The 72,089-nt window shown below is 38.9% G+C and overlaps 1 protein-coding gene across 1 annotated transcript; it reads left to right on the top strand.

The window, feature by feature from the left end:
* The first annotated feature begins 25,991 nt into the window (after window positions 1–25,991).
* Window positions 25,992–52,622, top strand: LOC137028354 (uncharacterized). Its single transcript, XM_067397114.1, has 12 exons — window positions 25,992–26,111; window positions 26,448–26,552; window positions 27,066–27,170; window positions 27,684–27,788; window positions 28,302–28,406; window positions 28,920–29,024; window positions 29,538–29,642; window positions 32,807–32,869; window positions 33,570–35,553; window positions 35,664–35,732; window positions 36,358–36,486; window positions 52,402–52,622. Exons 1-12 carry the CDS (start codon window positions 25,992–25,994, stop codon window positions 52,620–52,622), a joined length of 3,216 nt encoding a protein of 1,071 aa, XP_067253215.1.
* The last annotated feature ends 19,467 nt before the right edge of the window (window positions 52,623–72,089 follow it).

Genomic DNA, 72,089 nt, shown 5'->3' with positions numbered 1-72,089 from the left:
CCAATTCCTAAAAATAAAATAAATAAAATAATAATAATGTGTGGCACATGCAATTGAATTACAACTTATGAACTGAAAAAAAAATAAAATAAAAATATATATATATAATAAAATAATAATAATGTGTGACACATTCAATTAAATTACAACTTATGAACTGAAATAAATAAATAAATAAATAAATTAAAATATAAATAATGGGTGGCACATTCAATTAAATTACAACTAATGAACTTAAAAGGAACCAATTCCTAAACAAAAAATGTGTTCCCATTCCTGGTGTATGTGCACACATGTTAGCAGTTAAGACATCTCTGCTGCAAGAGTAGGATTTATTAAACCCATAGAGTTCAAAACAAAAACTACAAACCACAATTGTTGAGGTCGCAGATGCACACTGCCCTTACACAACCACAAACCACCAGAAAAAAAGTTACTTTCTTAAGCAGTTCATTAAACGACTTAAACGGTGTGTGAGAAGCCTCTCAAACGACTTCCTCTTTCTCATGCGCTGTCAGGAAGTGACAGGGTGTTTCAGCGATGACCTCGTCTCGCCGTTACACCAGCGCAGCGCATTAGTATTCCAGTAAGCCCGGGGAAGAAATACAACCTCAGCCGCTGTTATCGAAGCTCGATGATTAAAAGTGCTCCCATCAGCAAGATGCACACGAGGGATCTTAAAGTCATTAAAATAAGCAATAGTGTATTATTTCCTTCAGGTAATCAAAGCGAATTATTGAGTGTGTCTGAACGCTGTAGGCGACAAGTCTTTTTATTAAAATGGAGACAGAGGACTTCACAATGACGCCAGATGAGGCTCTTACCCTTCCATTAAAGGAGCACTGCAATGACATTGAGTGCACTGACACATCTTAAAGTGATTAAACATGACAAATGAAAGAAGAGTGTCATTTACACAGCCGACGGATGTCTTCATGACAGAAAACTGTGATCCCCGAAGAATTCCAGAGGGCGTCTCTGTGCGTTGATTCTATAGAATTACACAACAAAGCTCTTTTTAGTTCTAAAAAGCTATTTTCATTATCACATCTTGTTCAGATTAATGTCACATGTCAGCTGGAAATTATCTTGCCCTCAGTCAAAAAATGTCTTATTCGTGGTGTCTGTCAGGATTCAGTTAACACTCTAGCTGGTGAAACTCACACGACCCACCAACCTTCTCCTCCAAAATACAAAAAGAAGTAAAGCTTGTCTTCTTGCCGTGAGTGAGTGGGAGTGAGTGAAGTGCCTGATGGCCCGCGGCACCGCTATCTGCCACTCACGCTGATTTGGCATGTCATGTTGGATCTAACAAGGCCACGCTCTAAGGAGATTTGACCACACAGAGAAGTGATACTGCAGAAAAACGGCTGTTCCACTGATCCTCCGAAAAAAGACAGAGTGGAGGGTGAAGGCAAGGAGATGATAAGTGCAAATTGATCTTCTAATGTAAAAAATGTGTTCTTTTCTAAAGAATAAGATGAAATATATTTGAAAATATCTAGTAAATAGACTCAATCTGAATGTGCGCGCAACCAAAATGATGTATTTTTAAATATGGGCTGTTTATTTACATGCCTTTATGTGTTGATGCAATTATGCACAGAATAGCAGAGGAACTCTTGTTTGCTTTCCATGCACTGTTGAACATGTCTTCCAGGCTTTTTATATTATTTTCTTTTATATATATATATTATTTGACAGCGCAATTACACATCTTTTGTATATTTGAAGTGTCTACAGTGTAGAGTGCTTTGTGAAATGCCAGCTCTCCTCTGGAAAACTAGAGTTGGTCTGGTGAATAAACTGTCAATCTGTGCTTGTTCTTGGGCCCTAGGCACTCATAAAAAATATGACATTTTTAAGATGTACAGACATGTATAGACATACACACAGCCCGAAAACAAAAGACGGGCTTGTGAGTCCATACCACCCTAAGTGACATCTTTCTTCAAGAAACAGTCAAAGGGGTTTGAACACTTCATTTCTAAAGGGGCCTCAAGATGACAAAGTATTTCTAATAATAATTTAACTTTAATCAAAATTAAAATGCTGTCCACCTTATTCCTACGCCCCATGATGCTGTTTATGGGTCTAACTTCTGTTAAAGGTGCTCTAAGCAATGTCACGCATTTTTAGGCCAAAACATTTTTTGTCACATACAGCAAACATCTCCTCACTATCCACTTGCTGCCTGTCCCCTGAACACACTGTAAAAAAACGCGGTCTCTGTAGTCGCCACTAGCTCTGAAAACAGCAATAAAAACAAACTGGTGCAGCCTGGACCACGAAACATAATAAACATGCTCCAGCCAATAACCGACAAGAATGATTTTAAATGCACGTTCATGACTGTTTCAGGAAGCACGGAGGGGAGGGGGAGGAGGAGGAGGAGGGAGGGTCTAGTATAGCCTCTGTTTTGTTTGACAACACTTCGAACGTCAACAGGAAGTTACTCCACCCAGAATCGCTTAGAGACCCTTTGAACTGTAAAAGGCTCACTCTATGAACGCAATAATACATAAAAAAAAAAAAAAAAAAACTGGTTACAATGAGATTACATTATTTTACTAACCCTTCAACCATTGGACATTAAAAGTGTTAAAGCATTAACAAGGTACTTTCAACAGATCATGAATAACCCCAAAAGTGCGATTCTTTCCACAGCAATAATGGACGGGTTAAATATCACGCTAGAAATATATATCTGTATTATACATTGCCTTAATCAAAAATGTTCATTAACTTCAGCATTGCGTGATACTATTTCAAAATGATTTCCCTCATTTTGACAGATAATAAATTGTATTTACCTGTGAAAACAAACCTGGAAAGAGGCGTGAGGCTTTGAGGAGAAAAACAAGAGATTCTTTGTGCATTCCAGTGAATTATTAATGGGATATATATCGTAAATTAAGTCAGGAGAACAGAACACAAATGTGCAGAATATGTTGTCCTTTATCATACTATTACAGCGGAATGCAAAGGGGAAAAGAAAATAATCACGAGGAAAAGAAATGAAAAGAGCTCTTGCTGTAGATATTCTTGTTATCACATCACGTTAAAATACCAAGCGTTACGTTATTCTCATGATGTCTGAAAATAAAATATGAAGGAAACTTGACAGATAAGCTTTATTTGTAGTGCAACGATATGATTTGAAATGATTTGTTTCAGTGTTTTTGAATGGAAGTTCCCCAAACCGGAAGTGCCACCCATAATTCAAGGATCGTCAGGAATAAGGTGAATATATTGCTGAAAAAATGCTGCTGTCACTTTAAGACCGAATGCGCAGATCCAAAATACTGTTACACATACGCTTTTCTTTTTCAATTGTTTAGTTCACCTAAGCCATTAGCAACTGGGTTTATAAGGATACTCAATGTTTCCCCCCTGACTAAGCCTGGTTTCTTCCAAAGGTTTTTTTTCTCCTTCTTAACACCTATTTGCCACCAGTTTGCTATCTGATGTCACCTGTTGGAGCTTGGGTTCCTTGCCGCTGTCGCCTTTGGCTTGCTTGGTCAGGGACACTTGACATTTGACTTGAATTTTGATATTCAACAGTGCTTTGATCTGCCTGCATTGACACCATTTTCTTTAAGAGCTGCTGTGCAGCCAAAATTATGTACCAGTTATCACTGTAAAGCTGCTTTGACACAATATGCATTGTAAAAAGCGCTATATAAATAAAGGTGACTTGACTTGACTTGAATTTTTCGTGCATTTTGACAATTGACCTTTTGCCGGCCCCTCCCCCAAAACGGCCATTGTCCAATCACACATCATAGCAACCGTTACTATGTGAGCAGGTACGTCAAACATTGACTCCAACCAAGATGGTGAAGCAGTGCGCCCACGGCGTTTGTAAATCGGACACTAGATTCCCCGAGAGATTGTCTGGAGGAGTTTTGTTCTTTCCATTCCCAAAGCCGAAAACACAACGTGAGCGGTGCCTACAATGGATAAAACGGTGTGGACGGCCCCACTCCCAGTTAAATGTGTCGAACATTACGAAGCATAAATACGTCTGCTCAAAGGTAAGGCTAACAGCTAACTAGTTACCGTGTTGTCTAGATCTACGTTACTAACTAGAGGCAAGAACACAAATTGGCCCAAGGTTTGATTACCATGGATTATGATTACCATTGTGTTGGGTCTTTGAGCTCCCCAACTTTATTTTTCGTCAGTTTACAACAAAGTCGAACATAGCGCCCCAACAAGCAACTTTAAATAATTTAGTTTTTATCTTTCATGTAGCATTTTATGAACGGAAAACCTACCCCCGAGTTCCCCAATCCCGTAAATGCTGTGCAAGGGCCTAACCCAACTAAGGAGAAGCTTGGAGGCTGTCGAAAGTCGCCCAAAAAACGGTAGCTAGCATACCCTTGTATTTGAACAAAATAGCTACTCGCAATAGACAATAATAGACCATAAAACATGAAAGGGAACTTACCCGGCAGTGCATTTCGTATTTTTATATTTTGAATGTATCCCTCCACTGCATACTGTAACCCCTTTTGCCTCGATCTGGAGGATATCGCGGAGGTATTGCTCCAAAAAAGGTTACTGACAAGCACGGGTATACCTCTTCCCGTCATGGCAATCTGTCGCGCTGGTCGTGTAAGACCATTTGTTTGTCGGACGTAGCAACAGTAACTAAGGGGGGCGGGGCTCGGCGAAAGGCTAATTCGGTGTTCACGTGCATCTGCGCGGCTCTGTGTGTGTGTGCACAGAATATAGCTGCACGTACAGAATTGAGTTCTCTTTTGCGTTTTTGTGTTCTAAAATTGTTTAAAATGGCTAGAATGTTTAAACTGACTAGACCTAAAACATGTTCAAATGATAAACTTTCATTGTATGTTGGTTAAACTTTGCAATTAATCTGAGAATCACGTGCATTTTGAACCATGGTGTCTGGTCCGTATGGATTAACGATCCCTATATTTGACATCACACACATTGTGATTTTGATGCTAAAATGATATATTGTGCAGCCCTATAATATAATATTTATATTATATTATATTATATTATATTATATTATATTATTGTTTATGCCTAGTAAAATTCTGGTATTTTGCTGTTCTTCAATAACATGGAAATATGACTTTTGGTTTCTATCTTGATTTTTGTATTTTTTATAATAATATAATATAATATAATATAATATAATATAATATAATATAATATAATATAATATATATTTTGGAACACTAGGAAACATGGCCAGAGCCGGATTAACGCAAAGGCAAACTAGGCACGTGCCTAGGGCCCGATTGGCGGGATGGGGCCCAGACAGAGGGACAAAAAATAATAATAATAATAATAATAATAATAATAAAATAAAATGTACAAATGTCCTATCTACAATTTATTTCAATATTTATTAATTAATCAAAAATAGTGACGATGTTTATCTTAACCTTAGTCAGAGTGGGTCTGATGGACTCGCCAAAACGAACACATCCTGTGGGTGTTGCGAAGCAAAATGCTAAATAAAGCTTGCCATAAAAAGCCTGCAAAAGTAATGATTATGAAAGTGACAAAAACAGCAAGGAGACATTTTAATTGTTTATTAATAAACTAATGTTTTCTGAATCAGTGTCGGCTGCGAAGATGAAGTTGACATTACTGACTCTCATCATCTCCGTGGACGCGCTTAGAGACAGAATGCACTTTTCATTCGGATGATCATCAGAGAGCCTATTTCTTTTCGTTTTGAATTATTTCGTTTAAAAGTAGACATTTCAAAATTTCTATACATTTCTCATGTCTGTGAGGCAAGCAGCCGCTGAGTTTCGGTTCATTTATAAGACGCGCCAGTTCACGCGCCAGTGATCGCGCCGGCACCTCCATGTCATTATTATATTGCATGCTAAATTTGCTTCTTATTTATTAAATCCAGGCAATTGGTTGATGAAACATTGATTAAAATTAAGATACAATTTTTACAAAACGAAATTCACTTTAAAGAAAGGCTTTCTACAAAACAAAACTTAATGAAGTGTTTAAAATCATGTCTGACCCATTCCATGTGTCCCGATATATTGCGCATGATGCATCTTACTCAAGCTGTTCACTTTTCATAATCAAATAGATTAAATTTAAAAATAACATTATAATAGGCCTATTTAAACATAAATATTAAACTAAATACGTATTTAATGGCTACCAACACGTATACAGTACAGAGAAATTGCATGTCCATTTCATTTATTTAACATATTTAATATTGGGGGCATTTTTTAAAAGTAAAAAACAATGGTTACTTTACCTGGTAATTAGTTCCTTTTATAATAATGTAACTCGGTTATTATCTCATTTACTATTTGTGAGAAGTAACTAATAACTACAACTAATTACTTTTTTAATAACGTGCACTGCATTTGACACACAAGACTCACAGAAAAGACAGAAATGCGCAGCAATATCAAGTTCCCTTTCACTCTTGAACAAACAATAACACACAGAATTATGCCTGTTTTGTCAAGTATGCTCATCAGAGTAGTCTTAAAAGAGTTAAATAACGTCTTAAATGAATTTAAAGAGTTGTGAGAAAATGAGATGCGCGTCACATCAGCGGGAGCTCTTAAAGTGACAGCAGCCTAATAAACCAGTTACTGTGATGTCTGTCATTAATGTTCATCAAAGAACAAAGCCAAAAGAGACTGCTTTAATAAGGCTTATGTTTAATTTATAATTTATGCAGTGAAGACTGCATAAAGTGTTTGATAAATTTATTCAATTACTATATATTTCCTACCTGTCTAAAAGGTAGGAAATATATGGATACATTTATTTGGGCCAGGCCACAGATACATTTTTTTTTTTTTTAAGCTGTTGCTTTAAGTTGTTTCTACATTAATTTGGAGAGTAACGGTAAAATTATTACAATATTACAGAGGGGAGAAGAGTCAGGGGCCTCCAACATAAATTATGCCTAGGGCCTCCAAATGTCTAGAACCGGCCCTGAACATGGCTGGAAACGCATATGAAGCATCTTTAACATTTCCTTAAAGTCATGTCTTTGTCTTGAGGCACATTTTAATGCAAGCAAACCTTCAATTACTCGCCTCTTCAGTGACCTTTCTGCCTTGATGGACCTTTGTGAACTGTCCTTTAAAGTGTAATTAGCATCACTGATGCAGCTCAGAGTGAACCCTGGCATTAGGCAGCACACTGGGGCTGATCTACAGAGAGACGCTCCATCTGATCAGAGGTTAATCTAATTTCAGACTCACAGAGTGGCAGATCACACAATCTTTGAAGAGGGGGAGAAGATTAAAAACGAGAGAGGGGAGGGATAAAGGAACACGGTGTGAGAGAACAGCGTGAGTCGTGACCTGATGTGGGATGTCAGTGAGAGAGAGATAAAGAGGAGGAGGAAAAATAAGTGCTCTAGTACCTGTTTGATATGATAGCGGATAAATCCAGCTGACATCAACCCCAGTAAACAGAGACATTCATCCTTGAGAATGCATGAGATAAATATTCTATTCATATATACAAGCACGGGTGACACAGGTCGATTTCCAAGTAAATTGAAAACATAATCTCAAATGCTTTTCGCTTTCTAAAAAACCTCTTAGAATGTGGCTCACACAAGCAGGTAGGAAGAACCATTAAAGCCACTCGCTCTGAAGCCCCATTCACACTGACAACGCTTTTTAATCTCAAAGGTTACCAGTTCGCTGTACTTTTCAGCACTGTATGATCATTTTATTTTGACAAAGAATGAGCATTCTTGCTGAACATTTGACTTGAAGCAGTAGAAGAGTGTTTTGAATCCATTAATTAAACACACAGAATGTTATATTATATTGCTGTACGTGTGCAAACATGAACATGAAGTTTTTCATCACCTATATTCAATCTCCAGTGTCTTCATTTATTGCTTTCCCAATTTTGATGAGTCATTAGCCATTCCCACATTGTGACATCAACATTTGATGACGCTTATGCCATACAAATTTACCAACTCGATAAAGACTGATTTCTGGGCACCCCTTGTGAATGTCCCATGACAGCTGCGATATGGCGATGCAAATACTGTTTTATGCAATTGAGTGCGTTCTTCACCACAGTTGCCTTAAAGGGATAGTTCACCCAAAAATTTTAATATCCCATGATTTACTCACCCTCAAGTCATCCTAGGTGTATATGACTATCTTCTTTCAGATGAACACAATCAGAGATATATTTAAAAACATCCTTAGTTATGTCCACCAAAAATATTATTGTCGCTTTATAATATTAACCACTGTCCTCACATGAACTGATTTAAATATGTTTTTAATACCTTTATGGATCTTGAGAGAGGAAATGTCATTGCTGTCTATGCAGGCCTCACTGAGTCATCGGATTTCAACAAAAATATCTTAATTTGTGTTCCGAAGATGAATGAAGGTCTTACGGGTGTGGAACGACATGAGGGTGAGTAATTAATGACAGAATTTTCATTTTTGGGTGAACTAACCCTTTAAGTTAGTGCACAGTATAAATGAGCACAACTGACCACATCTGAACATAAAGTTATTAAAAAAAAAAAAAAAACTAAAACTAAATGTGTCTTAGATATAAAGATTAATTTCTAAATTGGGTTTCAGAGGGGTATGATGATTCATACTGAGTTCTGTATCTTAACTTTAACTGCAATTTTTCAACGAGGTAAAGTGCTGAAACCCTTTTATACTGTATTTAATGGAAAACATATTACCTGACAATATATTTAACTGACAAAGAATGATAACAAAAAGCTTACACAACAACTCTTGCTTACTGATATGAACAAGTATCTTTCATTCAAAGCCACATGAAGCAATTTTGGATTTAGAATCATAGTTACAACTATTTAATTGACACTTTTCACATTTCTGTAGTTCTCAGAACTGATATAATTTTGGCTGGGTAAACATAGATACTGTTTAGTGGAAGTAGTGATAATGTAGCAGTGAACTGTAGCAAATATAACTATGTGTTATCATTTTTCCCCAGCAGCTACAGCTCCTTAAAAATAATAATGAATCAAGTTAATATAGTATCTGGTAAGGACATATTATAATAATAATGCAATCAATCAGTCAATAAATAAAGTTTAACCCACTTGCATCTGGTCCATTGATGAAGCCATGTCTATTCGTTTTACAACAGGCGTCCAATCACAACAGACTTCCGGAAAAACTGAATTGACCAATGACATTTGAGGTTACACTAATAAGTAAAGTCCCGCCCCATGACTCTCAAAAATCAAAAGTGTTTGCGCGAGCGAAATAGAAGACCGAGCGCGTGTGTGTTAAGTGATGACGTGCGTGCTACGAGTAGTGATGGGCAGAGCGAGGCTTCGTGAAACACTGAAGCAGTTGAATCAAATGTGCCGTGATGATTCGAGGCTTCGAAACAATCTGACACTTGACTCCACGGTGACCCCTAGTGGTCAAAAGAGTGTAAATGCAACAAAACTCAAACTAAACATGCAGTAAAAACACCTTTTACAAATATATTGCAAATGTTTTATTGAAAGTAAAATCTATTAAATGCAATTAACTAATTCTCTAATAAGATCAGGCTACATATAGAGTGACTGTATATCTGTTTTTTTTTATCAATTTTCAAGGCTTGTTTCTCTGTTCCATGGCTCAAGCTAAACAGGCCAATAAGGGATTAATAACTACCATTATTCATTTTAATTATTCTAATGTCTAATTAAAACATCTACAAATTTATAAAACTGATCAGAGATCAGGTAAAACCCATAGACACGTTTTCAATGCTTCTCAGTGAATCTGCATGATTCATGGTTTAACTTTATCATCGCCCTCTACCGGTGAACCACTGAAATGTCGAACTGTTTTGAAATGTTTCGAAACAGTGAGGACGTAATGAAGCCTCGTTTACTAAAATCAGCCATCACTAGCTACGAGTCGGAGGGCTTGATCTGCGCGCAGAGAGATGTCATGTGCGCGCGCGAGTTTAAAATGAGTTTGCGGGCTCCCGTTTCCTCGCGTGTAGATCTGTTATCCTGTGTAGATCACGGAAGTGATTTACTGCGCGCGCAAGCATCAGTTGTGCGCTCGGCATTTATTGGCATTATAATACCGCCATATTAGTCCTCCAAGGTTTATAATGGTTGTGAATGAGGGGCCTCGTTTTGTAAAAAATAATGCATCCATCCATAAGAAAAAGTAATCCATAGGACTCCTGTGGGTTAATAAAGGCCTTCTGAAGTGAAGCGATGCACTCTTAGCCCGGATTTTATATTTACTTAAAAATATAATTACAATATACTTAAAATATTTAAGTTTGGTTGCATTACTTATAAAATATAAGTAAATTCTACTAATTTGTGGGTGTATTTGAATGTGTTAATAAATGTAAGTTAAATGCACTTAAATTATGAAGTTTTTCTCCTGACCACGCCTCCTTCACACTGGTTTGCGGCAAGTAATGACGCCATTTTGTCGTGGTGTGTGTGAATTCAAGGAGCTGTTGCTAAGCAGTTGGAACATTTGTTTTGGCTGTTCTACAGACATTTTTTCCTAACATTTACCTTTTTATAGTTTTTCACCAAAGGAGAAAATCACAATTTTTAAGTTACCATCATCAAGGGTCAGGGTTTGTTTTAGTTGACCTCTTGACCCTTAACTTTTTACTATTAGATTGTTTTTGGGCAGTTTTAACTGCAATAAAACCAACCAGACAAGCAAAGTTAAAAGATGATCAGGTGTTGTTAGTTATGTTTTCACATAATCATTATTTGATCTGAATCACTGAACTCATTTAGAGTCCAACATTTGATTACAAAAAACATCAAAACATTTGATAAAAAAGTTACATTATTGATTACAGCAGCACTGTGATTCTACAGCAGAAGATCAACTTTTTTAAGTTGTCCTTATCACAAAAAAAATATATATATATTTTAGGCACACACAGACATCAAGAATCAGCCTGTGAATCTCAACGGCGGTGACAAGCAACATATTCTGATAAACAGATTAACTCTGAACATTAGAAAACAAGCTGCTAAAAAGTCACAGAAAAACAACAAAATTTAAATAGTGAGAATAAAGAAAATTACTAAGACAATTCAGCTCATAATTTATTCATGCAGCAATGCATGGATGAATTTTGATTGGTGGCAAGTTGACTTGCTTAGTACATTGAACTTAAATATACTAGTTGTAATAACTACAAAGTAATTAATATTACAAAACATTTTAAGTTAAATGAACCTGAATTATTAAGTTCATATTACTTAATCATTACTTAATTTTTTTAGGGCAACCAGTTTCCTCAAATTTTTTAAGTAAATTCAACTTATCCGGGCTAACAGTGTGCATTTTTGTAAGAAAAATATTATAAATTAAAATAATTAACTTCTGGCGGACGACTGTACGCAGAATGCGCAAGTTGGCTTGCACCAAATGAGTAATCCTCTGACCCGATGTCTGATGCAGGATAGGAGTAAACCAATTTAAGCTCTTCTTCTCTTATATCGAAATCCTCCAAAATTTGTCTTTAAAAATTATCATTTTAGACTTATAATCCGTGACCGGTGTTTTGTTTTGCTCTATCCTCTGTGCGTTCGACATTATGTTGTGCGTCAGGTCAAAGGATACTCTTCCTCTTCAAATCGATTTGCGTATTCTGCGTACGGTCTTCACCGGAAGCTAGTCATTTGAATTTTAAATCCTTGGAGGACTAAGGATATTTTTAAATATATCTCTGATTGTGTTCGTCTGAAGGAAGAACTATGATATGGAAAGCAAGCCCTTTGTGACTTATCCAACTCTAAACCGAAATCAGCATAGTCGCACAAGCGTCTCTCATATTACCCTCTTTTATCAGCCTTAGTCATTTCCATCCTTTTCCTCACAAACGCCACCATTACAACACAAATCCTCAGAGAAATGGCTTGCCTGAGGCAAAGACAGAGCAAAGAAGGAAATGACAAAAAGGTTGAGATTGGGAAACCAAACTAATGAGTTTACAAAAGAAGAACAAAAGCAAAAGTCATGACAAGTCAAGCATGTGCTTTCATGTAATACAATGCAATTAATGGAAAAAAGAATTAAATATTTTTCAGTTGTTTAACTGGTACTGTCAATATTTTTGGTAAAAACAAAAAGTAGATTTAACCAGTATAAAATAAATTAAACCCATAAGAAATGTGGATAAAGTAAGATAAAACTAATAAAACCACGAATAAAATAAAAAACGGGTAACACTTTACAATAAGGTTTCATTCGTTAACATTAGTTAAATACATTAAGAATGACCAATACTTCTACAGCATTAGGTAATCTTATGTTAATTTCAACATTTACTACATTATTAAAATCAAAAGTTGTATTTGTTAACATTAGTTAATGCACTATGAACTTCATGAATATAAACATTTTTATGAACTAACATTAACAAAGGTTAAAATATGCTGTAAAAAAAAAATGCTGTAAAATATATTGTTAGTTCATGTTAACTAATGCATTAACTAATGTTAACAAATGAGATCTTATTGTAAAGTGCTACCAAAAATGCAATAAAATGCAATATAATGCAACAAAACAAAACAAAACAAAAAACAAAATAAAACAAAATAAAATAAAATAAAATAAAATAAAATAAAATAAAATAAAATAAAATAAAATAAAATAAAATAAAATAAAATAAAATAAAATAAAATAAAATAAAATAAAATAAAATAAAATAAAATGTCTGGCTGGTAAATTGGTAAAGTCATGTAGTGATTGATGTATAAATAGATTTAGTCAAATGTTCTTTATGATATGGTTAAACTCAGTTTAAGAGGCATTTTGTAAACCATTGTAAGCCTCAGTTAACTCAATTCAAAGCATCTTATTCTGGAAAGTTTTATTTTAAACTATCATCATATATTCAACACAGTGAATGAAAATCATTCTGAGAGCCGTGGTTTATAGCGGTTTATAGGTAAAATGAAAAATGAGTGGCCTCAAGTGTGATCCATCGGCGAGCTGGTCTACGAGCCCCGCTCGCCATTTCAATTTACAGCTTGAATAATGTACCTCCTAAAAACGAACCGCTGAGCCTCATACTTCATTTCTACAAGACTCCATTAAAGGACTGATCTGTTCATTTTTCAGCATTTCGTCTGTAGGGAGATTTCCTCTAGGGCGTTCAGAAGTTCACTGTTGTGAGAATACAGCAGGAGTCAAAGCTCCAACTGGATTGAACCGGTTATATGATTGACTGTAAACGTAACTAGTTTGAAATCTAAAGACAAAATCCACCCTGCAGGTTTTTGCTATAAAGCTCTTTGACTCAAAGTATATCTTTCCTTAAGGGTGCACTAATCTCGTCAAAGACTCCACTTTAGCTGTTAGCCAAATGATGACATTAAGGCCACATCTGTGCCCCTGGCACACACCACCTGTTATCATGGGAGTAAAATCACAGCCAATCAAAACCACTGCTCTAGACCGAGCTCTCTTACTGAGCAGCTGTGCAAATTAACCTGCGCTCAGGCGCAGCACACGGGCCAAGAATCTGGGTGCAGTGGGCTGAGCAGTCCTGTTCCATCCCAACCACTGCCATTCCATTCTGATCCATTTCATTCCATTCCATTTATTCCATCTGATTATATTCCACTCAATTACATTCCATTTCATTAGCCTTGGCAACACCAAATCCAGTTGGGGCCAGGAGAGGTTTGGCAGGCTTATTATGCTAGATCACCCTGCCATTCTTGTAGTGCTTATATGTATCTGCCCTCTATAATCTCAATAAAGACTGAGCATATGGGTGCTAATGAACCAGTTTGTTGAGGCATGTAAGGTATTGTATAGGCACTACTGTGTCAGCTTGTAACAGCATGACTTGGCTAAAAGCTAAATAATGCTGGTATCCTCCAGATTTGATGTCATGGCAGTGGCTTAGGTGGTAGTTGCCGATCTGGGTAGCACTTTACAATAAGGTTCATTAGTTAAACATTAGTTAATGTATTAACTAACATGAACTAACCATGAGCAATACATTTGTTACTGTATTTACTAATCTTCGTTAACGTTAGTTAATGAAAATACAGTTGTTCATTGTTTGTTCATGGTAGTTCATGGTGCATTAATTAATGTTAACAAGATTTTAATAATGTATTAGTAATTGTTGAAATTAATATTAACAAAGATTAATAAATGATGTATAAGCGCATTTCATTATTAGTTCATGTTAACTAATGTAGTTAACTAAAGTTAACTAATGAACCGTGTTACCCAGCTCTGTTCTACAAGGGTTTTTATATTTAAAATAATTAAAATATACGAAGCCCGGCACATGACATGCAAGAAAAAAAAATGTAATCGTGCACACGATTTACGAATTCGCTCGCTCGATTTACTAAATCGCACGCACGATTTACTAAAACATGAGCATGATTTACTATTTAATTCCCTCAATTTATAAATCATGCATGATTTATAAATCGAGGGAATGAAATAGTAAATCGTGTGCACGATTTAGCCTACTATTTTTTTCCTGCATGTCATGCCCAGGGCTCCGTAAAAATAAATAACACTAAATAAATAAATAAATTTAAAAAATAAACAGATTAAAATAAATAAATAAATAATATTGTGCTGTCAATCGATTAAAAAAAACAACTAAGAATTAAGACTTTATTTTAAGACTTTATTTAACTCATTTAATACAAAGCGGGCATTTTGTCATACTTTTTGTGTGTTTTTGTCCATTCAAGCACAAAAGAGAACTGAATGCGGCCGGCGCACTGTCTGAGCACACGAGTCGTGTGTGTCTGTCACACAGACAGAAGATTCACAGACAGTGTGCTAGTACAGATTTAAGTTCTTTTGTTTTGCATCCTATTGCGCTTGAATCGTTCAATAGCACTTGAATGAATGATAGCATGATCATATGATGTAACGCTAAAGGATGATGGAAAAAACAAATGCTGCATTACTGCATTAAATATTTTTAATGCGTTAAGCTGATTAAATTAAATAAATCAAAATAAATAAATGAAAAAATAAAAAAATCCACAGATGTACCACTGATTTGCACAGCGGCAACAATTTAAAAACAGCCCAATCCCACGGGAAAGGGGGCATCCCACTACCCCACAAATAAATCAAATACTACATGCTACCAAAAACTACATAAATCAGAAACTATAAGCTTCACATTTAAACTGTATCCTTCCCAAAATGTGAACTAATGTATTCTTCTTTGAATGGTTAATTTTCTTTTAGAGAGGCCTCAGACAGTTTGAAGAGCCAGATTGGAGTTGATAATCTCTTGAATCAGCATGGGCTGAAGTATGTTTCCTCTCGCTCATCTGTCTAACACACTAATCTCTGGGATAAAATAGCTATGGCTAATCGTATTAGCTTAATCACACTGACCACTTGAGGTTGCACAGCTTTGAGTGGATTTCTAAAACAGCCACTACAGAATTACACCCTGTAATTTTCTACTGCAGCCCAGAGTGACATAAAACACACATGTAAACACACCTAAGAGACAAGTCTCTATTAATTGCATTTTAAGAGAAAAAACATTTACATTAAAGCATCTGGCAGATCATTTTTTTTAAAGTGATTATATATACATTGCATATACATTTTATATGTAGGCTACATGTTTTCTAGGGATCAAATTTACAGCCTGAGCTTCAGTACAGGGACACTTGAAATGAATACGCAAAAATAAAATGGACCCACACTGGACATAATTTCACCTCCTCCCACCACTATCCTAATAAAGTAAATTCTAGCAATTACAATTATGTGAACTTGTGCAACCTTGTAATATGCTGCCGACTTTTTAAAATAAAATCGTTACTGTAATTTTGTGTCAATAATTGCATTTTGGACCTCTTCTAACCTCTACAAACCCACAGTCTTATTTTTCTCTGGCCAATTAACTCTTCATTACTGACTTATTAGCATACAATAGTCAAAGGAGAAAATAGAATAATGAATGATGAAGTTGTACCTTTTTCTCAGATTCTTTTCACGAGAAAAAAACAAAAGTGTTTACAACAGAAGCCATCGCCCACATTTAATTAAAACACTTCACAGTTATTTCATCTAATGAAAAATTATTTGCACAGATAAGCAACAATATAAAAATGAAAACAAAACAAGATTAGCCAAGCAAGCTGCTATAGGCATGCAACAAAAACGAGAGACATCGCAAAAACAAAACCTTTTCCGCAGTCAAAAAGACTAAGATGTTATTCAATTATATTTTATTACCTTGAATTATGTCCAAAAGTGCTTTGCATAAAACATTTTGCATATTGCAGCCCTTTGCAACCAGACAGCAAGTGTCTAAACCCAACTGGAGACCTGGAACTCTCATTAGTTTGGCATCAGCAAGGGTTGTAAATATTTAAATGTGTTGTTCTGCTCATGGTTGAGAATTCTAGAACTTGGGACTGTGACACTGGGAAAAGTGTGATTGTGTTCAGTACCGAGGAAACACTTCATCTCTTCTGAGTGAAGAGCAGCTCTGTAATGACAGGATAGATGGCAGGCCAGCAGGGGGTCTTCAGGAACAGGCGGTGCACACTCACGTCTGATTCGACACACACACACACACACACACACACAAACACTCTGTGAGGCCTAAGGCAGACAGGCAGTGAATATCATGTTCAAACTAAAAGAGCTGGTGATATGAGACAATATAGATGACAGTGAGAGATAGAGGTAGGCACGTTATGATGATATTGTTGTTTATATACACTACCATTCATAAGTTTGGATTCTGTAAGGTTTTTTTTTTTTTAAAGAAGTGGTGTATATATTTACACACACCACTGAGCCAAAACATTATAATCACCTGCCTAATATGCTGTTGGTCCTCCATGTGCTGCCAAAACAAAAGACCAGCTGAGGCATGCACTTTACAAGATCCCTGAAGGTGTCCTGTGGTGTCTAGCACCAAGATGTTAGCAGCAGATCCTTCAAGACCTGTAGGTTGTGAGGTGGAATCGCCGTGGACCGAACTTGTCCAGCACGTCAGACAATTGGATTAAGTTCTGGGGAATATGAGAAGAGTCTCGCTGCAGCCTACACTCTTAGCCCGGATTTTATATTTACTTAAAAATATAATTACAATATACTTAAGAATATTTAAGTTTGGTTGCATTACTTATAAAATATAAGTATATTCTACTATTTTGTGGGTGTATTTGAATGTGTTAATAAATGCACTTAAATTATGAAGTTTTTCTCCTGACCACGCATCCTACACACTGGTTTGTGGCAGGTATTGACGCCATTTTGTTGTGGTGTGTGTGAATTCAAGGAGCTGTTGCTAAGCAGTTGGAACATTTGTTTTGGCTGTTCTACAGACATTTTTACAAACATTTACCTTTTTATAGTTTTTCACCAAAGGAGAAAATCACAATTTTTAAGTTACCATCATCGAGGTCAGGGTTTGTTTTAGTTGAGCTCTTGACCCTTGACTTCTTAATATTAGATTTTGCGTGGGCAGTTTTAACTGCATTAAAACCAACCAGACAAGCAAAGTTAAAAGATGATCAGGTGGTGTTAGTTATGTTTTTACATAATCATTATTTGATCTGAATCACTGAACTCATTTAGAGCCTAATCTCTGAGTTAGATTTACATTATTGATTACAGCAGCACTGTGATTCTACAGCGGATGATCAACTTTTACAATACAATTTTTTTTTTAAGTTGTCCTTATCACTATATATATATATATATATATATATATATATATGGAAAAAATTAAGAGACCACTTAACATTGATTTCTGAACTTGGAGTGGTCTCTTAATTTTTTCCATAGCTGTGTGTGTGTGTGTGTGTGTGTGTGTGTGTGTGTGTGTGTGTGTGTGTGTGTGTGTGTGTGTGTGTGTGTGTGTGTGTGTGTGTGTGTGTGTGTGTGTGAGTTGGTAATCATCACGTTGTGGGGACAAGAAGCTGTTTACACAGTCACGTCATGGGGACCTCTTGCGTTGTGGGGACCAAAAATCACGTCCCCATAAGGGAAACCCATATAAATGAATAGAGGAGCTATTCTGAAGGTGCTGGGCGGAGTTTCAGCATTGGCCCATAAGTCACGCTTTTGAGGTTGTGTGTGTGTATGTAGGGGGAGCTCAGTTGCGCCCCCAAACATTTCTGACTGGTAATGCACTCACGTCTTCACACACACATTTTCCAATTATGGTTGGGCTCCGCCCACTTCCTGGTCCTCGTTAGGAAGGGTTTCAGCATGGAAATGCGTATTAAATTTACACTTGACTTCACACAAACTCTAATAAACAACAACAACAACAACAAGACTTCACACAAAGAAGATTATATGTAGAAAATGCCAAGGATATAAACTTACGAAGAGGAAAAAGGTGAAACACAAGGTAAGCACATGTATTAAACTAGTTAAATTGGGCTAATTAGCTTAGGTAGCAGGCTAGCTAGTTAACTTAGTGCTAATTAACTGTTGAGGCTAAGTGTGGCTAACGTTATGTGTTTGTACGATATTAGCGATCACATAATCATACAATTTAATGTTAAGGACTTAATTTTAACTGAAATGTCATTTTTAGCGTGACTGATTGCTAATGAAGCGATTTGGTTAATATTAAATTTGTTTCTGTCTAGTTCGCGTTAGTGCCTGAGGGGTGGATTATTTTACGGCGGTAAAGTTAGTTTAACGTTTGACATTCGTCAGACATTCGGTTTCATACCCAATTAAACTCTAAGCACATTTCACGTTTTCAGCCCAAACCAACTCAGATATGCATAAACAAATGTACTTTGCATTGCACAAGGCTTAATTTCACCAAATAAAATATATAATAATTAGCCCTATAAATCAATTAAACAATTTAACTATATGACATTATGATATCAAACTAATGGTAAAATGTTCAGAAAAATATCCCCTTTATTGCACAAGGCTCCGTTTTTGGAATTAGCATTTCACTTATTTTATAATATTTTTATTTTTTATTTTAATGTATACAATACTGTAAATCCATTAAACCACAACACCATTTGACCTGAAAGTATCAAACCAACTGTAAATTACTCAGAATATTATTCTCTATGATGCACAAGGCTTATTTTCCAGAGTAATAATCTGGTATTTTTTATACGTCTTATTTTCCAGATTATTAATCTGGTATTTCTCATATACAGTACTAAACCCATTTATATCCATTAAACTACAACACCGTTTGACCTAAAACTGTCAAACTACCGCAAATTACTCAGAATATTATTCTCCATGATGCACAAGGCTTGTTTTCTAGATTAATAATCTGGTGATTTTATATTCAGATTATAAATCTGGTGTTTCTTATATACAGTACTGTACCCATTTAAATCCATTAAACTACAACACTGTTTGGCCTAAAACTGTCAAACTACCGCAAATTACTCAGAATATTATTCTCTATGATGCACAAGGCTTATTTTCCAGATTATTAATCTGGTGTTTTTTATATGCATTACTAAACACATTTAAATCCATTAAACTACAACAACGTATGGCCTAAAAGTGTCAAACTAACTGTAAATTACTCAGAATATTATTATTTATGATGCACAAGGCTTGTTTTTCAGATTATCAATCTGGTGTTTTTTATATACAGTACTAAACCCATTTAAATCCATTAAACTACAACACCGTTTGGCCTAAAACTGTCAAACCAACTGTAAATTACTCAGAATATTATTCTCTATGATGCACAAGGCTTGCAACTCTGTGTTTACCGCATTTGGGGAACGTCACACGTGAACCAATGTCTGAAAGCCAAGTATCAAATCTCTCCAATCCTATTGGCCGGCGACAGCCTATGACATCATTGCGTGACCCGGATCTATATAAGGAGTGCCTAGAGAATCAGTCAGTATCTTATTGTCTTGATAAGACGATAAGATCTGTTCAGCAAGCAGCCCTGAAGCATGGCTAAGCAATGCAGAGTCTAGTTCCCTGTTCTCAGGGAACCATGGTTACATACGTAACCGGAGACATTCCCTTTCGAAAGGGAACTCATCTCTGCGTTTACCGCATTTGGGGAACAATATTCCCACGCCGCCATGCTTGAGGAGAGTGCATGCCAAAGATGGCTAGACAAACGTCAAGCAGTTTCAAAAGAAATGCCAGATAGCAACTCACCCTCAGGTCACACAAAGGCATCCCTATGGCCAATAGCCCAAGCTGAACCTCAAAGAGGCCTTCCGCAGAGAGCCTACCAAAGCTGCTCCAAGGCTTATGGGACCAAATCTTCCAAAGAAAGATGGTCCCGACCTGGTCTGACAGAGGACAAACTTAGTCTTGGCAAACCCTGTCTGAATACAGAGTCTCAACAATGCATTCTTCAGAGAAGACAGCAAGTGAGAGTGACTGAAAAAAGCAGTAAGTAACTCAAACCTACACGTAGAGACAGGCATCCTGGAGAGCAGAACTCAGCTGAGTGCTATGGACCCTCTTATTGAGGGGAGTATACTCTGCTCAATCCTAGGATCTACTCAGCGCCTGATTATTTGCACTGAGCAGGCTGTGTGCTAAGAAATCCTGATAAAGGGGAGCACAAACCAGTCTGGGGGCTGATCCTCAACGGGAGGCCTCATGGAAGCCTGCAACCAATTATGGAACTAAGGACTATACAAGACAACCCTAGCAGGGGAGTATAAAGCTCAACCTAACAGATAGACCATACAGTAGGCACATAATCACGGAGGCCAGAGAGGGGCCTACAACATGACAATAGTTCTACATGGAGTAGAAATTCATACATGTCATTCTGCTTAAGTCACAACCCCAGAAGTGGGAGTGGGAAAATCCAAGGGCGGCCTGTAAAGGCCACTCACCTTGAACACCAATCTTGCTGGGAGCAAGAAATAACTACAAGACAGATAAGACTGTAAAGTGCCCACATAACAGTCCACCTAACACAATCCAACAAGCAGTGTACTCAGTAAAAGCACCTTTTACTCTTTAAAGCAAGAGGAGTACAACATGCGCCATCATGATCTAAAGGAGGCCCAAAAATGGGCCTACAACTTCAGACAGACACGTGGCGTCAGCACCTGGTGTAGAGGACCAGAAGGTCCTTAACAATCTGGAACACGCAGACAAAGGTACCTTGGATTAAAGGTGTGCTCTCCTGAGCTTAACCTTGTTGCAGATGTTGTTACTGTCTCGCTGGACAGAAATTATGAACGTAGTGTTTAATGTCTCTTTCCTCACAGGCTAGAGGCTCAGAACGTGGTCGTCTCTGTTGCTGCCTCACAAGCTGTAGACTCAGATCATGGGATATGTTGTTGTATCTCTAGATGAACCAGAGGCTCAGAACGGTGTTGTATCTGTTAGTGTCTCAGCTTCGCAAGCCGGGACTTGGAATATCTGTTAATGTCTATCCCTGTATGTCTATCCCCACACCTCTCTCCCCTGTGGAAATCATTTGCATAAAGCACAAAGTTGGAAGTCTTTACAGTGTCTTTAAAGTTTACCAATGCATTTCTCACCAGAATACATTTGGCAATATTCTAAACAAATAGAGACTAAACATGATGAAAAAAGATCGAACTGTCATTCAATTGTAGATTAACAGCTGAATTTGTGCCAGATGTTGCACTACAAATAGCTGTCACTTAGAATACTTATTTATTTGAATAAGTATGAAATTGATTTGTAGTTTGCATCAGTTCTAAGGTTTTCAAACATCATTTTGAATGGATTTGGATGGATCTTTGTGATTTCTCTTTGTTTCACCTATTGCTGCTAAGGTCTCGTGGAATTTTTATGGCGGTCTGTGGCCAACCTTAGGAGGTAGTCTCTAGATGGGTGAAGGGCAGAAACTGCCTGTGGACCAAAGAGAAGTCCTGTCCTTCCTAGGCTTGGTACAAGAGGTCTTCTTCTTGCCCTCTAAGAGAGTCTTGATGTTGTCCTTACATCTTTATCTGATGGAGTTGGACAGTTTGTTTGTGTTAGTCCACCAAGATCCAATCAAAATGTAGCAAACCTTTGTCTGCTGTTATGGACAGAGTGGGGCCCAGCCATAAACTGGGCCCTGGAATGTGCTGTTCACTACACCAACATGCAACATAGGAGGCCCAGAAGGCTTACAACTCGTAAACACGTGGCATCTGCTAGTGGCAATCATGAACATACCAGTTACCAGTTTTTACTGAGTGCATTTCATGCACTCAGTAAAAACTCCTAAACTCTTAAAACAAGAGGAGTACACACTCCACCACAATACTCTGAGAGAGGCCTTACCTAGGACCTACTCTTAGCAGAGACGGGGCGTGGCCAATGGCGGTGATGGGCCATACAAAACCAACACAGAACTGTGCCAACATGTAATCTGAAAGGAGGCATTAATGGGGCCTACAACTTCAACAACATATGGCGCCAGCTAGTGGTTATAAAGGGGATAAAGCTCAAACAGTTGTGGGAAACTATCTCAACACAACCTGAGCTAAGTCTGCACATTCCAACAGGAAATGTACAGGAATTTACACAGTTACAGGGGATGAATGAAATGCTATCATGGTCTAAGGGAGGCCTACAAATGGCCTACTACCTCAAACTGACATGAGCATAGACCTCTGGCAGTGCTAAACTCAGCAAAACTCATGACCAACAACACTTGTGAACACAAGCTGCTAAACTAGAAGGAGGCTAAATCCATTAGAGCCAAATAAGAGGAAATAAAGCAAAACTCAACATGCAAACAATGTGAGGTGGCTGATTAAGGCCAACACTAGTCATAACTATTAACTGATGTGATGAGTGCTAACTCAAACTTATTCTAGCTAACACCAGAGGAGAACCTACTCTGTACAATGGTGGCTAAGAGGCGGCCATTTTGTGGCCTGCACAAATATCGTTCTAGCCAACCTAACAAACTTTGCCCAAAAAACCCTAACGTTTTCCGACTACATACTCAGGAAAAACCAAGCAGGAACACAAGGTCAATATATTTATACACATAAACATAAACCCAGCTTACCTTCCTGCAGCTCGAAGACCAAAGATTCCTCTTTTCCTTTTCTTTCACAAGGAAGGATGGAATCTAGGGTTCTTTGAAGAGTAAAAGAGCCTCTTTCACTATCAAGCCCTTTGCAGGCCTTTAGAAAAATATTCATCAAGGGCCCAGCCTTCAGCCTGACTGTTTAAGAAGTGCCTGAGTATGTTAAACGAGTCCAAAACCCAGGAGGCGGAGGAAGAAGGGGCGAGGGCAGGTGTGAAGTCACCCTTGCAAAGAGAGGGAATCGATTACCGATTAGCCTCAGCTAGAGATGGACCAGCCTCCTGGCTGTCTACATGTTCAGAAAAAAAACTATACAGGAAAACCAAGGTTGACATATTTTAAAATATAAAATATATACCCAGCTTACCTTCCTGCGGCTCGAAGACTGAAGATTCCTAATTTTCCACATGAAAGGATAGAATATAGGGTTCTTTTAAGCCTAAAAGAGCCCCTCATTATCAAACCGTAAAAGCGGGCCGTCAAAAAAATAATAGCCATAATATTATTAATCTTGAAATAAAGAAGCCTTGTGCATCATAGAGAATAATATTCTGAGTAATTTACAGTTGGTTTGACACTTTTAGGCCAAACGGTGTTGTAATTTAATGGATTAATATGGGTTTAGTACTGTTAAAAAACAAAAAACAAAAAAAAAAAACAGTAGATAAAAAATCTGGAAAACAAGCCTTGTGCATCACAAAGAATAATATTCTGAGTAATTTGCAGTTGGTTTGACACTTTTAGGCCATACGTTGTTGTAGTTTATTGGATTTAAATGTGTTCAGTAATGCATATAAAAAAACACCAGATTAATAATCTGGAAAATAAGACGTATAAAAAATATCAGATTATTAATCTGGAAAATAAGCCTTGTGCATCATAGAGAATAATATTCTGAGTAATTTACAGTTGGTTTGACAGTTTTAGGCCAAACGGTGTTGTAATTTAATGGATTAATATGGGTTTAGTAATGCATATAAAAAACACCAGATTAATAATCTGAAAAACAAGTCTTGTGCATCATAAAGTATAATATTCTAAGTAATTTACAGTTGGTTTGACTGTTTTAGGCCAAGTGGTGTTGCAGTTTGAATGGGTTTAGTACTGTATATGAGAAATACCAGATTAATAATCTGGAAAATAAGACGTATAAAAAATACCAGATTATTACTCTGGAAAATACGGCTTGTGCATCATAGAGAATAATATTCTGAGTAATTTACAGTTGGTTTGATACTTTCAGGTCAAATGGTGTTGTGGTTTAATGGATTTACAGTATTGTATACATTAAAAAAATATATATATATTATAAAATAAGTGAAATGCTAATTCCAAAAAGAGAGCCTTGTGCAATAAAGGGGATATTTTTCTGAACATTTTACCATTAGTTTGATATCATAATGTCATATAGTTAAATTGTTTAATTGATTTATAGGGCTAATTATTATATATTTTATTTGGTGAAATTAAGCCTTGTGCAATGCAAAGGACATTTGTTTATCCATATCTGAGTTGGTTTGGGCTGAAAACGTGAAATGTGCTTAGAGTTTAATTGGGTATGAAACCGAATGTCTGACGAATGTCAAACGTTAAACTAACTTTACAGCCGTGATTATTTTATGTTTTATATAAAAGAAATGTTATATTTTTGTCAGGGAACATGTTGAAATCGAATTTCGTGGGGGGAGAGTGTATAGTGTTTCACTCTTAATTTTAATATGAAGAATTACATTATCAGTATTTGTCCATTTAAGTTTGTAGAAAACGTATACAAGCCACAGATCATTACCAAAGTGCTTCACAGAGAAATTAAGTACAATTAAGCAAAAACTAAAATGGTAAGTAGCTTTAAACGAATAAATGATTAAACTTATTTTATTTATATGACAGTAGTTTAAATAAACGGGGTTTTTTTATGGTGAGATCGTCCAAAAGAATAGGTTAAGTTCCAAATCGTTTTTAAATAACTGCTCAAGGCTACCTTGCAATATATAGGAACAGATTTTTGATTTTGTGAGAGATTAGAGTTTAAGTGAAAATAGTGAGTTGATGCCCTTAAGGCTAGCATTGTGCCAGACATTTAATTATCCTTGTTCCAATTTCTTGTCTTGCATTGATACATTGTTATATTGTAATGTAGTGTTACATGAACGTAATAAGTACAGTCTTACATTACAATAACATTCTTCTCTGCTTTTTGAACATACTAGTTTAATTTTGCATGTCTCCCCATTTTCACAGTAATTGTTCACACTTTTTTTTTTTCAAGTTTGAAATGCCACCACGAATCAGCCCCCTTAAGGATGCCATGCATCATGTTGTTTCGAAGACTGACAAGACATTCAAATTAGACGTGAAGTATATAAATGCAGAGAAAGGTAAGGTGGTGTATGGTGTGATTTATCAGTCAATAATTGCTATCATATGAATGTCCTAACCTTAATCTTATGAGCATGTAATGCAAAATATCTGGGTACATTAATTTGGCTCCTGGTTGCAGCTTATTTAAAATCAGCTAACTATTGATGTATTTTTTTGTGTGTGTAATTGGCATCCTTTATCTGCAAGATGTTTTTTGTTGTTGTTGTTGTGAAAATGTTTTTTCTGTGTTTTGCAGGACGTGGTGTATTTGCAAAGAGTTCCTTTTGCAAAGGTGATTTTGTTGTTGAGTACAGGGGAGATATGATAAATGATGCAGAACTGCAGAGGAGAAGAAAACGTTACCATGCATCCTGTGCTGCGTTTATGTTTGATTTCAAGTGGCGAGGGAAAACATGGTGGTAATATGTCAAGATGCACAAAAGCTATATACCTTATGCTATACTATAGTAAAAAAGACAGTGATTTGTGGTGGTATATTGTAATATTTGTATTTATCCTTTTCTTATGTTTTCATATTTTTAAGTATTGATGCCTCAAGAGAAGATGGATCTTTCGGGCGGATAGTTAATGATGACCACAAACATCCAAATTGTAAGATGAAGAAAATTGATGTGAATGGAAAGCCACACCTTTGTCTGTTTGCCCTTAATGACATTAAAGAAGGAGAAGAAATTACCTATGATTATGGAGGAGAAGACTACCCATGGAGAACACAAGTACGTTGCAAGGCACACTGTGTACAGAATAGCTCATTGTTGCAAAATGTCAAGCAAGTTGGTGGTTGCTTAATATATTTCTAACAGATTTAAATATTAATCTAATCTAATTTATCCGTATTACTATTTAAATAAAAATTGTAATAGTCATACACAAATAAATGATATCCAAATCTCAGAAAGCTTCAATGCGATTTAAGTAACTTTTTTGCCCCTAAACTTTCTCAAAGTTATGTGTGGCATACAATGGCCATATTGCAACTAATGGGTAAAATGCAATCACAAACAATGATCCATGTTCTAATATCTTGTCATTATGAATGTTGTCTCTTACAGATGAGCAGCATTGCTGTTGATACCAGTACAGGTGATTCTGATCCATCTCTCCGGTCAGAGACTCGGGTGGACGATGAATCTGCTCATATCAGCTCTCCTCAACTGGTGCGTTCATGTTCATCACTAAAGATTCAACTCTGCTGTCTCTCTTTGCCCTATTTAGTGTGTTTAAAGCATATTTTGATGCGTATCAGGCGTAAATTACTACACCAAACAGTTTAATGATATGCGTGCTGTAGCTTAGTGGTAGTGGAGAATTTAGGGCCAGTTTTACTCTCCCCAGGTATTTTTTTCTGGTTTAATATTGACTTTAAAATGGACACTCACGACGTCCCCACAACACACTTTCAGTCGTGTTTGACTTCAAACTTGTGTGTTGAATTGGATGAAACTGGTCCCCATAAGGAATGATAATGTTGTGTGTGAAAGGTCCTCATGAAGCCTGTTTTATTCCAGATGTGTGTGTGAGAGCACAGACAGAGGTTGACTGGACAGTAGCAAATGTTTTAGGATAAAGTTGATTTCTCTCTCTCTGAAGTCATGTGGTGTCGTCTTCAGATCTCTCTCTTGTGTTTCCATGTTCTAATATCTTGTCATTATGAATGTTGTCTCTTACAGATGAGCAGCATTGCTGTTGATACCAGTACAGGTGATTCTGATCCATCTCTCCGGTCAGAGACTCGGGTGGACGATGAATCTGCTCATATCAGCTCTCCTCAACTGGTGCGTTCATGTTCATCACTAAAGATTCAACTCTGCTGTCTCTCTTTGCCCTATTTAGTGTGTTTAAAGCATATTTTGATGCGTATCAGGCGTAAATTACTACACCAAACAGTTTAATGATATGCGTGCTGTAGCTTAGTGGTAGTGGAGAATTTAGGGCCAGTTTTACTCTCCCCAGGTATTTTTTTCTGGTTTAATAGTGACTTTAAAATGGACACTCACGACGTCCCCACAACACACTTTCAGTCGTGTTTGACTTCAAACTTGTGTGTTGAATTGGATGAAACTGGTCCCCATAAGGAATGATAATGTTGTGTGTGAAAGGTCCTCATGAAGCCTGTTTTATTCCAGATGTGTGTGTGAGAGCACAGACAGAGGTTGACTGGACAGTAGCAAATGTTTTAGGATAAAGTTGATTTCTCTCTCTCTGAAGTCATGTGGTGTCGTCTTCAGATCTCTCTCTTGTGTTTCCATGTTCTAATATCTTGTCATTATGAATGTTGTCTCTTACAGATGAGCAGCATTGCTGTTGATACCAGTACAGGTGATTCTGATCCATCTCTCCGGTCAGAGACTCGGGTGGACGATGAATCTGCTCATATCAGCTCTCCTCAACTGGTGCGTTCATGTTCATCACTAAAGATTCAACTCTGCTGTCTCTCTTTGCCCTATTTAGTGTGTTTAAAGCATATTTTGATGCGTATCAGGCGTAAATTACTACACCAAACAGTTTAATGATATGCGTGCTGTAGCTTAGTGGTAGTGGAGAATTTAGGGCCAGTTTTACTCTCCCCAGGTATTTTTTTCTGGTTTAATATTGACTTTAAAATGGTCACTCACGACGTCCCCACAACACACTTTCAGTCGTGTTTGACTTCAAACTTGTGTGTTGAATTGGATGAAACTGGTCCCCATAAGGAATGATAATGTTGTGTGTGAAAGGTCCTCATGAAGCCTGTTTTATTCCAGATGTGTGTGTGAGAGCACAGACAGAGGTTGACTGGACAGTAGCAAATGTTTTAGGATAAAGTTGATTTCTCTCTCTCTGAAGTCATGTGGTGTCGTCTTCAGATCTCTCTCTTGTGTTTCCATGTTCTAATATCTTGTCATTATGAATGTTGTCTCTTACAGATGAGCAGCATTGCTGTTGATACCAGTACAGGTGATTCTGATCCATCTCTCCGGTCAGAGACTCGGGTGGACGATGAATCTGCTCATATCAGCTCTCCTCAACTGGTGCGTTCATGTTCATCACTAAAGATTCAACTCTGCTGTCTCTCTTTGCCCTATTTAGTGTGTTTAAAGCATATTTTGATGCGTATCAGGCGTAAATTACTACACCAAACAGTTTAATGATATGCGTGCTGTAGCTTAGTGGTAGTGGAGAATTTAGGGCCAGTTTTACTCTCCCCAGGTATTTTTTTCTGGTTTAATAGTGACTTTAAAATGGACACTCACGACGTCCCCACAACACACTTTCAGTCGTGTTTGACTTCAAACTTGTGTGTTGAATTGGATGAAACTGGTCCCCATAAGGAATGATAATGTTGTGTGTGAAAGGTCCTCATGAAGCCTGTTTTATTCCAGATGTGTGTGTGAGAGCACAGACAGAGGTTGACTGGACAGTAGCAAATGTTTTAGGATAAAGTTGATTTCTCTCTCTCTGAAGTCATGTGGTGTCGTCTTCAGATCTCTCTCTTGTGTTTCCATGTTCTAATATCTTGTCATTATGAATGTTGTCTCTTACAGATGAGCAGCATTGCTGTTGATACCAGTACAGGTGATTCTGATCCATCTCTCCGGTCAGAGACTCGGGTGGACGATGAATCTGCTCATATCAGCTCTCCTCAACTGGTGCGTTCATGTTCATCACTAAAGATTCAACTCTGCTGTCTCTCTTTGCCCTATTTAGTGTGTTTAAAGCATATTTTGATGCGTATCAGGCGTAAATTACTACACCAAACAGTTTAATGATATGCGTGCTGTAGCTTAGTGGTAGTGGAGAATTTAGGGCCAGTTTTACTCTCCCCAGGTATTTTTTTCTGGTTTAATATTGACTTTAAAATGGTCACTCACGACGTCCCCACAACACACTTTCAGTCGTGTTTGACTTCAAACTTGTGTGTTGAATTGGATGAAACTGGTCCCCATAAGGAATGATAATGTTGTGTGTGAAAGGTCCTCATGAAGCCTGTTTTATTCCAGATGTGTGTGTGAGAGCACAGACAGAGGTTGACTGGACAGTAGCAAATGTTTTAGGATAAAGTTGATTTCTCTCTCTCTGAAGTCATGTGGTGTCGTCTTCAGATCTCTCTCTTGTGTTTCCATGTTCTAATATCTTGTCATTATGAATGTTGTCTCTTACAGATGAGCAGCATTGCTGTTGATACCAGTACAGGTGATTCTGATCCATCTCTCCGGTCAGAGACTCGGGTGGACGATGAATCTGCTCATATCAGCTCTCCTCAACTGGTGCGTTCATGTTCATCACTAAAGATTCAACTCTGCTGTCTCTCTTTGCCCTATTTAGTGTGTTTAAAGCATATTTTGATGCGTATCAGGCGTAAATTACGAAGTAATTGCGCAAAACTGTCCCATGTCTTAAATGCCAAAGTGCAGTGCCCTTAAAGCACACTAAACCCACGCTTCTGAGCCGTATTCGAGGCTAAACGTATCTCATCATGCATTATGGTCAGGAACTCTCATGCCCCGAAATCGTGAGATGTCGAGGAAAACATTCCAGTAAGTTAATCAGATATTGCGTATAATTTGGTAGTAAAACACAGTGTTGCACTTTTATCGGTGCAAATATGGGTAGGGTATGTGTATTTTGAACATTGTCAACTGCTTTTTGTCAGTTAATTTAGAAGCTCCACAATTTTAAAATTGTCTTCTGTTAGTTAGCGTAGCTAACATAGGGTGACCATATTTTGATTACCGAAAACCAGGACACTCGGCCGGCAATATTTAAGTGATACCTCGAAGTTTACTCAAAGATGCCTTATAATTTCAATACATTTAAAATATGCCTCCTCTGTATGGATAGAAAACTGTTATATTACAAAATACTATCTATAACCAAATACACAAATTCAGATTCTCAGAGGTTACTCAACATGTTCTATTATGACAAGTTAATGTCTCTTCTGTATTAGAAAAATAAATAAATAATAAATAACTAAAAAATACCTCTGCTATATTAGCAATCCAAATTTAACTAAAATAGCTCTCACAAACTTACAAAAACTAACAAAAAAATCTGTATCTTTAGTTTTCTTCATCCTCGTTTTCCTCTTCATCCTGTTTTTCTTCCTCATCCTTCTTGTTTGCCCATCTATATTTTGCTGTAGAGCTGATCTTTCCAAGCAGTTTTTTGTTGCTTATCAAATAAGCATGAAAGTTATAAAGAAATTTATATAGGCCTATCAGCTGTTACATCGCAAGGTACAAAGGAAGAGCACAACGAGCTGAACTCATTGTAGACGACAGCTGAAGGTTGCTCTGCTGTTACACAAAGTATCTGTTATTCAGTTACAAACAACTGCACAAATCATGCATACAACTAATGAAAACATATAAACTGTTACCTAGAAGAAAACAACTCTAGTTTAGGCATAAGTCAGCCGCGACTCTGAGAATATAGTTTCTTTTATGGAATAATCCTGTCTTGAGATACAATGTGAACTAATATTCTCAGATGCACGTGCATTTGCGCATGTCTGCGAAACTCATTAATATTAATGTACGCTCCGCCTTCGGAAGCCGAAAATCTCGTAACACCGTTCAATTTAATGGCCCAATGAAAAATGATGAAAACCAGGACATTTTCATCACTTTATAAAAAAATAACCAGGACAGCCAGGACAGTGAAAACAGGACGTTTGGTCACCCTAAGCTAACATAGCACCTGAACAGACATCTAGAAGTTTATTTTAAAATGCAAAGTATTGAAACAAAAAAAAAAGCTCTGTAAATTTGCATTTTTTGCAACTCTATGAGTGTGACCCATTGGTAATCAAAAGTTATACACACACTTAAGAAATACTTCAAATACTACAGGTCCTTCTCAAAAAATTAGCATATTGTTATAAAGTTCATTATTTTCCATAATGTAATGATAAAAATTAAACTTTCATATATTTTAGATTCATTGCACACCAACTGAAATATTTCAGATCTTTTATTGTTTTAATACTGATGATTTTGGCATACAGCTCAAAAAATTAGCATATTTCATCCAACCAATAAAAGAAAAGTGTTTTTAATACAAAAAAAGTCAACCTTCAAATAATTATGTTCAGTTATGCACTCAATACTTGGTCATGAATCCTTTTGCAGAAATGACTGCTTCAATGCGGCGTGGCATGGAGGCAATCAGCCTGTGGCACTGCTGAGGTGTTATGGAGGCCCAGGATGCTTCGATAGCGGCCTTAAGCTCATCCAGAGTGTTGGGTCTTGCGTCTCTCAACTTTCTCTTCACAATATCCCACAGATTCTCTATGGGGTTCAGGTCAGGAGAGTTGGCAGGCCAATTGAGCACAGTAATACCATGGTTAGTAAACCATTTACCAGTGGTTTTGGCACTGTGAGCAGGTGCCAGGTCGTGCTGAAAAACGAAATCTTCATCTCCATAAAGCTTTTCAGCAGATGGAAGCATGAAGTGCTCCAAAATCTCCTGATAGCTAGCTGCATTGACCCTGCCCTTGATAAAACACAGTGGACCAACACCAGCAGCTGACATGGCACCCCAGACCATCACTGACTGTGGGTACTTGACACTGGACTTCAGGCATTTTGGCATTTCCTTCTCCCCAGTCTTCCTCCAGACTCTGGCACCTTGATTTCCGAATGACATGCAAAACTGAGCAACAGTCCAGTGCTGCTTCTCTGTAGCCCAGGTCAGGCGCTTCTGCCGCTGTTTCTGGTTCAAAAGTGGCTTGACCTGGGGAATGCGGCACCTGTAGCCCATTTCCTGCACACGCCTGTGCACGATGGCTCTGGATGTTTCTACTCCAGACTCAGTCCACTGCTTCCGCAGGTCCCCCAAGGTCTGGAATCGGTCCTTCTCCACAATCTTCCTCAGGGTCCGGTCACCTCTTCTCGTTGTGCAGCGTTTTTTGCCACACTTTTTCCTTCCCACAGACTTCCCACTGAGGTGCCTTGATACAGCACTCTGGGAACAGCCTATTCGTTCAGAAATTTCTTTCTGTGTCTTACCCTCTCGCTTGAGGGTGTCAATGATGGCCTTCAGGTCGGCAGTCTTACCCATGATTGCGGTTTTGAGTAATGAACCAGGCTGGGAGTTTTTAAAAGCCTCAGGAATCTTTTGCAGGTGTTTAGAGTTAATTAGTTGATTCAGATGATTAGGTTAATAGCTCTTTTAGAGAACCTTTTCATGATATGCTAATTTTTTGAGATGGGAATTTTGGGTTTTCATGAGCTGTATGCCAAAATCATCAATATTAAAACAATAAAAGACCTGAAATATTTCAGTTGGTGTGCAATGAATCTAAAATATATGAAAGTTTAATTTTTATCATTACATTATGGAAAATAATGAACTTTATCACAATATGCAAATTTTTTGAGAAGGACCTGTATAATAATTAATGTTGATTTATACTTTTTGTTTACAGATTGTGACACAGCTTCAAAATGAAGTTTTTGTACCCAGACTGAGACGGACTAAAAGTATCATAGTAAGTCGCAACGAGACTCAATGGCTATGCTTACATGCACACCTTTTGTTTCAATGGGAATTAATTAATTCTGTTTGATGAATCCGATGGTAGCTTACATGAAAACTAAATAAAGTGATCGGGCTGATGTGCCTGCGAAGCGCAGACGCAATGTACGTGCACAATCGTAAAATAATTATTTCAGGATCGTCAAGGGCCCCTCACATGCCTAATAAGCGAAAGTAAAATGTGCAAAGCGTGTGCAAAATGTAAAAAGTGTTTTCAATGCGATCAAGTGTTTAGATGTCCTCTCGATCAGATTGGAAAAGGAATCCAATCCGATAGAAATTTTATTTGGATCGATTTAAGGTGTTTACATAAAGGCTTTTTAGTCCGATTGAGCCGTTAATTAATAATGGAATTACTAATGGATTTTGGTTGCATGCAAACGTAACAAATTATTTCGTGTTGATCAGGGATTTTGCTTAGAGCTGCCATCAACGTTTATTCTCTATCAATTACTAAGTGAATTGTGTAACATAATGTAATAAAATATATTCTTATGTGAAATCATTGTGATTATAAAATATTAGAGAATCATCAAAAATGGAATATTTGAACAGTTCATTGATTATCACAATAGTTGCCAGTTTATGTCTGTTAATTTACTGATCAATTAATTGCGGCAGTTCTACCCATTTCTAATTTGTTTTTTATATAGATGAAAGACACGGATCTTCAAGATTCTGGTGAGCTCTTTGATTCTACACCAGAGAGTTCAGATAATTACGTTCCAAATACCACTTCCGAAAGTGACAGTGATGTTAGCCTTACACTAAACCCAACAAAACGTCAGCTTCTTGATGAACTGAATGTTGATGAATCTGGCTCAGTGAGTTCCCCTGACTGTGACACAACAACCACAGACAAAATGAACAGCCTCACGTCTGAAGCATCTGGAACAGGAGAAGAACCCAGTTCAAGTCAGAACACAATAAATGCCGTAGTTGTTTGTGAATACCAAAAAAGAGATGGCAGTAGAGTGTACAACAAGAGACATTACTGCTTGTATTGCTCTAAACCTTATGCTAAGATGGCAAGGCATCTAGAAAGTTCACATGTAAATAAATCTGATGTGGCTAGAGCTCTAAGCTTTCCAAAGGGTTCAAAGGAGAGAAAACAACAGCTGGATTATATTCGCAACAGAGGAAACTATGCCCACAATGCTGCTGTTATGGAATCAGGAGAGGGGGAACTAGTGCCATTTAAACGGCCACCTAAAAAAGTGCAGGGAGAAGATTTCATGCATTGTGCATACTGTCAAGGACTTTTTACAAGAAAGGTCCTGTGGCGACACATGCGTTCTTGTAGACTTAAACCTCAGGCAGTCCTCCCCAAACCAGGAAAAAACCGTGTTCAGTCCATGTGTACGTACACTGGGCCTGTGCCTTCAAACATGTCCAAACAACTGTGGGGAGTAATCAGTGCTATGAATCCTGACCCAATCACAGATATAATAAAAAATGACACAGTAATTACTGATATTGGGCAGCACTTGTTAAACAAAGGTGGGCTATCAGCCAAGAATAAACAGCATGTGCGAGAGAAGATGCGAGAATTGGGAAGGTTGATTCACAATGCGAGGAGAGTCACCTCCTTAAAAAGAATGGAAGATTGTGTAAATCCAAAGAAGTACATGGAGACTGTCAAAGCTGTCAAGTATACGTGTGGGTATGACAGTGAAACCGACAAATTCAAGATTCCATCGCTTGCAAACAAGCTTGGTAATTCCCTGGTTAAAGTAAGCAAACTCTTAAAAGCCCAGGGCTTAATCTCAAATGACAAACAGCTTGTGAATAATGCCAGTGAGTTTCTTGAAGTCCATGAGAACAAGTGGAACGAGATGATCTCGGCTACAGCATTGAGGAACATCAGTGAAGCAAAGTGGAATCTACCCACTGTCATGCCCTTTACTGAAGATGTTCAAAAAATGCATGCATATCTCAGTGAAGTGCAAGACGAGTGGTTCAAATCACTCTCTGAAAGTCCCTCTACTAAAGCCTGGATGGAGCTGGCGAAGGTATGTCTAGCCCAGATGATTCTCTTTAACCGGCGCAGGGAAGGAGAGGTGGCCAGCATGCCTTTGTCTGCCTTTCTATCAAGAGACACCTCTGATCCGCATGAGGATGTGGACTGGGCACTCTCTGAAGTGGAAAAAAAACTCTGCAGACACTTCACAAGGGTTGTCACCAGGGGAAAGCGTGGTCGACCAGTTCCAATTCTTCTTACACCAAAAATGCTGTGTGCCTTAGAACTCCTTGTTAAGCAGAGAGAGGCTTGTGCGGTTTTAAAAGACAATGCCTATATGTTTGCTAGACCAGAAGCCATGACACATTTTCGAGGGTCAGACTGCCTCCGTGGCTTTGCCAAGGCATGTGGTGCAAAGTGTCCCAAGTCACTGACATCTACCAGACTGCGAAAGCATGCCGCAACCCTTTCAACAGTGCTGAATATGACCGACACCGAGATGGACCAGCTGGCAAACTTTCTTGGACACGACATAAGAATCCATCGTGAGTTCTATCGACTCCCCGAGAAGACCCTGCAACTTGCCAAGATCAGCAAAGTTCTAATGGCTCTTGAGCAAGGAAAATTAGCTGAGTTCCATGGCAAGAACTTGGACGAAATTGGGATAGATCCTGATGGTGTGTTATTTTATTTGACTTTTTAGATTTTCTGTTTACCATGTTTACATATACCATGTGTTTAGGATCCATTATATACTATTGTTAAGCTGCACTTTCAACTTCCACAGAAAAAGTTATTGACTGTGACGAGGAAGATGGGTGCATACAAGAGGAACACTGTTCATCTACCGTCGACGGTTTGTATTACTGTCAAAATACACTACTTCATTTTGCATAGTTTTTATTCAGTTCATACTTTTCTGTCAAGTAACTTGTGAAGACCTGACAGGCAAAAACATTGTTCCAACATTGAAGAAGAAGATTCTTCAGTATGCCAAGCAAAAGTGTTTTTTTTTTTATGAAACTGCTTGTGTATCGAATGCCTCCAAGCTATTCTTCAACATGTTTTACACTAAACATTCATTCTGGATTGATTTTCTTTCTGTGGAGTTTACTACCATAAAACTTGAACGTGTAAATTTGTCGAAAAATGCTGATCCAGTCTTCTCATGTTGGTTGGGTCATGGCACAGAACGAATCATGTCAGATGATTAAGGTTGAAATAATACGGTTAAATACTCAGTTTACATGAGCTTTTGTTTGATTAAATGTCCGTTAGAAAGATGTATGATGTAGATGTAGTTCAATTATTCTTGCAATAATGAACACAATTGCACCTGTATTACACTTTTATGCACTAATTTAAAATCATTAGTGAGACAAATAACACATCAGTTGTGTATTGTCAGCATTCTAGAGTACCTGTATATATCTTTCTGATAATGTTATTATATAAAATAATGTTGATTTTATTTTCCATAGAACCATCAGCAGAGGTGGCACTTTCTCCTACCGAGAGGAATGATATGCCGCCACCACCCAAGAGACGCAAACCACCATCAGATCAAGAGATGCCTTCAAGAGCCAATGCTATGAGGCCTTCTTCCAAAGGTGAACTCTTTACACACTTCTTTTATACAGGTCCTTCTCAAAAAATTAGCATATTGTGATAAAGTTCATTATTTTCCATAATGTAATGATAAAAATTAAACTTTCATATATTTTAGATTCATTGCACACCAACTGAAATATTTCAGGTCTTTTATTGTTTTAATACTGATGATTTTGGCATACAGCTCATGAAAACCTCTCAAAAAATCTCAAAAAATTAGCATATTTCATCCGACCAATAAAAGAAAAGTGTTTTTAATACAAAAAAAGTCAACCTTCAAATAATTATGTTCAGTTATGCACTCAATACTTGGTCGGGAATCCTTTTGCAGAAATGACTGCTTCAACGCGGCGTGGCATGGAGGCAATCAGCCTGTGGCACTGCTGAGGTGTTATGGAGGCCCAGGATGCTTCGATAGCGGCCTTAAGCTCATCCAGAGTGTTGGGTCTTGCGTCTCTCAACTTTCTCTTCACAATATCTCACAGATTCTCTATGGGGTTCAGGTCAGGAGAGTTGGCAGGCCAATTGAGCACAGTAATACCATGGTCAGTAAACCATTTACCAGTGGTTTTGGCACTGTGAGCAGGTGCCAGGTCGTGCTGAAAAACGAAATCTTCATCTCCATAAAGCTTTTCAGCAGATGGAAGCATGAAGTGCTCCAAAATCTCCTGATAGCTAGCTGCATTGACCCTGCCCTTGATAAAACACAGTGGACCAACACCAGCAGCTCAACATCACTGACTGTGGGTACTTGACACTGGACTTCAGGCATTTTGGCATTTCCTTCTCCCCAGTCTTCCTCCAGACTCTGGCACCTTGATTTCCGAATGACATGCAAAACTGAGCAACAGTCCAGTGCTGCTTCTCTGTAGCCCAGGTCAGGCGCTTCTGCCGCTGTTTCTGGTTCAAAAGTGGCTTGACCTGGGGAATGCGGCACCTGTAGCCCATTTCCTGCACACGCCTGTGCACGGTGGCTCTGGATGTTTCTACTCCAGACTCAGTCCACTGCTTCCGCAGGTCCCCCAAGGTCTGGAATCGGTCCTTCTCCACAATCTTCCTCAGGGTCCGGTCACCTCTTCTCGTTGTGCAGCGTTTTTTGCCACACTTTTTCCTTCCCACAGACTTCCCACTGAGGTGCCTTGATACAGCACTCTGGGAACAGCCTATTCGTTCAGAAATTTCTTTCTGTGTCTTACCCTCTCGCTTGAGGGTGTCAATGATGGCCTTCTGGTCGGCAGTCTTACCCATGATTGCGGTTTTGAGTAATGAACCAGGCTGGGAGTTTTTAAAAGCCTCAGGAATCTTTTGCAGGTGTTTAGAGTTAATTAGTTGATTCAGATGATTAGGTTAATAGCTCGTTTAGAGAACCTTTTCATGATATGCTAATTTGAGATAGGAATTTTGGGTTTTCATGAGCTGTATGCCAAAATCATCAGTATTAAAACAATAAAAGACCTGAAATATTTCAGTTGGTGTGCAATGAATCTAAAATATATGAAAGTTTAATTTTTATCATTACATTATGGAAAATAATGAACTTTTATCACAATATGTTAATTTTTTGAGAAGGACCTGTATGTCTGCTTCTTTCTGTAGATGTACTGTCAGTTTACAAATTAAATTAAGAAAGGGCCAAATGTTGCAGTAGCAGCCACATGGGAACATAAACAGATGTAAGGTTGTCAGTCATTAAAAGGTCTGTTCTGTTTTGTCATTTTGTCATTCAAGGCATAAATTTATCATTTTTCAAAGTCTTCAGTACCTTCCTCTGTTAAGCCGAAACTATCAGCTGTCAGCAGGCTGCAGATCTTATGCCCGTTTCATATATGATCCGTATGTTGTACATATTTTTTTTTCAGTACCCATGTTAACAGATTAGAGCAGGGGTTCTCAAACTTTTTTTTAAACCAAGGAACCCTTTTTTAACCCAAAAACTGTCCGCGGAAACCCAACATTCAATGAATTGAAAACATTAAATTGAACTGGAAACGCTGAACTAAATAATTGTATTACTATTAAAAAAAAAAAAAAAAATCGAAACAACGGTGGGGGCGGTGCTGCAGTGGGCAAGTGATGTAACCGGTGTTGCGCCGTAACACCGACTATCGCAGCAAGCCTATTCTGACACTGATGCTGCTGTAACGAATGTGTAGCGGTTATTAATCAATTTATGGATGAAATATGAATATAACAATTCATAAGGTTATGAATAATTATATTCATATATCGACCCAATGGGGAATTAAACATATATTGTGAATCAATTACAACGAATTATAATCAATTACATATATGATTAGTTCTGGTTTAATAATTATTTAGAGAAACTGCTCGTTTGTCCAGCAAACTAAGTCCCTCACAGAATATTATAAACGGAGTTATTCTCTGGCCATGAAAATAACTAAAGCATAAAGCGATCGAAAAACGTTAAAGTGACTTGGGTTTTCCGCTGAAAGAACAAACAGAACAATCGAGCATGAATAACGTTTTAATATATGCAAACTACGAATACAGAGGTTCTAAATATATATACAAGAAAATACACACCTATGTACAAGAATAGAAGTAGAGAAGGAAAGAGAGAGAAGGCAAGTAGCAAACTCACAACCAGTCCTAAGCCAGCACGGAAATCAGTTTCATCATCTAAGATTGAGAAACGGCAGTATACTTGCATTGGTTGCGTGTGTCGAATTTCAGGTTAGCGCTGGTGCAGTTCGTTGGCTTCCTCCGTTCAGCGGGAAGGTTTGAACTGAGGACGAGAGTGAGTTTCGCTGGAAGATGGCGATCCCGAAGCTGAGCGCGGTGGCAGCGCGTGGTCACCGGAGGGGTCCGGGAAAAACGTGCACGAGATGCTCGTGAGACAATCGGGAGAGCACACGGGAGAGAGAGAGTCCTTGCTTTTATGACAGATAAGCCGACACACCTCCTTGAGGTGGGGTAGCCAATAACATGGGTGCAAAGTTGGCGGGAAAGCTTTTCCTTTGCTTGGCCTCACGACTTAATCTGCATGAGTTATGACTATCAATTCAGATCTCCAAATGGAGTGTGTTCTTCACAGTATCATTAAACACATAGAAAAATGCATTTGTCAGCGGTGTGACATATCTCAGTAAATAGCTCGTGTCCGGAGCTTTACGGCGAGACCAAACTCGATAGGTCAGAAAGGCATAGGAGAGAAGTTATGGTTTACAGACAAAATTATATCGTTAAAATGCACACTAGCACAAATACACTCATTTAAACACTAGGAAACATGCATAGGCCCTAAAAATATATGAAATATATATTTCAGCATAGTGGTAGTTTACAAATACAGTTGAAAATGTATGATTGTGTGTTTCTGTGTCTGTGTGTGTGTGTGTTTTTGTGTGTCCCTGTGTGTGTGGGGTGTTGGAATGTGGATCTGGTCAGTCTCTGGGGGTTTTACAACCCAGTCCAGCATGCTAAAAGCATTCTGAACATTCCAAAGTTTATTGATTATCCTGATACGTGTGCATACGCTACAGATTCCCCCTTTCGGCCAACGAAGTTCCTGTGCGGACTTCGTTGGACGGTAACCAAGTTCGATGGCACATGGATCCGGATGGTCACGCAGCAGGTGGTTCCTACTGGTCCTTGAGGGAGGGCAGATAAGCACCTGTCCATGGATTCTTGCATCCCTTTGATCCCTTGGGATAGGATGAAGGCCAGGCCCAGGGCGAGTGCGTACTTGATTGCCATGGAGAGGCAACGGATTGTGTTGGCAGCAGTCCAAGCTCGGGCTCTAGGTGAGCTGGTCAGGACAGGCAGTCGTGAGAGTGCTTGGAGGGCTGCATCAATAGGAGTACTGTCACTTAGCTGGGACCACCCTTTGTCAATCCTCAGTTCCATTCCTGGATCTAAGGTGTGATTGTGATCCCTGGGGGAAGATGGGATTTCCAGTTCTGACTGGTCCTCTTTGCTTGAGAGACAGTGCACTGCCAGATGGCTGTGATAAAGGATGGAACTCAGGGGTACCTGGATCCTCTTACTTGGATTGGGCAGGCTGACACGAGTGGTGGTGTTGTGCTGATTGTAGATTAGGATGGCAGCATGAGTGGGGGTGTGGATGAGCAGTCGATCACCCACAGTCTCGGCTTGTGTTCCGATAACTGGGGTGCGAGGCTTGGCCGGGCAGCGTGTGTCGCTGGTCATGGGCTGCAACCGGCCCATTCCTTCAGTGTGGTTTCTGAGGAAGAGCTGGTTTGGGCAGAAGTACTGAAAGTCTTTGGTGAAACTACACCTGCGAAAGTGGGGAGCCGGGCACAGCCGTGGGTTGCTGTTGTGGTAGGCTACCGCAACTGAGGTGTGTTTCTTGGCATGGGTGTTACGTTGCCGCCACCTGACATTGACCGTGTCTTTGGGTCTGCCAGTAGCAAAGTCCAGCACAGTTTGTGTAGGATACTGAGGACTCCTATTCATAGCCACTCTGTCCATAGAGAAGCTAATTTCTCGCAGCAGGTCTGTCAACAGAGCTATAACCAGCTGATTTTGGGCAAAGTCATTCTGGAGGACTGTAAACAGTTGCTTCCTTGAGTTCGCAGTTTGGATCAGCAGGAAACTGTGAGTGCGGAGAACCACCGCAATACCTTTCCAGGATTTGCAGGTGGTTTGCAGGGTTTGGCTCTGTGTTGCGAGTTGCTTTCTCAGTTGTAGGCGGAGCTTGTTGTGCTGCTGATGAGGGGAGCAGGCTGTGATGAGACTCAAGTCTCCTGGTTGGTACAGATGCAACGGCAGTGGCACCTGCCGTGCCATCAGTAGTTCTGTGGGGAACACCTGAGTTGACTCCTGTACGGTGTCTGTGATGGCCATGAGCATCAGAGGAGGTTTTACCGTCCAGTCTTTCTGGTCGACTGACCGTGGAAATGTGATTCCTCGGTTTTGCAGTGAAGCTCGGTGCTTTGCGTTTGCAGTCTGGACATGACGGTAAACTTGACATCCTCTGGCGTGCTCTGCCACATCTTGCTGCATGCTGGGCCAGTGCGCCACTTGTTTTAATGTCTCGTCCGTAGTTCTGGTGCCATGGTGTTTGGCACATGGTGTGTCGTGGGTGTATATCAGTTCACCCCCCTTTTGGCCCTGTGGCAGTACAAGCTTTGGCGCTGTGAGGACATCAGGGACATACTTTAGAAAGTTTATTCCCACACGCAGCATGTGGTCGGTCTCGTGCAGTCGTTTGTTGCTAGGGGCCGCCGTGGGACCAGATGCCGGGAACGGGAGGTTGGAGGGGTCTGAGTGGTGGTACAAAACATGTCGAATGGAAATGTTGGAAAGTTTGGTTGTCAGTGGCAGTGGCAGTAAGGTGGGAAATGTTGCAGGAACAGTCCGCTGGCTGCGGGTTGTTGTTGCCACACTAAGGGTGGGTGAATGGGGTGGGTGTGACCATAGCTTGTTATGCAGTGTGCCAGTCTTGGCAAGGGCATTAGTTTGGTCGTTCACACCTTTGTCACGCCCTGGTTGCTTCAAGCATCTTTTCACCTTTTCCCAGTAAACGATCATGTCGTGTGCTTGGGTGAGGTGATCACGTGTCTGGAACATGTGTTGATGTTTCACCTGCTTGTTGCATTCAGTCTTGAAACCAGTTTGTTTCCAGCCCAGAAGATGGCATGTGAAACAAGGTCTGGCAACGTGTGAGTCTGTGCACATGAGTTCCCTGATGTTATGAGCTGAGGAGACGTGAAGGGTTTTGAGGGTAGCTGCTGCTTCACCATATTGACATGACTGGGGACCCCACCTGCTGTTCTGTGGTTGGCAGGGTTGGTTTCTTAACCATCGTACCCCTGCATTTGCCTGTGGGATGCCCTCATGGTTGTAGGAACGTCCATCGACATAGGCCGTGGGCATTCCTTGGCACGCATTCTCTTTGAGGTATCTGTGACAGGCTGGTCGCTGTTGTTGGGGTACCAGTATCTCAAGTGTCAACGCTGGTGTGCTGTTATAGCAGTTTTGATAGGCAGCTGAATCTCCGCTCCGTGCAGACTTGTGCTTTCTGGCACGTTGTGGCAGTGGCACCTGCTGGTTCAGCCTCCTGAAGTCGCTGGTGGGTCGCCACTTGCTGTCTGGTTTGACAATGGACCAGGTAGGGACTGAATAGGTGCTGTTGCATGGGCAGATAACACCTTTTCCTTCTGTTGAATGAACAACCTCCTGTACTGGTTCATGTGGGGCGATGTGACCTTCGTACTGCCTGATTAAGGTGGGAGGAGCATTTGGGTGTGTTGCACTATGCACTGTGTGAAGTTTAGTGAGACCACAGCATAAAAGGTCTTTGTCAAATGTCACTTTGAATTTGTGCAAGACGTTTCTGAGTCTTCGACAGTCTGCATCATTCTTTAGCGCACTTGCATCTTTCTGGATCTGTTGGCCTTTAGGCTCAAACCTTGGGAAGGGCTCCTCTGTTGTAGTGTAAGCTGTCAGGTTGGCTGTCCGAGGTGCAGCGCTTTCCTGAGTTTCACAGGCAGGCTGGTTAGCGACTGTGGGTACTGCAAGGTGTTTGTCCTCCATCAGCTCCGTTCTGTGCACCTGTTCTGTGGGTACCAGTTTGATGGAAGTGATGGAGATGCTCTTGAAGGATGCTGTGAAACTTGTGTTGCTTAAGCTTCCTTCTGGGACCATGGCAGCTGGTATTAAGTTAATGACTGTTAACTTGCGTTCAAAGTCATAGGGGCCGTGGTCCATTATCCATTCTAGATGGTGGGCTTTGGGAATGCTGATGTCTGTGACCATGCATTCGTTGAGCCAGCTGTGAACTACGTAGGGTGACACTTCAGTTAGCGGTGTGGCTTTTAGAGCAAGTCCAAGTTCCACGCCTTCAGGTGACAGTGTGAAGGAGCCCAGCATGTGGCTTAGGGTTTGACCACATTGCCTGTTGAGCCAAACAGCACCCCCTTTGGTGTAAGGTGGTACTACAATTTCCTGTATGTTGATCCAAACAGCACCCCCTTTGGTGTAAGGTGGTACTACAGGTTCCTGTATGTTGATCAGGATGCAGACCTGTTGGATAGTCTGGCCTGACAGGAAGTTGGCAGTGTTGACAGGAACAACAGGAGGCTGTACAGTCATTGGTGCCCACAACAACTCATTTGCACTGTCCGTATGAGCATTAGAGTGCATCAGGATGTCTGGAAGGACCAGGAAGTGATGGGTTAAATGCCGGTTGTTCCATTTGAAGTTCACAACGCAGATGTCCTTGACGGTCATCATGGTTGACAGACGAAAGTCCAATGGGAAGCGTATTTGCATGTTGACAAATGGGAGGTCCGGTGTTCCTTCAATGAGGGCACTTAACAGCGTGTGGCTGAAGGCTGAGTTGTCTGCCCACAGTGTGAGAATAATGTCTGTTGTAGTTACATCATTCAGCTGTGAGTCTGTCATGACCTTGGAGCAGAGGGAGCTACAGTCTATGGTGGGTTGAAGTGTGCCGGGTAGCGAACTTGAACTGTGCTCTAAGACCGGGTTCCCGCGGTTAGCTGGGAGATTTCCCGCGACCTCTGTGACCTGACCGTCTGGCTCAGGTGGCCTGGGTGACTGGGAAGGCAGAAGTTCACACACTTGAGCCCAGATTTTCAGTGGTCTGGCGTTCAATAAGGGCTCAAAACAGTCTAGCAGGTCTTTGTGAGTGGAACAGAGAAACGTGTCCATTTGCGCTACGCACACAGGAGGTACCAGGCTCACTCGACCAATGGTGTGGTGTGTGGGAGCTGTGTGTTCAAGGTGGACCTCATTTGGACTGTGCGACTGCACATTCAGCTCACATCTTTGTGACTTGAGAGTCTGAGTTTGTCTTTCAGCTTCATTTCTCAGTCTTTCAAAAAGGTAAGGACAGGTTTCTGGACAGTGATCGGAGTCTGGGTAACTGGTTGGAATTTCTACAGTCTTTTTAGACGCAGTTCTCTGCTTGGCTTGAGCTTCGTCGACCAAGTCTCGCGGCTGCTGAATAGACATGCTGCTTGAGCAGGCCAAGGCTGCCAGATGATCACTCACCGCAGGGTGCAGCTCTCGGAGAAGCAGAGGGTTGAAGATGAAATCTTCCTCCGTTGCTGGCTGGTTACGTGCTCCGTAGTACCCCCTTTGCATTCGGCTGTAGAAAGTGTATGGGTTATTCAGTCTGCCCCGTTTTAGGTCCATGGCAGCAGGGAGCCCTTGATCTGATGCAGGGTCAGAAAGCTTTTGGATCAGAACCTGTCGCAGGTGCTGGCAGTTGGATGTGACAGCTGCTGGCGAAGGTTCTTGGCCGTTGGACGTTTTGGGCAGTGGACTTTTAACCCCATTTGGAATTAGGGCTTCTTGACTGGTTAGGGGAAACTCGGTGATGTGTGTTTCCCCTCCCATGCCACTTTTCAGTACTCTGTAACCAGTGTCAAGTTCATTCACATAGTCTCTTTGTTGTTTCGGAGCCATAACTCCTTTCTGGGCCTGTTTGAGATGATTTTCACAGGTCAGGGCTTTAGTGTGTCTGTCTTTCAGTGTAGTCTCTGCTTTGGCTAGGGGAGCTTCGCTGTGTTGGAGTTTTCCAGTCAGTTTTCTACGCTCCACCTCCAGGTGGAGCTCTGCAAGGGCTTTTTGAAGTCTTTGCAGCTCCTCCTGCAGCTCGGGTTTGGATTCGTCCGCTGTCCAACGCTGGTCCTGGGTCTCGACGAGTCGCTGATCGTGGTGACGATGAATCTGGGCCTGATTCCTCCGGGCGTCCTCCGCCTGGAGCTTGAGGTTGTGGGCGATGGCTCGGATGACTCTCGCCCATTCTTTGTAGCTCGGCGTTGGATCGTGGGCCATTAGTCGATTCAGGTTGTCGTCCAGCTGCTCGTTGCTTAGGTGCTGGGGATCCACAGCGTCGTTGGGCAGGATTGTGCTGGTCAGGGAGCCCAACCCGGTCTTGAGTCCGTCCCCATGGGTGCTGGGGCTGGCTGCTCTGAACACGTTAGCTTGCTGTTGGCGAGAGAAAGACAGCACAAACAGAACCAATGCAAGCACGCGCAGGGCTAACGACTTATAATAATGCATGATTATATAATTCTTTGGTTTGGTTCCAGTTAACTGGTGCAGACAGTTAGTGGAATGTAGGCTAGACACTTAATTGTCGATAGCCAAAAGGACCACGCGGGTCAATTTGTGTGGGTGAGTGCCGGATTTGAATAAAGATTTTGACAGGCGGTAGCCCTAAGAGTCCTTTGATGACTCTCGCTGCTCGGTCGTCTATCTATTACTCAGTTTTCCGTGATGGCTCTCACAGGCTCTGCTTTTACATGAACTGAAAGAAACAAACACAGTAGAGAAGCAAAACAGAACAGGGAGGATGCAATTAAATGAGAAATAGAGCAGTAAACAAATAGAAAGGAATCAAAATAGAATCGCAATAAACTAAACAGAAGGGCTAGAGGGGAGAAGTGAAACTTAAACTTCCTATTCCAGCTGGGTTTATGACGGTGTCAGGCGAGTGCACGGTTGCATCATAAAACCTAGAGGGATGGTCTGGATCGAGAGCCTAAGGGTTGGCCCGCACCTGAGTAATTGAAGAATATGTAATATTCTGTGGCTTTCAATTAGGTGAAGTGACTGTATGTCGTAGGCCTGGGTGAATCGTGGGTGCTCAGATAAGAACTCAATGGCAGGCCACCTTTCCTCGACGATCAAACACTCTACTGCGGTGTCCGTGGCCACCTGTCCCCTTTGTACCACGGTGCAACCTCTCAAACAGGGAACACCAGCACAATTGCGCACTTTGGCAAGGTATTTGCGCCAACGGCCCGAGTGACCAGTCAAGATTGAGTTTTCCCTGAACTCAGAGTCTGTCCCCTTTACGGGCAGTTACTCCAAACGGGCGGTTCTGTCATGCAGAAGCCTGAGCAGGGAAATTAAACAAAATTGCCGCTTGTTGTCACCCCGGGTCTCGTTGCCTCCCTGTACCTGATACACAACTCGCTGATGTCCTTGCGTGTTGCCCGTGATACGAGGTCAGAATGTCCACGATTCACACACGGTTAGTGTAAAGGTCATTGCACACTGAGTCCGAAATTCGCATGCGAAACTTTCGCACGTTAAAAAATAAATTCGACCTCACGTTATGTCAATCGCATTTGCACACTGCCTCCGAAACTTTCGTCCGTCAAAAAAATATTCGGATCAGGTTCGATTTTCTGCGTTTTTCGCATCCGTGGCACGCATTTTGAGAGACGTTTTGACAATTCAGAGCCACCGTACGCGAATGCAAAAATCCAGAATGCCATCTGACAAGTTGATCCACGTCGTCTACAGCACAAAACAGCAGCACTGAATGACTAACAACGTGAGGAATACAAAGAGACCGAATATAAAGACAGATTGTGCCAGTAGTAAAGCATCAAACAGAGCCACTGACATTCTGAAGTAAACTTTGAAACGCTCGGATAATCCCGCAGCTCCTTGATGAGGTGAATTCTCCTTTCTCTCTATGCAATCTCGGGATTGAATAGACCCAATATTTTCTCTTTCTTTTTCTCTAGGAGACAACTAATCGTGCTCACTGCTTGAAGACTTCATTTTGTATTGTTTTGCGATTTGTTTTGCGATTTTTTCGCAACGCATTCATTATTACGCATCGGACTCAGTGTGCAAGGTCTCGGTGCGTGACGAATTTTTAGGATTGCGAATACGAAAAAACGCATGCGAAAATTTCGGACTCAGTGTGCAAAGGCCTTAAGAAGCGCCAGGCCAGGTAGCTCCACTCACTGGAACTCACTGGAGCAACCGTCAGCTCACCCCAGGGCGCTAAAGGGCCTTATCTGCAAGTGCACAAACAATCAGGTAAACACGACTTAATTGTAAATTTAAAACTCAATTTAAATCTTGTTTAAATAGAATTTAACTAATTAAGTGTGTAGGATAAAAGAGTAGGGGTCTAAAATGAACTAGCTAGAAGCAGAACAAAAGTAAAAATAACAGAAAACAAAAACAAATCAGATGCACTTGATTCAAATTTGAATTAAACTCTGTTCAATTCAATTTAAATGAGTGCATAGAATAACAGGATGGGAAAAAGCGAAAAGAGGATAATTCAGAGGCACTTGATTCAAATTTGAATTAAACTTGTTCAATTAAATTTAAATGAGTGCATAGAATAACAGAATGGGAGAAAGAAAAGAGAAAGCCTTCCCTATTTGCAGATTTTTCCTAAAGAGAATTGCTTGTTGATAGCAAAATGCCAACTGATTGACACTACTTAATTTTAAAATTGAATTAAATGTTATTTAATTAAATTCAAAAATAAGTGTATGAAATAAGGGAGGCTTGGGTGTGCGTGAATATTATTGCCAGCCAATAACACACAGGACCCAGAACTAAGAGTGAATAAAATAAAACATTAAGTAATAAAGGGAATGAATTTCCAAAGTAAACTAAAGAAATAACTTGAGAGAGAGAAAAGACAAAAAGGGAATGGATGAAATAACACAAAGTGGAATAAAAATAAAATAAATAAACTGAAATAAAATAAAATAAAGTAGATCTGTGAATACAGGAAAAAGAATACAAGGGAAAAGAGAATTGACTTATCTGACAGTGTCCACCAGGGGGCGCACTCTCAGAAAGTGAATTCCCTTGTTGGAAGGGAAACGATTTAAATTAAAAATTTAAACGTGTTTAAATTAAATTTAAATCAGTAAACCACATTCCAACAATGATTGGAAAGCATAACCACCAAAAGCAAATTACTTTTACAACTCCCCGCAGTATAGAGAAGCAAAAGATAACTTGGAGATAATTCAGTTCAAAGTATGGAGCGGCTTTAACTCAGAACGTCCACGCGGTGGCGTCACTGAGTCCACACAACCAATAAGTAGGGAGGGGTGGCACACCTGAGCAGACTGCCCTCTGGCGTCTGGTCAGAGTTACTGCATCCCCTTTCTTTAATTCGTGATACAAAAACGAGCGCGCTTGTGGGTTTCTGACCCTTACGCTGTTTTAACTGCACGGTCACGATTACAACTATAGAACCTCAGCGGATTCTTTCATAAATATATGTGTACCGTTTTACTCACGGGTACACAACTCTGGGAATCAGTCCCTTTGGTGCAAACTTTAATGCACGCGAATATGTAACTTTTGCGGGATTGCTTCGCCGCTGTTACTAATCAACATTGGATCAGAATGCTGATACGAGCTCCAAATTATTACACATCAATCGATAAACCAGACGGACTGCTTTTCCGATTAGATCTGTAACGGGGATCACGTGGTTTTGGGTAGCTAGTCCAAACGACGTAACCCAGGAGCAAACCGGCTATTGTGAATTTTTGGACGACACAAGAAATTCAGATTCAATAGCGGGTAAATATAATGAGGCCTTTAAAAGAGATTTAGTGGAAATATTCGTCACTATACTCCTTTCAAAACGCGTTGAATACGATTCAATTCGTTAATTCAAGCGGAAATTAATATTCAAAACTGTAACTTACTGCAAAGATTGTCGTCCTTCACAGATACGAGCTTGAAATATCAATAGACTGCAGTGTATTTCACGGTCAACCAAGGCTAGGCCTGCAGTGTTTTTAGACACAAACAGCAGCTTGTTAACGGTGCGTAGAGAGGACTCGTGCGTCTTCTCACTGAATAAAGCGCGCATGTAAGTTAAATCATACAAAATTATTCTACATTGCTCTTTTACCGAAAACCAAGTTTAAAACGTTGCTCGCGAATTCTCCACCAAATAATATATGTAACGAATGTGTAGCGGTTATTAATCAATTTATGGATGAAATATGAATATAATAATTCATAAGGTTATGAATAAATTATGATTCATATATCGACCCAATGGGGAATTAAACATATATTGTGAATCAATTACAACGAATTATAATCAATTACATATATGATTAGTTCTGGTTTAATAATTATTTAGAGAAACTGTTCGTTTGTCCAGCAAACTAAGTCCCTCACAGAATATTATAAACGGAGTTATTCTCTGGCCATGAAAATAACTAAAGCATAAAGCGATCGAAAAACGTTAAAGTGACTTGGGTTTTCCGCTGAAAGAACAAACAGAACAATCGAGCATGAATAACGTTTTAATATATGCAAACTACGAATACAGAGGTTCTAAATATATATACAAGAAAATACACACCTATGTACAAGAATAGAAGTAGAGAAGGAAAGAGAGAGAAGGCAAGTAGCAAACTCACAACCAGTCCTAAGCCAGCACGGAAATCAGTTTCATCATCTAAGATTGAGAAACGGCAGTATACTTGCATTGGTTGCGTGTGTCGAATTTCAGGTTAGCGCTGGTGCAGTTCGTTGGCTTCCTCCGTTCAGCGGGAAGGTTTGAACTGAGGACGAGAGTGAGTTTCGCTGGAAGATGGCGATCCCGAAGCTGAGCGCGGTGGCAGCGCGTGGTCACCGGAGGGGTCCGGGAAAAACGTGCACGAGATGCTCGTGAGACAATCGGGAGAGCACACGGGAGAGAGAGAGTCCTTGCTTTTATGACAGATAAGCCGACACACCTCCTTGAGGTGGGGTAGCCAATAACATGGGTGCAAAGTTGGCGGGAAAGCTTTTCCTTTGCTTGGCCTCACGACTTAATCTGCATGAGTTATGACTATCAATTCAGATCTCCAAATGGAGTGTGTTCTTCACAGTATCATTAAACACATAGAAAAATGCATTTGTCAGCGGTGTGACATATCTCAGTAAATAGCTCGTGTCCGGAGCTTTACGGCGAGACCAAACTCGATAGGTCAGAAAGGCATAGGAGAGAAGTTATGGTTTACAGACAAAATTATATCGTTAAAATGCACACTAGCACAAATACACTCATTTAAACACTAGGAAACATGCATAGGCCCTAAAAATATATGAAATATATATTTCAGCATAGTGGTAGTTTACAAATACAGTTGAAAATGTATGATTGTGTGTTTCTGTGTCTGTCTGTGTGTGTGTTTTTGTGTGTCCCTGTGTGTGTGGGGTGTTGGAATGTGGATCTGGTCAGTCTCTGGGGGGGTTTTACAACCCAGTCCAGCATGCTAAAAGCATTCTGAACATTCCAAAGTTTATTGATTATCCTGATACGTGTGCATACGCTACACTGCAATGTATATTATGAGAGAATTTTTGACCTTGGATGCATGTAAACCTGTTGTAGACCTGTAAAACTAAATTAGACACTTTGAATAGAGTTGAAAAGCACTTTAACATCCAGATCTCAGATCACTAAATGGTGATTTTATTATTTCCTGTGTCCCTTTTGAGATTTTAACACTTTGCCACAGAACTGTTGCTGCTGGCAACCTTAAATTCTTTTCTACACATGAATTTCAAGATCATAATGTTCAGGAACCCATCTGTAGTTTATAGGGTTACTTGGTTGATGCTAGAATCTACTAGGTGCTTTAAGTGGGACTAGTAGGAACTCTAGCTATTCTAATAATTGAAACATCAATTTAACTAACCCCTGGAGCAGTTTAATGAGATCATTTTAGGCAAAGTGACTGTCAATCAAACAAACAGTGATTTTTACATTCAATGTAATTCTATTTATAGGTAGAGTGCACATAATTTTACTTGCACTGTAGATGCTGACATAAACACTAGGGCTGTCCTCGACTAAAGATGTTTCTAGTCAACTAGTATTCGTTCATTTAAGCCAGGGGTGGGGAACGTTGATCCTGGAGGGCCACTCTCTTTCAGAGTTTAGCTCCAACCCTGAAAAAAAACTCACCTGCCTGTAACTTTAGTAATCCTGAAGACCTTGATTAGCTTCAGGTGTGTTTGACTAGGGTTGGAGCTGAACTCTGCAGGACACTGGCCCTCCAGGATCAATAGCCACGTTTCCACTGCCAGGCCAAAGGTGGGCGTGCTAGTGCGTGCCAGGGCCGGTCGCGTTTAGACTGTCACTTCCAGGGCTTGATCGTGCCTCTTCGGTGCTTCCTCTGTGCCAAAGGCACGGGTTTTTCGGCCCGCCGAAAACCTTGGTCCAAAGCGGGCCAGCTGGGGCTTGAGGCTTTTTTTGCACATAATGTATAGCACAAACATACCCTTATGAAAATTAACCATGGTTTTATTGTAATAAAACCATGTGTCTGGTGTATTGATTACCATTTGTATAACCACACAAATACCATATAGTTAAACTGGATTTAAAGCAAGATAATGGTTAATTTGTGGTTACCATTGAATAACCATTGAACGTTTTATTTAATGTAAAACCATGGTTAATTTATGTAATGGTAGATTGTATGTATGTTTTTTTGAAGGACAGCATTGGGCAGGATGTAGAATAATGTGTTTTGTCAATAAAATAAAAAGGGATTTTTATCCAATTAATCAAATTATCGGCCAACTAATTGATTATCAAAATAATTGTTAGTTGAAGCCCTAATTATTTTACAAAAGCACGTTTTATTGTTTGCAGAAGTAAAAGTAGACCCTTTACAGTTTGCATTACTCTTATCTGTATGACTAAAATGACGGAGTATTTGAAGTTAAATGCAGTGATCGCGCCGGCGCCTGTATGTCATGCAGTAAAGTACTCTCTCCGCACAAACACAGATATGAGCCTAATAATAGTGCACATTTATCCAGGTTAACATTAGACTTGTAAAGATGCTACTGCTTACATGTTTCAAGCGATAACCCATATTTTAGGTTGATGAATGATAGGCGAATGTTTGGATTTCCTGCCGTTAACGATCTGTCCGTCACAGCCTGTGTGATTTCGCCGCTTCCTTTGGAGGTTTTTTTCCCCTTGCGACTAACCGACTAATACAATTTTGGTCAACCAAACCTCTTCTAGTCAACTAACGGTTAGACCACTATTAGGTGGCAGCCCTACTAAAAACTACTGATAATAGGATTCAGAACTTCAAATTGGAATTCCAGCACACACTCATTTATCATTTTAATTATTTTCTGTCCACTTTTAGGTAAAACTACACAGAAGATTCCCTGGCAGCAGACTGAGGTGCAGGCAGTGGAAAGGCACATGAAGCGTTTTATCACATCACTCACTGTTCCAGCAAAGAGCGACTGTGACAAATGTCTTAAAGCTGAACCAGAAGCGCTGAAGAACCGCAATTGGAAGACCGTAAAGTTTTACATTTATAATCGTATTACAGCTTACAAAAAGAAATTGCAGTGCAAATAATAATGTGAAGAAACGACTCGCTGGCATGGCAGGTTTTGTTTAAAGATGTTAAAAATATAGCAACAGTTGTTGGCTATAGAACAACTTTATTGTTAAACTAATGATTTTCTACTTGTGGCCTTCAATGCTGTCATCATAAAACATACTGCAAACAACACTCAAATAGAGTGTATGTTTTATGATGACCATGATGAAGGCCACAAGCAGAAAAGCATTGGTCTAACAAAGTTAAGTTGTTGTTTGTTAAAATTCACATGTCTGTGAAAGGAAGCATGTGTGGAAGTTAAAGTTAAGATATATATATAAATATGTTTATAAGATTTTATTTTTTTTATACTTTTAATAACAGGACATTTTGAGGTTTAACTTCATTTGAGTTCTTTTGTGGGTCGGGGGAGTCTGGACTCAATAAAAGTTGAATTCAGCAATTGTAATGTGAATTAATGTCTTCAAGTTCAATTAGTAGTAGATTTATCATAGTGGTAAGTATCAGGTGAATGAGTAGTAGATGACGCTGTGGTTGAATACTATGTAAAGAAAATTACAATTGTAGAAATAATAGTTTGAAGTGGAAAGGTTTAAATGTTTGACTTCTGGGTTAAAAATATCCAGATAATAATAATCTACTCGTATCACTACTCATACAGCCCTTTGTATGTGAAAGGGGAACCTTTTCTCTGCAACATCAATCATACTGATATCCCAATCAAACATAAAATCAATCGATCCAACCAAAAATTCTGCATACTGAGATGATTACAATCAAAACCCTCAGGCCTGGTTTCATAGACAGGGTTTAGATCAAGCCAGGTTAGACCTTAGTTCAATAAAGACATTTAAGTTGCTTTTATAAATATGCCTTAGGGAAAAACAAAAACAAAAAAAACAGTACTGTTATGCATCCTGAGACAAAACAATGACACTGGCATATGTTAAGATATGCTTTCAGACAGTTAAAACAGCTCAAACATGCATTCAAGAGTGAAGCTTTGCATCTCTAGCACCATTTGCAGGCTTCACAACATCTCCACATTAAGAAATTTTCAACATTTAAACTTTTGTACTACTACTGTATATTTTAATTCTACTTGGTTGTAGATTAAACCCATTTTTAAAGGCAAATGGACAAATGCCATATAAAGATTTACTTCAAATAAATGCCTATTAATTGTAATTATTATAATATACTAATTATTATTCTTGCTAGGTCCCCACAAATCAAATGGGAAGTTGTGTGAATTATGCAAATGAGGTCCCCACAAATCAAATGGGTAGTTGTGTGAATTATGCAAATGAGGTCCCCACAAATCAAATGGGAAGTTGTGTGAATTATGCAAATAAAATGCAAATTAGGTCCCTATAAGACATGTTAATTCGATTTTTCGTAAGTCCCCATAACACATGGTAAAACCATTACATCATCAATTCAGACATCTGAAGGCGTGTATAAGTTAACAAAGCTATGGTAAGTATCCCTGATTTTTTTTTTCATGCCTCTAGTATCTTTAGAAAGGGTGGTCCCCACAAGTGATGATCATAAAGTTGGTCCCCATCCAACATGGAAACCTGTGTGTGTGTGTGTGTGTGTGTGTGTGTGTGTGTGTGTGTGTGTGTCTGTGTGTGTGTCTGTGTGTGTGTCTGTGTGTGTGTGTGTGTCTGTGTGTGTGTCTGTGTGTGTGTCTGTGTGTGTGTCTGTGTGTGTGTCTGTGTGTGTGTCTGTGTGTGTGTGTGTGTGTGTGTGTGTGTGTGTGTGTGTGTGTGTGTGTGTGTGTGTGTGTGTGTGTGTGTGTGTGTGTGTGTGTCTGTGTGTGTGTGTGTGTGTGTGTGTGTGTGTGTGTGTGTGTGTGTCTGTGTGTGTGTCTGTGTGTGTGTCTGTGTGTGTGTCTGTGTGTCTGTGTGTCTGTGTGTGTCTGTGTGTGTCTGTGTGTGTGTGTGTGTGTGTGTGTGTGTGTGTGTGTGTGTGTGTGTGTGTGTGTGTGTGTGTGTGTGTGTGTGTGTGTGTGTGTGTGTGTGTGTGTGTGTGTGTGTGTGTGTGTGTGTGTGTGTGTGTGTGTGTGTGTGTGTGTGTGTGTGTGTGTGTGTGTGTGTGTGTGTGTGTGTGTGTGTGTGTGTGTGTGTGTGTGTGTGTGTGTGTGTGTGTGTGTGTGTGTGTGTGTGTGTGTGTGTGTGTGTGTCTGTGTGTCTGTGTGTGTGTCTGTGTCTGTGTCTGTGTCTGTGTCTGTGTGTGTGTGTCTGTGTCTGTGTCTGTGTCTGTGTGTCTGTGTCTGTGTCTGTGTCTGTGTGTCTGTGTCTGTGTCTGTGTCTGTGTCTGTGTGTGTGTGTATATATATATTAGGCACACACAGACATCAAGAATCAGCGTATGAATCTCAACAATGGTGACAAGCAACATATTCTGATAAACAGATCAACTCTGAACATTAGAAAACAAGCTACTAAAAAGTTACAGACAAACAGCCAAATTTAAATAGTGAGAATAAAGAAAATTACTAAGACAATTCAACTCATAATTTATTCATGCAGCAATGCATGATGGGAGGCATGGATGAATTTTGATTGGTGGTAAGTTAACTTGCTTAGTACATTGAACTTAAATATACTATGTGTAATAACTACAAAGTAATTCATTTTACAAAACATTTGAAGTTAAATGAACTCGAATTATTAAGTTCACATTACTTAATCATTACTTAATTTTTTTTAGGGCAACCAGTTTCCTCAATTTTTTTAAGTAAATTAAACTTATCCGGGCTAACAGTGTACATCCAACCAGGACCACATCCAAGTGTGACGTCAGAAGCCATGCCCATGCCGCCCTGCAGCCGATTCTTAAGATTTTATCATGTCAATCATAGTACTGATTGCCTACACCAAACAGAGTCACGAGGTGACATAACAGGCATGGGTGTGACTTGACGTCACACTTGGATGTGGGCGGGGTCCACCGCAGACCATTTACATTCAAGACCCAGGGTTTACCAGAAAATTGCCCAGAGCATCATGGCTTGTCGTCGTCCCACAGTGCATCCTGGTGCCATCACTTCTCCAGGTAATAGGCGCACACATTCCCGGCCGTCCACGTGATGTAAAAGAAAATGAGACTCATCGGACAAGGTGACCTTCTTCCACTGCTTCAAGGTCCAGTTCTGACGTTCGAGCGCCCATTGCTTTCGACGGTGGACTAAGGTCATCATAGGCACTCTGATTGGTCTGATTGAGCACACAGCACTGCGTGTTGGGACACATTCTTCTCATAACCATCATTAAAATTTTGTGTGGACCACAGTGGACATTTTGTTGAACCACCGCTGAAAAATTCTACCAGTTCCAGTCGATACCCTGTAGCCTTGCCATAACAATTTTGGCCTGGTCAAAGTCACTAAAATGTTGCCCATTTCTCTTGCATTCAACACACTGATTACAAGAACTGATTGTCTGTTTACCGTCTAATACCTAGACCTTTAAGAGATGATCAATGATATTTGGTACAACTGTGACTGGTCATAAAGTTTTGACCCATCTGTGTAGATATATAAATGCTTAATGATCTTATAACATAAAACAAAAACTGTTGGTTTCTGGGTTTCTAGCTGTAATTAAAGTTTTCATGAGGCAAGCGCACCTCCTCATCTCCCCTCTCACTCTAAACAACAATAAACAAATTGAAACAGGCTTAGGATCTTCTCTCAAAACATTATTCATAAGATCGAACCTTCCAGCGACTGTCTGGCTAAATTAAATTACATGAGTGGAGAAACAGGCATGTTTAGATGAAGCTAATCATATCACAACCACGATTGGTTTCCAAAAGTGTGTGCTACGAGGAACATAAATTAAGCATCACGCCGGCCGAATGAATGAGAAACTGCAGCAATGTTATAATCATCTGCAATATTCGCCTTGAGAATTCTGATGATTGCATTGTTCTTAAACACATTTTGATTATATATTAGACTATTTTGCTAAAAGAAACATTTTTTTTAATGTAATTAATCTTTTCATGGCATACAATCACATTTCTGTATGCCACAACATAAGAATTACAGCTACAAGTCTTGAATCATCGTATAAATAGAAGATCGACTTGCCGCTAATGAGAGTTTGATTTCTTTATGTTTGTATATAGTGCTGCTAGTGCCATTTGCCTTTTATAATAAATTCAATTGATGGATGACTCTGTCGCTGGGGAAGATCCATCATGTGACAGACAACACTGCTGTTGCTTATTTAGATGGTGGAATGGAATAAAGTGCCTATCCTGCACGCATCTCTGACGTGAGATGGTTGTGGATCATGGAGCCCAAAGCTGTCAGGCATCAGCGATAACCGTAGAAATGCCAATTCGTACTTAATTAAAAGACACAGAGAGAATCTAAAGGCTTAAATGAATTAGACAACTACAGAAATAAGGATAACTGTATTATTTAATACTAAAAGGTTTCCTATTACATGGGAAATACCTTCTAAAAAGATTTTTTTCTTTGGAACAAAATGCATTTATGAACTGCTCACAATAAAAACCAGACATGTATATTAGAGGATTCATTTTGACTTTAAACAGGTCTGTATTACCCTCAACAACAAACCACACACAGACAAGCAGCTTCTCTCTTCCCACACACACACGCCCTGGTGCCCTGTTCTGTCTCTGTCTATGGGAGATAATTAAATCTGGGCAGGAGGTTGATAAATGTATCAGCGGGTAGTGACAGGCTCCATGGCTAATGTGTTCCAGGTGAACATCTGCCTGATGCCAGCAGGGGGCACCAGGGGGCATGCCCTCCACCGCCCTCAGAGGACACAGCTACAACACCCATCACCACAGAAACAGTACAGCATGAGAAAGGGAGAGAGAGACGGCTGAAATCTGGCTCAAGAGAGCAAACCAAACTCTCAAGAATTGCGATTTATATCTTCAGCTTCTTAAAGCATAAATTAGGGCATATCCTGTATATTCTAATGATTTAAAGTTGCAATCTGTACCACTAGCATCACAGCATGGAAAAACAAAAATAAATGTTTCCAAACAGGTTTCCTAAACTCACGCCATTGGTCAACAAAACTCAAGCTATCGGTTAAGCCAATGTTTCTATGTTGGGCTGGTCGAGATTTTCAAACAAACAGAGAAATAAACATTTGAATGGCTTATCATTAGGAGAAAATATCAGTAACACTTTACAATAAGGTTCAATTCACATACGTACCGTGAACTACAATGATCAACCATTTTTAACAGTATTTATATCTAGGTTATTGTTCACTTTGAAATATACTATTGTTCAGTGTTAATTCATGTTTGTTCATAATATATTAACTAATGCTCATTTATACAATTTGAAATGTTAAAACTATAGTATTTATTAAAATTAATAATGCTGCAAAAATAGAGTTCACTGTTATATCATGGGACCTAATTCATTAAATAATGTCAACAAATTTGAAAAAAAAAAACATATTGTAAAAGTGTTGGTAAAACATTGAAAATTACTCACTTTAAGAACCTATAAATATGGCACCTATACAAGTGAGAATAGGTGCACACAGATATCACAAACTCCTAGCATATTTGGGATAGGTCTGCTGAAGTGTTTGTTGTATTACTCAAGGGAAACACAAGTGGCCTGTGATATTACACAGAAAAAGGAATGACATGAAAGGTGTCAGTCATAAAATATAGCATGGATCTCAAGAGAAACATGCAGCATTCTGAAAATGTAGATTTATTCACCATGTCTCAGGAAACTCATCAATGTTATGAAATGTGCAGCCAACCGTATGCCTGGTGGGATTATTAAATAACATTCTTTTAACCTTGGCAGAACGTTTGCTTCCCACTGCCTTTTTCGAATAAGAAATGGAGTGCAGATGGTATGGCCTCAGGCGGTTGTTGAAAGGTATAGGGAAAAAAATCAGATCTGCTGTTGTTGTTTTCACCCATGACCTTCTGATCTGTGTGAGCTCACCTACTCATGCACACTTACACACACACACACACATAAACACACACACACATCATTAGCAAGAGAGCCCTGGTGGCCAGCAATTCTATGCTGTGTGTGAGTGTGTGTATATACATATATACAGAATACAATAATATAAAATACCAAGACCAGATAAAATAAATTAAGGTCAAATAGGAGGCTATTTCATAAATGAAATGCTGCTCCAATGATCTACCAAAGCACATGTCTGGAATTCAAAATTGTCATATGGGTTGTTCAAGATACAGGTAAAGATACACAAAATACATGCAGAGACATGTGAACAGGTTAACTTCAAGTGTTAAAAATTACAGGGTGAATGCTAAGCAAACCATGACTAAAAGTAACATTTTCTTTTTTGGTCTGGACCAAAAGAACTAAGAGAGCCTAAGGAATCGAAACTAGGCAAGAGAGAGTGAAACACAATATGTTTAAAAAAGAGCTTGCCCATTAAAAAGTGTATATATTGAAGGTGACAAAAAATGAAGATGGATGAAACCCAGGCAGAAAAAGAGCAGGCAGCATAGATGATGTTCCCAATGTCCATCCTCTGATTTGATTATAAATTACATCTTTGATTAAAGAGCAGTAAGGAGGAAACAGCAGTCATTGATTTCCAATCCGCAGAGCAGAATGCTTCTGTCAGAGCGAGGCAGGCAGACGATTCAGGTTCAGCGGCGGCCTTACATCTCTGAGTGTCTGTGATTGTGTCCAAGATGTTTAATTACACTCTAAGTGAAGAGAATTACTGTAAATCTTTAGATAACAGCACTTAGCCAGCAGACAAGTGAAGACTGAAAAGCCTCCTTTATATTTCACCATCTATTTGAAAAGCTAAACCAGCTAATCTTCTCCGTTGTCTTTGCTAAGCAGCCGACAATGACTGTCTGGATGATTCAAATCACCCTTTCAACTGTGAATAGGGAGATGCACACTTCATTTCAATTTAAGTACAACATAAGGATTATACTGAGAGTCAGGCATGCACACACAAGCAAGCCGAAGCACTTTTAACAGCTTTTCAGCTTGTTTTTATAGGAAGCCACCAGGATTAAGGGTCAACACAGTTAAGTATCGATATCAAGAAACATCTGTCATTAAAGTGCAAATATATGCATGTAGATGTTTGTGCTTGTGTGTGTGTGTGTGTGAGAAAGATGCTGTGTTGCGTTATGCATCAGACGGTCAATGACAGAGGCACTGCTGTGCGAGGTGATATTTTGTGTTTATAAAGCATATACAGTTGTATTTTTTTCAAAAATGACTGATCGTTTCACTAGATAAGACCCTTATTCCTCGTCTGGTATCGTTTAAAGCCCTTTGAAGCTGCAATGAAACACTAAATATGACCTTCAACCGTCTGGAGGCCATTGAAGTCCACTACAAGGGGAATAATCCTGGAATGATTTAATCAAAAACCAAATCAATTTATTTTCGACTGACGAAAGAAAGGCATGAACATCTTGGATGACATAGGGGTGAGTAAATTATCCAGAAAAGTTTATTTAAAAGTGGACTAATCCTTTAATGTTTGCCAAGGTTGCATTTAATTGAGCAAAATATGGAAAAACAGTAATATTGTGAAATATTATTACAATTTAAAATAACTGTTTTTCATTTTAAAACGTAATTTATTCCTGTGTTGGCAAAGCTAAATTTTTCAGCATCATTACTCCAGTCTTCAGTGTCACATGAAATCATTCTAAAATGCTGATTTGGTGCTCAAGAAACATTTCTTAATATTATCAATGTAGAAAACAGTTGTGCTGCTTAATATTTTTGAAAACAGTGATAACTTTGTTATTAATTTTTTTGTGATGAATAGAAATTCAAAAGAACAGCATTTACATAATTGTATTTACTCTCACTTTTGATAAATTTATATATATATAAATATGATTAAAGATGACTGTAAAAATAAATCTGCATTGTTTATCCTTTTGATCTTTAATTTATAAAATGAGTAAAAATCTAACCTTTCATTGAAGGAAAAGAATTGAAAGTGGGGGGAAAAATCACATTATGAAATAAATGTTTTTCTCCAAATCATGTTGGCCACAATTATTAGCACCCCAAGAATTTTTAATGGTTAAAATATCTCTGAAGTATATTCCCATTCATATTTACATATGTATTAATTATATGTAGAAGACTTTGCTTTGTTATGAGAGAGAACATCCGGAAAAATGAATTTCATTGATGTCATTCAGAGTAACCAATATAAAGGGACCATTTTGGATCAAGTCATGTGGTCAATATCATGTGACAGGATGTGACATCATTTAGATGCCTGCAAAGGACCACATGGTCCTGAAGCAAAGTAACAAACTTTCTCTTAACTATTTAAACTATCTATGTTTTCACTTGCTCATATGCATGTTCCGAAACGTCAGGTCATTCGGTACAACCGCTATATAGCATGGAAAATGCTGTATTTTAAAAACTTGTACTAAATATAAAATGTTTGATTGTCCTTTTATAGATCCTAAGATATCAGATATTGTCCTAGATATTAGCCTGTTAGCATTGTTTAAAAAAAATTTCATTCGGTATAACCAAAAGTGTCATCCGGTAAAACCAAAATTTTGGTTAAACAGAATGACTTTTTTGGTGACAAATTTTGTCAATCTTTTAAAAAATGACAAAAGCAGTGTTAATTGAATATAAAAGGCCTTATTCATCATTGTTAACACTTAATAAAACTTCTCCATTATTTTTTTTTACACTTTTATAAACCTTATTCGTCAATGACCCACATTTATATATATATATATATATATATCAGGAGCATAGGATGAAAAATAGGATGAGAAAAAAAAAATGGGATGGGAAAATAATCCATATTACATATAAAACAACACAAATATTACGCATTTTACACGTTTACACAAATATAACACAATTATGACATTAAAAAGAACGCAAGTCACACGTATTTCTTAAGGAACACTGCTCAACAGTGACACCCACAGGTAAAGTTACAGCAGGAGTCATGCTTTACAGTCTATGGAGTCATGCCTCCCTTTGCTCTCATAGAAAACCATAGAAAATCATCAGACCCCCAGAGTGCGGTGGGTTTTGTGGGGGGTAATTGAGAATGAATGGGGGGAAAGTCACTTGAGAGGATGTCTCCAATGTCTCCATGGCGCTATGACTGGATGTAATTAGTTATGATTGGATATCATAACTAATTCCGCGCGTCAGTTTGACTAAACAAATGATGGTATCAGTGGGAAGACTTACTAAAAAGTAAGTATACAGATCACAGTTAGATATCACAGCTTTATGTCATGTCAAAATCAAACTTGAAATGGACTGAAAACATGATGACTGTGTTTTTTTTTTTTAGTTCAATCAACTTGGTGAAATTAAAAATACATCTTCGTGTCTGTGACAGACGGTGTTTACAGAGCATGACTGCTGAAGAAAAACAGCAATACACAAATAAAATATATTGTTTAAATTATTATTGCCTTTAGTTATTATTTTGGAATGAATGTAGAAATGCTTAAAACACTAACTTGATGAGATTGACTTGGTTTTGATAAATAGAACATTACATTGTTAATGTAAAATTACAAAATAGAATTGTATTTGGTTTCTTTTTTTCTTTTTTGATGTAATGTAAAGCAATGGTCATTTAACAAGGAAGATGTGCATCAACGTTAAGAGTAATGCTTGAATTTACAGTGATTCATAAAACAAAAATGTGCATCCTCATTTCAGAACATCATATATATATATATATATATATATATATATCTCTTTAGAAAGTGAAAGAGAAGTAATTTCATTGGGATTCTATAAGCCCTGCTCTTTCCTTTCCTCCTGCAGTGCATGCTGGGAAGTTTCTGCATTCGGTACATTGGACTAATTACTGTAGTTGTGTTCGACCCACCCAATTTATCACTCCTCTGAACATTTAATTAGCTGCAAAGCTCTCTACAATTAAGCCCGGAATTAGGACAAATTGAACTGCGAGCTTAGCAACTAGAGGGGGGACGCCACAGCGGAAAGTGCAGATGATTGCCGTTATGGGAAAGCTGCAAGCTAAAGATTTAATTCACAAGATTGTTTTCTTGTTTCCCCCCCTCTTGAACTCAGCACCGGCAAAACAGGCCTTTCAGGCTGTGTAATGTCTTCAACATGCAGCCAAAACATTTATTTTTCACCGGAGAGAATTATTTTTCTGTGCATGTGTATAACCCTGCCAAAAACTAAAATTTTAAATGAGTAAACAAGGGCAAAATTCAACTGCGCTTAACCGTGCTGTCATGTTTCTGTTTGTTTTTTTTACACAGGTCAGGAATATAACAGTGCTACAAGAGCTGTTAACATTGTCATACCTCAAATCTGAGTGAGCTAACTTCAGGGGATTTCTCACACATCGCACAACAGACTCAACCATCTGTTTATAGCCATCACATTCAAAATGAGTGCACATACTCAGCAGAGCTCCACACTTATTTACGAGAATATAACAAAAAATTACCACTAAATTCTGTTCCACTTTCTAAACATAAACAAGTAGGAGGTAAAAAAGCAATGTCCAAGGACTTTGGAGTATCAAAATGTTTCCTCTGGGATTCATACCTACAGTAGTCTGGAGAGAAGTACAACTATAACAGGTTTATAATGTGTTTCACAGGCTTGATTTGAGTAGAGTTATATCCTTTACTTATCTTGTTAAATAGGGCATCAAAAGTAGGTACAAACAACAACCGCAGAACAACAGCAAGGTAATTCATTTCTGAGCCAAGTCTCATCAACCAATCGATTTACAGCGGCTGGGGTAAATGCATGCAAATCCTGAAGTTTATCGGATGGGGAAAAAAACAGCCAACTGTCAATGGAAATAAAAAACGGCGGAGAAAAATATAGATTTTTTTTTCTCTTCATGCTTTTGCTCTACAGCTCTCAAGAAGCCTCTGATATAGTCCTCTCCCATCATTTTCTATAACGCAAGTCTTTTGTTTTGTGGATTTGACATTAACGGTGCCGTTTCAATTCTGCTCACGTCGAGATCCCAGCTGCCGCGCATTGTCTCATACACTCTCGCACTGACACACATCACTCAATCCATCAATCCCCCCGGACTTAAATCAAATCATGCTGTCGTTACCATCAAAAGCAGACAGAGTAGGAGCAAATCAGAGATCAAACCTGCACGAGCAGATGCAAACTGGCAGTCATGCCACACGCCTAATCTTGCACTAAAATAGCATTAGGCAAGAGCCTTGAGATGCAACCAGGCAAGTCTACCATAATGATCAATTTACTCTCAGGTTAAATGCTAGTTAGCCCCGGGCGGACCACACTGAGATATAGTCTGGAGGTGTTTTGGAAAAAGACAGAGGGAGAAACGGTGAAACAAAAAAATGAAGAGGTTTTTTTTTTTTTTAGGTAATAATGTCTTCAACTGAAGTAACCCAAAAGGTCCTTGAGGTTTAATGGCCCACTGGTTGCAACCACAATAGAAGAAAAGTCCTACACACACATACACATACTGTACTCAATTCAAGGCTTGCAGACAAAAAGAAAGATGAGCTTTTCATCCATGCCTTGACTACTAACAACATGCAGTCCCATTGTAAAATCTCCCAGCAGTTTGTCTTTTTACCATATTGGTGCAGAGGTTTGGGGGGGGGGGGGGGTAACAGATCAAAGCGCCATTTCCAAACCCACACACACACAAAAACACTTCAGTTTCTGTTGCCAAGGCCACCCTGACTGCCTCAGATGTGGCAATGCCTGCCTCTCAATATCAAACTGTGCTTTCATTGAACTTCCAGGTGGAATTCAGAGATGTGATGCACCGAAGTGAGAGCGAGGTAAGAATAAGTCCACCGTAGACAGAGACAGAGCACAAGAGGTTCACCAAATAATGCCCCAGTCCATCAATATGTGAGGGATTAAAAGGCAAATCAATGTCTGTTGGGTGGCTGCCAACATCTAGGCCAGTGCCTCTATGCTGCTAAGGCTTCTTTTCATCATTCATGGTCAATTTGCAAGGAAGAATGAAAAGAATGAAAAGATCAGGCTGGTGATAGAGATGCCAGTTTTGATAGCAACACTATAGAGACTTCAAAACATGTCAATTTGGACACTTAATTACAACTCTTAACAGAGATTTAATGACTTAAAATGAAGAAATCACAGTATGAACACTGAGCTCAGAGATGAAATAATGTCTAATCACATAAGAGTTGTGGTTATTAAAAAAAGCAAGAGGTTTTCAGCAGGCAGTCGGATCTGACAAAACGGGCTTCATTGTTCCTTTCTCCTTTTCACCTTCCAGCCAAGCCACAATTTCTTTCCAGTTTTTCTGACCTCATATAAGGGCCCAAGTCTGGGTGAAAAGAGGTTTTGATTAGTTTTTATGAGTTTTGCCTCATGTTCTTCTATGGATCCAGTCGGTTTCATCTGTTCCTTCTTTAAATTCATTGCACATTCCTGAAGTTATGAAACAATTGCGTAGTGCCCGGCTCACCATGCGGCAAATGATGAGAGATTCTGCAAGCAGAGAGGGGAAAAAGAAAGTCTGACTCATGGGGCCATTTTTAGATTAAAAACAAAACATGTTTGGTGAAATAAAACTCTTTGTCAGAGAAACACTTTGTGGCAGCTCCTCTAAAAAAGAAGAAATCTAACAAACATAGTTTTATTCAGCCATGGCTCAAGCACAAACGCAAAAGCAACTTATTTCTCATGAGACCTTTTCTCCTTTAGTTTTTTCCAATCTCGCAGAAGCTGCGTCTATTTATCAATAACAGGGTTAGTGGGAGCTGGGCTGAAATTGATCACTGAAGACAGACTGTCCAGGTCGTAGATAAGTAACAGAGCGGAGTTCAGAGACCCAGTCAGAGGAGATCTCCTCTTATCTGGAGGGGGAAAGAGCCCATTGAATCTGATGGCACCTGGCAGAAAATCAGTGCCTATTGAACACTAAAGTGGCTATCTGCTGCCTTAAATAATAGACAGCATAAGCTTCTAAATAAAAGCAGAATTGGGCCAATTTTTGCCTCCCTTCAATTTTTGGAAGCTTACCAGCTGGATCGGCGCAGCAGGAAACCGCCGCGTATGTGCGTCTGAATGGAGAAACATCATCAGGTGAAGGCAAGATGATGAAAACAAATTGCTTTTGCTTTTTTGCTGAAAGAGGAAACTAGTTCACAAAGCATAAAACATAAGCAATCTGTGGGTGTGAGACAAAGAATAAAGACAGAAAAGAAAAGACGACTAATCTAGGCCAGTATTCCTATTCTATAAACATGTCTTTATTCATCACTACGAATATAAAGAGGACATTTTATAAAACATGAAGCATTCAAAAGCCTTCAGGATTTTTGGCAGCAGGACGTTACAGCGATGAGCGTGTACGTTTATTTACACCATAAAATCTTTCAGCGGTACGCGTTCATTCTCATGTAAAACAGCAAGAACGCCCTCGCTTTTCTAAGTCCACTGCATATAAAAATTCTTATTAAGTTTTGATTTAATATGCCAGTGTGTGTGTGTCGAATAAGAGAGACCAAAAAAAAAAAAAAGACATTTTAACAGAAACTTGGAGAATTTTTAATAGCGCTGCTGATAAAAGGTTAATTGAAGCAAAGTTGGCCTCCATGTCTTAGGTCTTTTAATTCAATGTGAGGTGCCAAAAACACTAAGAATTTGATTAGGTAGTTTAACCCGGAGCTTGACTTGGGATAAATGCACAAAGAGACCCAGACTGTGAAGTGTTTGAAAAGCTCCAGCAGGACAATGGAGTTCAGGTCTTCTTTAATAATAACACTGTCTGAATGTCAGTGACAAAAAGCACAGAAACAGAAAAGTAATAAAAATACGAATGCATAATCTGAATTGTCTTTTGCATTTTCTTGGAGAGAAGCCCGCCATTTTTATGTTAGCTAAAATAAGTAATTAAAGTCACTGGTTTGACTGGAATTCCCTCACATATCACATATTCTGGCATGACTCTCAAACTGCAGTATTATCCAAGGTTTAATTGGTTAGCTAATAAATTATCAGATCTGGCTCTTTCAAATGATTTTGAACAGTCCAGTTTTCCATGACTTCACTGAACATTTTAAACTGATTCTCAAACATTTGGGCATTTTTACAGATGTAATAATTTTCTAGGAAAGACTGACCTATCTCTGTAAGGGAAAAAAGATTAAACATTGATTAAACAAAGATTGTTCCAAAATACCTCCAACAACCACCCAACGGACCAGACCAGCTAGGATAAGCAAACAGGTTTAGTTTGCTTTATGCTGTTTTTCAACAAAAATGGCAGATCCCAAGCAGGGAGATGTTGCTTGGTTCTACAAAAAAGATCATTTTTCTTTTCTTTTTTGTTCTTTATTAAAAGTAAATTATCATTTAAATTATCATATAAATTAATCAGATAACCTCCCAAACATGAAAATTCTATTGTTACAATGTACATTGAAAGTCAATGGAGTCCAAATTTACATAAACCCTTCCCCCGAGAACACGTAACAAAGGGGGCGAGGCTATGTTGAGCTGCTTTAGAGAACAGGAAGAGTTGTTGTAGTAGAGTGTTGCTGCATTGCCGTCATTTTACGCCAGACTGCTTCACATAGGAGGGTCAATTTAACGCTGGGTTCGCATAAAGATTAACATGGCGGCACATGATAGTCGATGAGTTGAATCAACTCCACAGCAACCACATAAATTTATCCACTAACCATTTAGAAACATCCAGATGCAATCTAAAAGTTGTAACTTCTTCCTGAGTCTCTTCAGTGTCCGACTCTGGTTTAAACAATGTAAGGCTGAACACGTTACTTACAATCATCATTTTGGCTGTGTGTGATTCTCCAGCTTTGTTGTTGTTGAGCACGAGTTGTTAAAGCTCCACCCTCTTTTGGAAAGCGGCCAGGAGCAGCAGCTCATTTGCATTTAAAGAGACACACATAAAAATGGCGGGTTTTTGCTCACACCTAAATAGGGGCGATTTTGACAAGCTATAATAAATTATCTGTGGGGTATTTTGAGCTGAAACTTCACAGACACATTCTGGGGACACCAGAGACTTATATTACATCTTGTAAAAGGGGCATTATAAACTCCCTTTAAAAACAAAGTCTGTTCTCACATATTGTGAGTTTCCTGAACTTTGAAGTAACTGGTTTACTAAAGTTTCAAGCCAGATTTGTTACACTGTGTATAAACCCGTCTGTCCACCCACACTGAACAGATCAAAGACGAGGCAGCTTCTTAAACACTGAAACTAAAACAAAGACGGCTTGGATCAATGAGGAAACACTGGATATATGACAGTAAACCTCAGCTTTCTGTGCATTTCACCGAATCAGGGTGGCAGCAATATGTGCCGTCTCCTCACATCTCAACAGTGCGAAAATATTTGTAGAAAACTATGATGATGCCTTGAAAATGTCAATTTTTTGTTGATTTGGGAATATCGTCCTCATCCAAGATTTTCAGGATGAACCTGAGGATGTATTATGACACAATTGCACACAGCACTTATTGCAATTATTTGTACAAGAAATGACATATTCCAGAAAGAAAATGAAGACTATTTTTTAGCACCATTAACATTCTTTTCAGGATAATTAAGCACCAAATTCTCATTACTGTAATATGTCTGTCATTAAAATTTCTACTATTCTGGTCATTCGCATCGCACAATTTTTACTGTATTAATAAAATAAAATAAAATACAAGCCCGATTTCCAAAAAGTTGGGACACTGTACAAATTGTGAATAAAAACAGAATGTAATTTTGTGGAAGTTTCAAATTTCAATTATTTTTTTTCAGAATACAACATAGATGACATATCAAATGTTTAAACTGAGAAAATGTATCATTTTAAGGGAAAAATAAGTTGATTTTAAATTTCATGGCATCAACACATCTCAAAAAAGTTGGGACAAGGCCATGTTTACCACTGTGTGGCATCCTCTCTTCTTTTTATAACAGTCTACAAACGTCTGGGGTCTGAATTTGCTCAAGTTTAGGAATAGGAATGTTGTCCCATTCTTGTCTAATACAGGCTTCTAGTTGCTCAACTATCTTAGGTCTTCTTTGTCGCATCTTCCTTTTTATGATGCTCCAAATGTTTTCTATGGGTGAAAGATCTGGACTGCAGGCTGGCCATTTCAGTACCTGGATCCTTCTTCTATGCAGCCATGATGTTGTAATTGATGCAGTATGTGGTCTGGCATTGTCATGTTGGAAAATGCAAGGTCTTCCCTGAAAGAGACAATGTCTGGATTGGAGCATATGTTGTTCTAGAACTTGGATATACCTTTCAGCATTGATGGTGCCTTTCCAGATGTGTAAACTGCCCATGCCACACGCACTCATGCAACCCCATACCATCAGAGATGCAGGCTTCTGAACTGAGCGCTGATAACAACTTGGGTTGTCCTTGTCCTCTTTAGTCCGGATGACATGGCATCCCAGTTTTCCAAAAAGAACTTCAAATTTTGATTCGTCTGACCACAGAACAGTTTTCCACTTTGCCACAGTCCATTTTAAATGAGCCTTGGCCCAGAGAAAACGCCTGCGCTTCTGGATCATGTTTAGACATGGCTTCAGATTAAACATTAGCTGGATTGTTCCAAAATACCTCCAACAACCACCCAACAGACCAGACCAGCTAGGATAAGCAAACAGGTTTAGGTTGCCTATAGAGCCTATAGAGTTTTAACCTATAGAGTTTTAGCCGGCAACGGCGAATGGCACGGTGGATTGTGTTCACTGACAATGTTTTCTGGAAGTATTCCTGAGCCCATGTTGTGATTTCCATTAAAGTAGCATTCCTGTATGTGATGCAGTGCTGTCTAAAGGCCTGAAGATCACGGGCATCCAGTATGGTTTTCTAGCCTTGACCCTTACGCACAGAGATTGTTCCAGATTCTCTGAATCTTTGGATGATATGATGCACTGTAGATGATGATAACTTCAAACTCTTTGCAATTTTTCTCTGAGAAACTCCTTTCTGATATTGCTCCACTATGTTTCGCCGCAGCATTGGGGGAATTGGTGATCCTCTGCCCATCTTGACTTCTGAGAGACACTGCCACTCTGAGAGGCTCTTTTTATACCCAATCATGTTGCCAATTGACCTAATAAGTTGCAAATTGGTCCTCCAGCTGTTCCTTATATTTACATTTAACTTTTCCGGCCTCTTATTGCTACCTGTCACAACTTTTTTGGAATGTGTAGCTCTAATGAAATCCAAAATGAACCAATATTTGGCATGACATTTCAAACTGTCTCACTTTCAACATATGATATGTTATCTATATTCTATTGTGAATAAAATATAAGTTTATGAGATTCGTAAATTATTGCATTCCTTTTTTATTCACAATTTGTACAGTGTCCCAACTTTTTTGGAATCAGGTTTGTAAAATAAAAAATAAAAATAAAATAAAATAAAATAAAATAAAATAAAATAAAATAAAATAAAATAAAATAAAATAAAAATAAAATAATCTTTATCTGAAAAATCCTTATCAGAAACCTTTATCTGAAAATGGCATCAGTTCCCCTGGCCGCTGCAGCTGTGATGATCACTAATCACTGTTAAAGTGATCATTGTTAAAGTAAGAGCACTCAAATCTGATTTAGAATTCATAACGATGCTTCTTATAACGAGATGAAAGTCAAACTGCTGAAAACGCATCTCTTCCACAGAGCTCTCGTAAATGAGCGGCACACAAGAGAGAATGCATTTCATAACAAAATTATCTACACACACACTTCTGAAATGAGGAGAAGCCACGTAATTAGCAGACAATTGATGCTTTGCGCCCACTTCCAAAATGATGATGAATGTCTATGATAAAATGAAAATAATCATCAGTCTGGGACGAAGGGGATTAAAATCAAGATAAACTCTTTCAAACAAACAGCTGTGCCATAAAACCCTCGCTAAATCGGATAAACATTCAGCGCTCTTGAACATGTTAATTTCCACAGAGGCCATATTTCAATTTAAGAGTCTCACTTCATTTGCTTTTAAATGGTCGCTTTTTCTTTCTGTGTTTTTGGACCTCTCATTCTTTCCCTCCAAATACACACAAACACACTCATAAACCCTCAACAGGGTGTTGACTATCATGACGATGGAGTGTCTCGATACCTGTGGAAATCAGTTTCACAGCAGTGGGCTTACAGGCAGAGCTAATTGAACTCGTTGTTGTATTTATAGAATTAGAGAGGAATTAATTGGCCCAGAACAAATGGAGCAAATGTAACAGCAGCAGATGTTACATAGAGAGGAAGCAGGCCACATGGGGCAGGTAATACAAACACGTTATATTGGCTTTTACAGCCGCTCCACTGTTCAGTTCACTTGGAGGATGCTCCAGTAGAGATAATAACGCTTGCTAATCCACATTAGTGGAGCTGATAGTATTACGCAGTGGAAAAACACAAATAAACACTAGATTTGTCATTTTAACACATTTACCTTCTTATAGGCTATTTGTTTAATTGCTTAATTATTAATAATCTACCTTTGTATCCATATTTGTATCTATATTTGTATCCATATTTGTATCTATATTTGTATCTATCTATCTATCTATCTATCTATCTATCTATCTATCTATCTATCTATCTATCTATCTATCTATCTATCTATCTATCTATCTATCTATCTATCTATCTATCTATCTATCTATCTATTTCTAAACATACCTACCCATATCTATCATCTATATATTCATCTTTCCATTTATCCATAATCTACCCCATCTATCCATATCTATCTATCCATACAGTACATACCACTATATCTATCCATCTATTTATCCACTATATCTACCCCTATATCTATCCATATCTACCCCATATCTATCCATCTATCTATCCATATCTACCCCACATCTACCCCATATCCATACATATCTATTTATCCATATCTATATCTATCTATCCATCCATCCATCTATCATATCTATCCACCATATCTACCCCTATATCTATCCATCTATCCATATCTATCCCTATATATCCATATATACCCTATATCTATCAATATCTATCTATCCATCCATCCATCCATCCATCCATCCATCCATCCATCCATCTACCCATATATGATACCTATCTGTCCATCTATCTATTATCTATTATCTATTGTTCTATCTATCCATATCTACCCATATCTATTTTCATCCATATTCATGAATCCATATTCATCCACATCCATCCATCCATCCATCCATCCATCCATCCATCCATCCATCCATCCATCCATCCATCCATCCATAATTAGTTTTATAAATTGACAAATCATAAAATATTATTGGATTAAACTTTTGAATCAATTGACAGCTCTAATAAACTTCTAACATTTTCTCTCTCTCTCTGCATAAACTCGGCGTAACGCAACACGGAAGATTTTACAGGTCAGTGTTTCCAGCCCAGCCAAGGTAGATTCATCCATTAAAACAGAAATGCAAACATATTAAAGGCTCC

Source organism: Chanodichthys erythropterus, chromosome 10 (assembly GCF_024489055.1).
Source record: "Chanodichthys erythropterus isolate Z2021 chromosome 10, ASM2448905v1, whole genome shotgun sequence".
Taxonomy (NCBI): domain Eukaryota; kingdom Metazoa; phylum Chordata; class Actinopteri; order Cypriniformes; family Xenocyprididae; genus Chanodichthys; species Chanodichthys erythropterus.
This window is presented reverse-complemented; position numbering and strand designations above follow the sequence as displayed.

Excerpts from the sequence above, each read along its gene's own strand:
- LOC137028354 (XM_067397114.1), top strand. The coding sequence starts at position 25,992 with ATGAAGAAAATTGATGTGAATGGAAAGCCACACCTTTGTCTGTTTGCC. Across the intron at positions 26,112-26,447 it reads ACTACCCATGGAGAACACAA|ATGAGCAGCATTGCTGTTGA; the intron begins GTACGTTGCAAG and ends TGTCTCTTACAG. Across the intron at positions 35,554-35,663 it reads AATTGGGATAGATCCTGATG|AAAAAGTTATTGACTGTGAC; the intron begins GTGTGTTATTTT and ends CAACTTCCACAG.